The 70,032-nt window shown below is 48.6% G+C and overlaps 2 protein-coding genes across 10 annotated transcripts; both read left to right on the top strand.

Moving 5' to 3' along the window:
* Nucleotides 1–24,665: 24,665 nt before the first annotated feature.
* SRSF6 (serine and arginine rich splicing factor 6) lies at nucleotides 24,666–28,507 on the top strand. Its single transcript, XM_057702619.1, has 6 exons — nucleotides 24,666–24,914; nucleotides 25,139–25,287; nucleotides 26,570–26,694; nucleotides 26,843–27,051; nucleotides 27,349–27,432; nucleotides 27,532–28,507. Exons 1-6 carry the CDS (start codon nucleotides 24,808–24,810, stop codon nucleotides 27,893–27,895), a joined length of 1,038 nt encoding a protein of 345 aa, XP_057558602.1. The 5' UTR covers nucleotides 24,666–24,807; the 3' UTR covers nucleotides 27,896–28,507.
* An 8,569-nt stretch (nucleotides 28,508–37,076) lies between these two features.
* On the top strand, nucleotides 37,077–69,032 carry L3MBTL1 (L3MBTL histone methyl-lysine binding protein 1). 9 transcript variants are annotated; one of them, XM_057702770.1, is made up of 22 exons: nucleotides 37,077–37,123; nucleotides 43,355–43,500; nucleotides 43,666–43,892; nucleotides 44,226–44,367; nucleotides 44,687–44,837; nucleotides 44,969–45,101; nucleotides 45,766–45,850; nucleotides 48,679–48,767; nucleotides 49,410–49,514; nucleotides 50,411–50,546; nucleotides 50,886–50,977; nucleotides 52,231–52,358; nucleotides 53,391–53,467; nucleotides 54,028–54,113; nucleotides 54,299–54,409; nucleotides 54,887–55,001; nucleotides 55,793–55,892; nucleotides 56,073–56,270; nucleotides 56,361–56,410; nucleotides 60,703–60,860; nucleotides 61,289–61,351; nucleotides 66,203–69,032. In XM_057702770.1, exons 2-22 carry the CDS (start codon nucleotides 43,365–43,367, stop codon nucleotides 66,335–66,337), a joined length of 2,517 nt encoding a protein of 838 aa, XP_057558753.1. In that variant the 5' UTR covers nucleotides 37,077–37,123; nucleotides 43,355–43,364; the 3' UTR covers nucleotides 66,338–69,032. The 9 variants fall into 9 exon arrangements, 7 of the variants coding, with proteins under 7 accessions (XP_057558753.1, XP_057558759.1, XP_057558757.1 ...); XM_057702776.1 differs by having other exon boundaries at nucleotides 52,207–52,358; XR_009048449.1 differs by lacking the exon at nucleotides 37,077–37,123 and adding an exon at nucleotides 65,822–65,895 and having other exon boundaries at nucleotides 43,293–43,500; nucleotides 66,239–66,346.
* The last annotated feature ends 1,000 nt before the right edge of the window (nucleotides 69,033–70,032 follow it).

The raw sequence follows: 70,032 nt of genomic DNA, 5'->3' as shown, positions 1-70,032 counted from the left end.
ATGTGGTGTGATCAGGACTCACATCTTGTTGGGGGGAGTGGAACATAGTACATTTGGGGAAAAGATCCATCAGTGTCTCATGAAACTAAACATATACCAACCCTGTGACCAGCCATCTCACTCCTAGCTATTTACCCAAGAGAAAGAAAGTATATGTCTACAAAAAGACTTGTACACAAATGTTCATAGCAGCTTAATTCATAATCATCAAAAGTTCAAACAGCTCAGGAGAATGGATAAACATACTGTGAGGTAGTCATAAAATAGGATACTACTGAGCAATGAAAAGGTACAAACAATATAATAAATCTTAAAAATGTTATGAAGAGTGAAAGAAGCCTTACTAGAAAGTACTTATACAATATTTCATTTACGTGAAGTTCTAGAACAGAAAAAATTAATAGGTCATGAAAAAATCGGAGTCATGGTTGTGTCTGGGGGCGGGGGTGGGATTGATTGGGAAAGGGCATGAGAGTACTTTCTGGGGTTGATGGCAATATTCCCAATTTAGTTGGGATTTGAGATACGGAAGTGTATGCATTTTTTAGAACTTGTTGAAAGGTACACTTGAGATTTGAACAATTTATTGTATATAAATTATACCTGTAAGTGAATTTTGAACTAAAATTAATGATGCTAAAGTGTTTAGTAGTGAAGAGTACTGAACTCTACAACCTTGAAATGCACCAAAAATTAGATGGATTGATAAAGGAAAAGATGGAGTAGGTGGTACATGGGCAAATACAGCAAAAGTTTCATGGTAAAGATAGGTGACAGGTGCATCTGTGTTAATTGTATAATTCTTTCAACTTATCCACGTATTTTAAATTTTCTAGAATAAAATTTTAGTGAAAAAAAAAACAACATAGCCTCTTCAGCCTGACAATTTCACTCCTGGGAATCTGCCCCATAGCAATAAAAGTGCTAGTCTATAAGAAGGGATGTATAAGATGTTTATTGCAATGTTGTTCTTAGTGAGCAAGAACTGGAAGCGAAGTGAATATCCATCAGTAAGGAGTTCATTTGAATAAACTGTGGCATGATTATGCCATGGGCTACTATGTGGCCATTAAAAGGATGAATCAGAGCTCCTCCAGATAGTTTAAAGGAATTTCACTGAGGTATTGTTAAGGGAGAAAAGCAAGTGTGAATATACTATTTTTAAAAAACAATGGTGCGCGCGCCTACACCCACAAAACCACACCCACACCCACACCCACACACACACACACACACACACACGCACACCCTGTATGGAATTATATATGCAAAGAGACAATATGGAAGAACATATATTAAATTAACACAGCTTATAGGGAGAGGCTAAGATAGGGGTTGAGTGCTGATGCAGGGTTAAGGGGGGAAATCTATGATAAAAACAGGATGTGTATCATCCCATTTACGTTAAAGTGTCTATAGGTATGCTGTGAGTGGTACCTGAAGAGGTGCATAGAACCAAAATGTTGATAATGGTCAGTCATGCCAGGGTGATAGGATTCCTAGGTGACTCTTACTTCCTTCTTTTCGTCAGAAGGAACGGAGGGAGGGACAGAAGCAGTCATCCACACTGTTTCCACATCCTCACTTCCCATTCACCCCTCAACCTCACTCCAACCCTGTTCTTGCTGAGTCATCTTATTTGACCTCTCTCCACTATTGTATTTTGTGGATCCTGTCTCCCTGCAATACTCTTTTCCATCAACTTCTACAACACCTTGGTCCCCACCCTTACTTCTCTGGCCATCACTTCTCCCATCAGCTTTGTGAAATTATCTTCCTCTCTCCATCCTTCCCATCATTTCTCTCTGGATTTTGTCCTCAGACTTTTCCTTTTCTCAATTTAACTATCATCTACTGCTAATATCTCCCAAGCTTCTCTCTTGTGCTCCAACCAGACATCTCTCTTTGGATGTCCCATGGGTTCATCAGACTCAGCATGGCCAAAACTAACCTCATCATCTTTCCCCCCAAACCTACTACTGCTTCTCCTCCTGCAAGCCCAGCCTAAGGAAACTGCAGACATCATTACCCACCCAGTTGTTCAAGCCATCAGCTTGAGTACCATCACTCTCTTGTTCTCACCCCTCGCATCCAATCAATCACCCAGTGCTATCAATTCTACCTCTTGGGTCTCTATCAAATCCATCCTCTTGTTAGCCCCTCCACTACCACTACCTTGGTTCAGGCAGCATAGCTCTCTTCTAAATGACTGAAGCAAAAGACAACAACAACTTAAAAAAAAAAATCTGCTCTTATGTAAATGCTAGTAGAGTATAAATATTCGCACTGTAATTTATATAAATATTAAAGATATAAATGTTCTTTCAAAATTAGAAATGTAAAAAAAAAATGAAGCAGCCTGATAACTCATCTTTCTGTCCACTGCCTCTTACTCATTCCCTATGGAAACCAGAGACATCTTTCTAAAACACAAATCTGACCACATCACTTCCTTGAGGCTTTCCCATTGCTCTTAAAACCAAGATCAAACTCTTAATCATGACCTATTGGTTTAAGGATTTGCTCAGCCTCCCCCAGCACACATCATCTCCAGTCCCTTGCTTCCATCTTCACCCCGCACCTAAGGAGGGAGAATATTGCTTTGGGCCGGGCTCAAGGTCTCCAGCGCTAAGCTAGTCTATGGCACAGATTGAAGAACTGGACACTTGGCAGAGGTGAGCGTGCCTTTCCTGCCTGAGAAAATTACCCGCCAGGTGGCTGAAGTTGTAAGAGGGTGGAGGCTGCTCCTCCTAGAGCAACAGCCTGCCCTCTCTCCCTCATCCCTCTGACATCGTCAAGAGTTTGGGCTGGGACTTCCCTGGCAGTCCAGTGGTTAAGACTTTTGCTTTCACTGCATGGGGCACAAGTTCGATCCCTGGTTGGGGAACTGAGATCCCACATGCTGCGCGGCACGGCAAAATAAAAATAAAAACAAAAATAAAAAAGAGGTTGGGCAACGGGCTGGCTGGAGGCTACCGACCACAGGGAAGAACAGCTGAAGTGGGGATGATGCCGCTTTTCTCTGGCTTCACGGAAAAGGTTCTGCTCCGGCCTTCTGAGTTTCCTCCATTTTAATTCTTGACACCTGAATATGGGAGCTTGGGACCAAGCCCTGAGGACTCCTTTGCTAGTGACCATCCTCTACACACACAGAGCACAGTGCTGGGCATGGTAACTGTTTAATTAAATCTTTTTTTTTTTTAATTTTTTTGGGGGTACACCAAGTTCAATCATCTGTTTTTATACACATATCCCCGTATTCCCTCCCTTCCTTGACTCCCCCCCCCTTCGAGTCCCCCCCACCCTCCCCGCCCCAGTCCTCTAAGGCATCTTCCATCCTCGAGTTGGACTCCCTTTGTTATACAACAACTTCCCACTGACTATTTTACAGTTGGTAGTATATATATGTCATATATAGTATATATATGTGCTACTCTCTCGCTTCGTCTGTTTCCCCTTCGCCCCCGCCCCTCCCATACCTCGAGTTCTCCAGTCCATTCTCTGTATCTGCGTCCTTGTTCTTGTCACTGAGTTCATCGGTACCATTTTTAGATTCCGTATATGTGAGTTAGCATACAATATTTGTCCTTCTCTTTCTGACTTACTTCACTATGTATGACAGATTGTAGTTCTATCCACCTCATGACATATAGCTCCATCTCATCCCTTTTTATAGCTGAGTAATATTCCATTGTATATATATGCCACATCTTCTGTATCCATTCATTTGTTGATGGGCATTTAGGTTGCTTCCATGTCCTGGCTATTGTAAATAGTGCTGCAATAAACATTATGGTACAAGTTTCTTTTGGGATTATGGTTTTCTTTGGGTATATGCCCAGGAGTGGGATTACTGGATCATATGGTAGTTCTATTTGTAGTTTTTGAAGGAACCTCCAAATTGTTTTCCATAGTGGCTGTACCAACTTACATTCCCACCAACAGTGCAGGAGAGTTCCCTTTTCTCCACACCCTCTCCAACATTTGTTGTTTCCAGATTTTGTGATGATGGCCATTCTGATCAGTGTGAGGTGATACCTCATTGTGGCTTAGACTTGCATTTCTCTGATGATGAGTGATGTTGAGCATCTTTTCATGTGTGTGTTGGTCATCTGTATGTCTTCTTTGGAGAAATGTCTATTTAGGTCTTCTGCCCATTTGTGGATTGGGTTATTTGCTTTTTTGGTATTAAGCTTCGTGAGCTGCTTGTATATTTTGGAGGTTAATCCTTTGTCCGTTGTTTCATTGGCAAGTATTTTTTCCCATTCGGAGGGTTGCCTTTTAGTCTTGTTTATGGTTTCTTTCACTGTGCAAAAGCTTTTAAGTTTCATGAGGTCCCATTTGTTTATTCTTGATTTTATTTCCATGATTCTAGGAGGTGGGTAAAAAAGGATCTTGCTTTGATGTATGTCATAGTGTGTTTTGCCTATGTTTTCCTCTAGGAGTTTTATAGTGTCTGGCCTTACATGTAAGTCTTTAATCCATTTTGAGTTTATTTTTGTGTATGGTGTTAGGAAGTGTTCTAATTTCATTCTTTTACACGTTGCTGTCCAATTTTCCCAGCACCACTTATTGAAGAGGCTGTCTTTTTTCCATTGTATACTCGTGTAATTAAATCTTATTCGTGGAGTGTACAATATACCTTTCCCCTCAGCTCTGTGGATGAAAAATATCACCTGCCATATCAGTAAACAAAGGATGTTGTGGTCACCAAGCCAGCAGCACTGCAGCGGCCCCTGACTGTGCACCCTGAGGGGATTCAGGATGGAGAAAAGCAGGACTCTGGCCCTAGATAGTTAAGGTGCATAGCAAAGGAATGCTTTCAATCAGAGAAGACTCTTGCAATCTTCCCGTACATAGAAAAGCGCCAAATTCATTAACTTGAGATGTCTGGTTTTCTTTAATGAATAGTAATCTTTAGATGTTCCAACTACCTGGTTTTTTATTGCAAAACTTCTGTATATCCTGGCTCCCCCCTTGCCTCTGCAGAGCAATCCCTCAGAGCTATCTGAGAGGCTGTCTTCTGGGCTTAAGTCCTCAGTTTTGTCCACCAAATAAAATGTAATTCTCAACTTTTAGGTTGCTCATTTTTTTTTCCCAGTGGACAGCTCCAAGAACCCAAGCCAAAAGATGAGCCTGAAAAGGCTGGAAAAAACTAAAGTAAGGAAATTGTGAGGCTGCAGGCTGGTCAGAGGTGCCTCCTGCCGTTAGAGGTACCCCATAAAGTGGCTGCACACTGCCTTCAGGGTCCACCTATGCTTTTAGAATTGGACTTGCCTGTCACTCACTGTGTGACCTTGGCCTCATACTCGGATCCTGGCAGAGAGGCGGTGATTACAGGGCTTGTGTGTGTCCACTTTCCAGAAAAGTCCCAACTTGAATGCTTCCTGAAGAACACTAGCGTACTCTTTCTTTGGAAACTTCTGCATTTACATATAAATTGCTACCTAATGGCTCTGCCCTCCTTTATCTTAGCTCCAGATTCTAATGAGCTGGAAAAATGGTCCTGTGCCGAGGAATAATGAAGCTTCCAGGCTGGGGAAGGAAGACGAGGGTGGTACTTCCCTCATTATGCCGCGGGGAAGGCAAGGAGGGATGGAGTGGGGAAAACACAACCCCCCACCACTGGGACACACGCCCCACTGTCCCAAAGGAAGGGAAAAAAATTTTGTAACAGTTTGAAACACAGTGGAAAATCAAGCATGAAAGTATGTGAAATCCACTACACAATTTGTGAAAAGCGAGTCATAATTCTATTTGTTCTGCCTGGTGTACACATCGCAAATTTTTCATCCAGACAGAAACTTAATATAAAGATGAACCAGGAGCGCCATCTGGGGTGAGAGGTGTCACTACCTCTGCCGCACAAACTAGGAGGTCTTTGCTGACACTTGCGGATGTGCAAGGCATGTTATAAAGTTCCCAACCCAACACACACACACATACACACACACACACACACACCCTCCACTGGATGCCAGGCCCCTCTTAAAGCACTTTAATATATCCTTTTATTTAACTTCCACAACGCTGCAGTTCCAATTCCCATTTAGAGATTAAGGACACTAAGAGAAGTCCAGCTAAATACCTGGAGGGCTTAGGATTCAAGCTCAGGTCGGTCTGATTCTATCGCCCAGGTTCATTTATACTTTACCCCTGAGTCCACTAGAGCAGAGGTTCTTAACTGAGGTGGATAGAATTGGGGGGCGGTGGAGGGGGTCGTGGCTGAAAAAAAAATTACATCTTTATTTTCTCCTACTTCTAACTGCAGTGTAGTAGTTCCTTCTAATCTGAATGTGGGCAACAAATCAGTACCTGTGACTTTGTCACCAACAGAAATCATAGATATTTTCATATCCTATTACAGTTGTTGCTGCTATCTCAAAATGTCATGTACGTTCACCACTATTTCAAAATGTCAGTAAGGTATCAGGCCCATGACAGGATCTTGTCGTTTAATGTGTTAATAAAGAAGCACTGAGGCAGCCAGGTGGCTCCCCAAAATAAAGCTCTCTGCTGATTCCCATGGTGTAAATACTCCTACCATGGCCAATTTCAAGGATGGCTATGTTTAACGACTGCTTTGCAAAGTTCCTGAAAATTTAGCAATTAGAAGCAGGGACAAGATGGCTCCAGCACACCCTTGGCACACAAGTGGATTTTCCTGGGCCTGCCTGCCTCCCTCCCTATAGGCCCCTCTCTTTCCTGAAACCCCTTGTGGCCTCCAGTATGACGATGTTATGATGATGTTAATAATAATAATAGATTTTAAACATATATATTAAATCCTTACTCTGTGCCAGGTACATTCATAAGCATTTAACATGACCTATATCATTTAATCTATCAACGATCCTATAAGGCAGATATTACTGGAGTGGTTCTCAATGGGGTGGGAGGAGGGAGGACATTTGGCCATATCTGGAGACATTCTTGATTGTCATAAGTGGGTTTGCTACTGGCATCTAGTGGGTAGATGCTGCTAAACATCCTATAATGCACGGGACACACACACAGCTCAACATAGAATCATCTAGCCCCAGATGTCAATAGTGCTGAGGCTGAGAAATCCTTTACTATTGTTATTCCCATTTTAGAGATGGGAAAACTGCAGCCCACAGAGATTAATTTCCCAAGTTCACAGAGCTATCATATAATAAGTTCTCAGTGAAGACTAGTTCCTCCTCCCTGACTTTCCCCCACCAGATGCAGGGAAAGGGGAAAGAAGCTTCCTGGAAAGAAAGCAGCCTGCTCGGCTTGGTATTGGCAATGCGTGTCTCATGGAGCTCAGGCATTACATGTTGGAGGATCCAACCCCAGCCACTTCTAAAGAATGAGAAGGAGGCTTGGCCCCAGAAATGATTCCCAAGGTGGGTCAACCGGATGGCCCACTGGGCTGGCTGCAAAATGTGTTTAAGACAATAAAATGGAAAGGGGAAGTGAGGATTGCTCTTCCACAGGTATTTATTAAGCACCTACTAATACCAGCACTATCTAGGTGCTGGGGATAGTGTAGGAAACAAAACAAAACTGGCTCTGATGGAGTGTACATTCTGGTGGAAGGGACAGGAAAGCAAATTAAAAATGGGTTAAAACAGGGAATTCCCTGGCGGTCCAGTGGTTAGGACTCCAGGCTTTCACTGCCGATGGCACAAGTTCAATCCCTGGTCAGGGAACTAAGATCCCAAAAGCTGTGTGGTGCAGCCAAAAATAAATAAATAAATAAATAAATAAATAAATAAATAGGTTAAAATACTTAAAATAGATGCTGTGAAGGAAGCAAGTGAGGTGCTGTGGAAAAATTAATTTAGGGGGACTTTCTTCAGATAGGGTGGTCAAGGAGGACTTCCCTAAAGAGGTGACATATGAGTTAAGAACATGAGGATGAGAAGCCAGCCATGGGAAGAGAGGGGAGAAGGAGGGAGAACAGGAGAGATCAACAGGGCAGGTGATGGGGGTGGGGGGGGCGGGGAGCGGCAGAGGGAAAGAGGTGAATATGTTCTAGTCCTCAACCGGAGGTCACTGTGACTGGAGCATGCAGGAGAGAGGGAGGGGAGGAGAAATTCAGGACCTAAGAGGTCAGCAGGGGCCATTCCACACCAGGCTTTATAGGACTCTGTCCCATTCACCCTTGTGTGCACAACACTCAGAACAGGTGTGACACAAAGTAAGCCCCAGGCTAGGAGGGCTGGACTAGTGAGTAGACCTGGGGGGGTAGGGGAGGGACCGTAGGTACCTAGATGGATGTCTGGCCCCTCTTCTGCTCCCCCACCCACCTCCCTTAACCCAACACTTCTGTTGAACCAAGATTCCCAGATGCCACAATCCAGGCCCAAAACACATGATTGTGTATGTGTGTGTTCAATAATGACAATGATCAAATAATCAAATGACATTGGGGAAATCTTCAGCTCCAAGGCTATTCGCAGCTGGGGAACCAACACACCTCTCTCCTGAGAAAGTGGCATTGAGGATGAGTCGTGTGGGGAGCTGCAGCCCACTGACACCTCATCGCTGCACTGTTGAACACAGTGGGGTGGGCTGGTGCTCGAGGGCTGGATTAGCTTTGCCGAGCAGGTTCACAGATCCAGTACCAAGCTCTGTGTACAGAAGCCCAGAGTTCTGGACAGACAGGCTCAGCTCACAGGGCAGGGGACGTCAGGAAGTTGAGGAGACAGGGAGGTAGAGGAGGGGAGGAAACAGATACCAAGAGTACACTCACTCCGTGCCAGCTGCTATGTGAAGCGTCACTGTACACCCATTATCTTGTTTGATGCTTCCAACAACCCATATTGGGGGGTGGGGGTGCGGGTGGTAATACTTTCCCCATTTTCCACTGGAGGACTTTAGACCCAGACACAGCCAGGATTGGAATACAGGGGTCTCTCTTTTCCCCATGGAAATGCCCACCCAAAGTTTCGATTTCACCACCAAGGGTTCAAGTAGCCTCTTTGTCCACTCAGGACTGAAATAAGTGAGCAGAGGAGCCATCCATGTGCCCAGGATGAATATGGCCCTGATGTGGGGAAATAATGCTAAACAGGAGAACTTGCTGGAACTTTCCTGAAATAGTGAACACCCAGGGGTGGGGGGATGTGGGGGGAGGGCAAAAATATTGGGAACTTGGGGACTCATTTCACTGCGTAAAGGGGATCATGTGTTTGCAACTATCAAATGCATCCACCTCTTTTGCCTCCCCATGAACCATGATGTTCTGTGACCCTTTACCCCACCCCCACCCCCACCCCATTCTATCAAGGACATTTATTACCTTAAGAGGAGTGCAGACCCCACCTGAAATAAAGAGGTCATAGTTTGGCTTTGAGTCTGTCTAGAGACAGTCATCTTAAAATCTGGTCATGGGAGGGGGAAAAAAATAGAGTTTCTTAATTCCAGAACCTTCCTTTTACATATCAAGGGCAAAGCCTAAATCTGGAGTTTATTATAAGCAGTCAGGAGATGAGATTCAGGAAAAGAGGTCAGGAAAGTGCCCACCCCACTAGAAGAAGATGATCTCTTCCAGAGCTGGAGGTGGACCCAAGGAAGGAGGGACACTTGGAAACAATGCGAATAGGAGAAAGACATTGACCGGGCCTCAGGGACCCAGGGCCCCTACCTCTCTCAGCCTAAAATGGGATGGTAAGAAAATAGCAATCCCAGTAGTCAAGGGCATAAGGACAGATCAAAGGGAGTTTTGCTTTGTGGAGGCTCTAAGAGAAGGCTGTGCCTTGGGCTACCCCCATGCCCACCTGGAGCAGCTAAGAAGGTGGAGAAAGATAGGGTAGCCATCAGAATTTAGTCACAGAAATTAGAGCCTCTCCAAGTGCTATGGGAATAAGATATTTCATGTTGGAAGAACTTACACAGATGTGGGAGGACTTGGGGAAGGGAAGTGAGAGGGGCAGAGAAACAGGCGCTATTGTGTCTGCTGGAAACACTGATGTGAATGTTGTAGTGCACAGCAGAGCTTGTAGGGAAATCCAAGAAGCCACTCCTGTCTGCCAAAGGGAGCCCACAAAGGGCGGCCTCATTGTGGAGAAGTGGTGGCAAAGGAGATGGAGAAAAGAGGACAGACTTGAGACATGCTTGGAGGTGGGATTGAAAGATGAGTAATGAGAAGGAGAGGAGCCACAAAGGACCCCAGATTTCTGGCTTGAGCCCCTGAGTGGACTGAGTGCAATCTACCAAGATGGGGACGACAAGAGAGGTACTGCCTCGGGCACCAAATACAAGGGCATGCCAAAAAAACTCAGTAATCAAGACAAATAATGTTCTAGTGCAATATTTTTCTAATCAAAATGAATGCCAAAAATAATTCATGATGAACAAGATCAGTATTACTGATTTTTCCTTTGCCTCAGGCTTCAATATGGCTTGGCACTGTTACTGATCCTGTCTAGACTTAAAGTTCTGATATTTTGTTCAGTGTGGATTTTTTTAGCATTCATTTCTTGTTTTTTTTTAATTTATTTATTAGCTGCGCTGGGTCTTCATTGCTGCACGTGGGCTTTCTCTAGTTATGGGGGGGCTACACTTCGTTGCAGTGTGCAGGCTTCTCATTGGGGTGGCTTCTCTCATTGCGGAGCACGGGCTCCAGGTGTGCGGGCTTCAGTAGTTGTGGCACATGGGCTCAATACTCATGGCTCACGGGCTCTGCAGCACAGGCTCAGTAGTTGTGGCACATGGGCTTAGTTGTTCCACAGCATGTGGGATCTTCCCGGACCAGGGCTTGAACCCATGTCTCCTGCATTGGTAGGTGGATTCTTAACCACTGTGCCACCAAGGAAACCCCATTCCTTATTTTTTTAATATTGCATTAAAATATTATTTGATGGCCAATTTTTTTGGTGTCCCTTAAATGTTGAGCCTAGCATGAGGGCCTCACTCACCTCACCCTAGACTCAGCCCTAAGGAGTATGACTGAGAAGAGGAGATAAACTGAGACTCGGTCTTGGACATACATAGAGGTTAAATGAGATGGCAGATATTAAGTGCCTGAACCACAGCAGATGTCTATGGGTGACTGGCTTGAATTGACCAGGCCTTAACTTACCATTTCAGGGCATGCCAGTTGCCAACACATTTCCTGCCTGAGGACTGTCTTGGCCATCAAGAGAAACAAGCTAGAAGCACTGGGCAATTAACACTCCTGCAGTAGCCCTCAACCAATGATCCACAAGAGTATAAATACCCCTACTCCCTCACCCTCCAATGGGGTAATTTTGAAGTGTATATGCTACACCATTTCCAGAGTCTACAGGTGAGATTAAGCACTATCGTCCAAACTGTAACTGGCTTGATATACACCTCTAAGCTCTGTCCCTTCCCCATCTCAATTCCCTTCTGGTGTTTCCCATGATCGCCTCCCAGATAAACTCCATGGCCTTAAGTCCTTGTCTTAGAGCCTGCTTCTTGGACAACCAAACCAAGACCCATGTGTGTCCTTCCCTCCCTTACCCTCTTCTCTGTGGAAACATGGAATATTCTGCACACACTTGGAAGTCTGAGCATACCCTCAAAGAGAGACCCCTGACTTCTGCACTCTCCCAGGAGAGAAGTCAGTAGGGGGGTAATTGCCAGCCAGTGCTGGGAGGCCTGGATCTAAAATGGGCTCCGCTGTGTGTCTGTAATCTCTGCACCTTGAGTGGAAAAATAATTGGCAGACACCTTTCCCAGCCATTAATTCTGCACAGCCAACACTGAGCCCTTGGGGCAAAAACTGATTGTCTGCTGTTACTGCCAGCCTGGCCCTGAATTCAGAACAGGAAGCATGACTCTCCCCATCACCGTCTTTACAGACAACCACTCCCCTCCCCTGGTGCCATCTCCCACCCACCCCTGAGCCCAAGAGGGCACAGAGAAGGCTATTGGTGCAGACTAAAGACAAGAAATGGCCCGCAACCCAGAGGGACTAAGGGGTTGAGTTAAAAATCATAGAAAGTAGAGACTTTATGCTTCCTTTTTAGGAAAAATTTTTTCAGAATCCAAGCTTTTTCTCATGACCTCCATTAACACTTGCAACAACCTTATGCAATAGGTATGATTGTCATGCCCATTTTACAGATGAAGAGGTTCAGAGAAGGGAGGTATGTTAGCTTAGGTGACAAAGAGTCTCTCCTTGACCAAACTTTAACCTCTGAACTCTCTCCCCAGCTAGGGCCTGATTTTGAAGCTTCTGTGTTCATCTCTACGGATATATACAATTTTTTCAAGAATCCTCCAGCTAAGTTGGTTTAGCTGGAATTCCCCACCCTTGATATCTGATCACACTCAATATTTGATCAGGTCCTTCATCTTCTACCATCCCCCAAGTGATGACTAATCACCCTGGCCTGCCTTCAGCAAGAATCCTGTTAGGTTGGTTTAACCAGAATCACCCCTTACTCCTGACATTTCTTTTTGGTAATTTTCCATCTGTCAACATGACACACCATGCTCTTTGGCTATAAATTACTTGTTTTCCTTATTGTATTCAGAGTTGAGCTGAATCTCTCTCACTACCACAAAACCACATTGCAGTAGTCCCTACACTTATTTCGATTTCCTCCCCTGAATTGAATCTGCTTTCCCATTTTTTAACAAGGGAGATGAATAATTTTTTTCTTTAACATGGGTCACAGGATTTGGACCCAGGTCTGTTTGACTCCAAAGACCATTTTTTCCCCAGTGACATATGCTGTTTTTCTTCCTTCAGTAAACATTTCCTGAGCACGTACTATGTACCAGGCCCTATGCTGAGCCCAAAGGAGGACAAAGCTGAGTAGGAAACATCACTTCCCTCTAAGAGAGAGATAAAAACTTTCCCATTCTGCCCATTCTCTATCCCAGGGGTCAGTGCTTGTTTTTAAAACATTTATGTATAGCCTATGGGGGCTTGAGCCTTATAAGGGCAGATTGGAGTAGTACAACAGAGATTTAGCCCATAAAGGCAAAATATGCACTCTTACCCTTTACAGAAAACATTTGCTGACATCTGGTCTACCAGGCTATGCACTGCAGATGCACCACCTTAGTAACTCCTCAACTCAACTCTATGACCTCATCCTATAATTATGTCCATTTTACACGTGGAGAATAAGACTCAGAGGCAGGAGATGACTTTGCACACTGCCAGAAAGGTGAAAAGTTGGATAATTCCAAAGCCCTCCACTCTTTCCTCCCAGGCACTCCCCTAAATAACATCCAAAACATTGGTGGCCAAAGTTTTGAAAGACTGACATTCACTCTTGAAACAGCCCACAACCCCTATCAGGAGTGGGCCATGGGGTCAGTCCCCTGGCTTCCACCCTCTCCGCCTCCAGACATCTGCCAGGCTGCTTTTAGAGCTGAAGCCCATCTGGTCCCCAACCTTGCATCTTGCTTTTCTCCAGCAGGTATCAAAAGGCCTTTCATGTGATAAACATACATTCATGTGCTAATCCAAAATCTGAGGCCCCAGTAATTATTTATATTGCTTTTATTATTGAATCTCTATGGGAAGGGCAAAGTGACAATCACTGGGGTTGGCATGTCAAGGCGGAGCGGGTGAAGGCAGGGAAGGTGGGGGCGGGGGGAGGGGATGGGAGTGTGCTGCATGACAAAAGCGCCCCAGATCAGTTCACAAGAAACCCTACAACAATCCATTCTTATCAGGGGAAGATACCCTGAAAACGGAATTGCAAGGGGAGGTGAGTCCACATGCCCGTGGCAGATGCTGAGCTAGCTGTCTTCTCAACACTCACCTCCACAGCCAAGGTCGGAGTGTTGGGAACACTTGCGTCTGTCTGCCTCAGGGCTTGATTTCTGGCTATGGGAGACAGTCAACCACTCCCACTCGGGGAAGCTGGAAGTGGCAGGGAGTGAACGTTCCTGGAAGCAGCCCTCTTCCAGTGCAGCTGACCGGTTGATTGTACAGATACCCCAGCTTCCTCACCCCTCAGCTGTGAAAAGGCCATTCTCTTTGCTAGTCTGAGGTGTGTTCTGCGCTGGCTCCCAGAGTCCCCAGGGGAATTAGGGCCCAGTGGTCCACCATGTCATCAGCCCAATAACATACCCTTTACTGGCTTTCTTTCCTTCCTCGTTGCGTATCTTCTCTTTCCTAGTGGTGTTTACTGGGATCACCTCCAAAATAAACAATGTGCACTTGCACGTTGTCTCAGGGTCTCCTTTCAGAGAATCCAAACTCAGACAAGCACCAAGAACGCCCCAAGATATCTCACCTCATCTCCATCACAGCCCTGGGAGCCGGGATTATCCCATTTTCCAGAGATGGAGACTGAGGAACTCAGTGAGGTTAAGCAATCAGAACTCCAAATTGACAGGGATCAGCAAAGTCCAGAGTGCTCAAGAAAGGTTTCCAGGGAGAGGGGACTTACACCTGTCTTCTTGAGCACAGCTTGAAACTGTCCCAGACCCAGCTGAGCCCCAACCTGACAGCTCATTCTGCCCCAGCTCCTGCTCTCACCTCCCAAGCGGCCATTCCTTGGGAACCCTCCATCAGTGAAGACAGCTGAAATGGGATGGGAAGCTGCTTCTAGAATTGCCCTGTCATAAAAGATGAAGAACCAAGAGTTCTCAGCTTGCAGCAAGTCCATAAAAATGATCTCCATAGGGATAAAAAATGGCATGGATGAAATCTACATTTACTAAATAATAATAACCAACACATATTTGGCACCTGCTACATGCTAGGTGCTGCTCTAAACACTTTACAAAATAATATTTTAAAATTCTCACTCTGTGGCAACTGCTATTCCTTTCTCCATTTTACAGACAAGGAAACTGAGGCACAAAGAGGTTAAGAAATTTGTCCAAGGTCACACCCCTAGCAGGTGATAGAGCTGGAAACAGAAGCCAAGTGCTTGGCTGCACCCTACAGGCCTGCAAGGCCTGTACTCGCCCAGCTTCAAGACTGAAGAAAGAGCCTGGAGTCAGCTACAGAGACATCGATGGTTTAATGGGTAGGGGGATCTTACACATCTGAAGCAAGGTCCTGGAGTGACACCCCAACGTGTGCAGTCTGTGCTCTGGGGGCGGCGGGGGGAGTCGTTGGAAATCGATGTCAGGCTGGCTCCTTGGTTACCAGGGAAACTAGCAAAGTGGGACACCCCTCACAGCCCCTTTGAACAACCACTAGCTGGGGCCTGGGGCAAGAATGTAGGAAGGTCAGTCATGTGAGTAGGGTGTAGGTGGCAGGCACTCGTCGGGCAGGCGATGTACAGAGAGCAAGGAAACAGCCACCTTGAGTGGCCTGACCATACACCAAGCAATCTGGCTCCCAAGACATGCTTTTAATCCTTGTTGAAAGATGAACAGAGGCACGTTAAAAAGAGTTTATTTGAGCAAAAATGGATCTGAATCAGGCAGCAACAGACCAAAAGTAGTTAGGAATGCTCCCTCCCACAGGGTCATGGGAAACACTTATACAGAAAAGGTGCAAAAGCAAAGAAAGGCTACCAATTAAAGCCTAGTTTGCTGTGATTGGTTATCCCTAGGTTTCCAGTTCTCAAACTGGAGACATATACACGCTTAGGTTTTGGTTTGCTTATTACACAGGCCACCAAAGCATTAGAGCCACTTCAGCCAAATGGTCTTCTTGTGTAATTAATGTCACACTCTCTTCACCACACTCTGCCTCTGGCAGAAAGCGAGGCTCTCCTAGCAGACGACTGAAGTGAGACACTGCGGGAGACAGCGCCCCCTTCAGGCCTGGAGGGCCAGTTCTCATTTTTGGCAGGATGAGTAGGAAGCTCAGGTATGGGAGGTGGGGTGCAGGGCGATGGGGGGAGGCTTAACCTAGGCTCTCTGGAAACAGTACAGATGGTCCAAAGCACTTGATGGTCTTGGGCTTGTTACATGTCTATTTTTTAAAATCATTTTTATTGATATATAATGTACATACAGTCAAATACACTCATTTTTTTAAGCTCTTTATTGGACTATAATTGCTTTACACTTTTGTACCAGCTTTTGAGGTACACCAAAGTGAATCAGCTGTATTTATACATACATCCCCTCCCTCCCACGACTCCCTCCCATCCTCCCTGTCCTGGCCCTCTAAGGCATCACCCATCATCGAGTTGATCTCCCTTTGTTATACAGCAACTTCCCACTAGCCATCTATTTTACAGTTGGTAGTGAAATACACCCATTTTAAGCACCCACTTCAATGAGTTCTGGTAGATGTATGCATCTGTGTACATACCACCACAATCATGACACAGAACATTCCCCTCACTCTAGGAAGTTCCTTCCTGCTTCTGCAGTCAATCCTCCCCTCCAAACACCAGCCCTACAACCACTAATCTGTTTCCTGTCCCTTTAGTTCTGCCATTTCCAGAACTGCATATAAAGTGAACTCACATAGTATGTAGTTTTTTGAGTCCAGCTCCTTCCACATAGTATAACATATTACTCCATGTCGTTCCTTTTTATTGCTGAGTAGTATTCTATTTTGTGAATCTGTTTATCCATTCACCTGGACTGTTTTTAGTTTGGGGCTTCATGGATAGAGCTGCTGTGAACATTCATGTACAAGATTTTCCTGGTTTTTGCAAAGATTTTCATTGATTTATTTTAATTACCAAGTAACACATGAATACACTCTTCCTCTTATCAAAATAATACACAAGTAGGGTCAAAAGCAAGACTCCCTTGCACCTTGCACTGGCAATGCTTCTCAAACTTGCATGTGCACATGAATCCCCCGGGAATCTTGTCAAAATGCCTGTTATGATTCAGTAGGTCTGGGGTGGAATCTGAGATTCTGCATGTCTAACGAGCTCTCAGGGAATGCTGATGGGAGGGAGGTCCACAGACCACACTTTGAGTATTAAGACCCGAGGCCAGTATTTCCCAAGCATGGTCACCTGACCATCTGCTTTACAATCATGCAGGAGGATGTTAAAAATGCAGATTCCCAGGCGCTGCCCCATACCCACTGACTCAACTGTGAGGAATGGAGCCTGCAAAGCTTCCTGTTGAAATCGTGCTCTCCAATGTTCGAGGATCACTGTTTTGGGACAAGTTTTTGGAGGGCCTGACTGGGTCTGTCTTGACCCTGGTTGTGTCCCCTGAGCCTCGCATGGTGCCTGGACCATGGAAGACGCCTTTAAAAAGACTTACTTTCCCTCTCCCTGCTAGGAGGTGGGTTCCGTGCCCTGGGCCTGCCCCTGGATGCTCTCCAGCGTGTTCCACTCAGCTTCTCTGCCCTACGACGTTAGAGGGCCACCATGTGATGCAGCATCCGCTGCCAGGATAAGAGCTGTAGTGATAAGGAGGAGCACTGACAAGGCATTCAGCTTCAGCTTAAATTTGTCCAAATAACAGCATGTGGAACTAATGATGGGTAAAATGTCTGCAAGCTGAGCTCAGTGCCAGGTGGAAGAACAGAAACCTACATGCAGCAGCCTCAGGGAACATCTGCGAGGGGACACAGTATCGCCCCTCATGGGACTCTGACAAGCTTGGAGCCCACAGCACTGGCTGAAGTCTGCTGTGGGTTCTGTAGTAAGTCTTTTCAGATTTCCTCCATGGCCTTGTGCTCTTCATCTGACACATGGCCAACTTAGATGCTTCTCATCAGCACTTCTGTCTCCCGGCTGCCCCAGCAATTGGAGCAATAATTTTGAGTCCACCTGCCTATAAGCACTGGATTTCAATCCTGCTGCCGAGCTTGCTTCCATTCACAAGACATCATTGGCCACAGCGGGCTATTCCAGGAGCTTCTCGATGCCCATTTGGTTCCACGCAGCAGGAGAGGCAGGGCTGAGTGAGAAATCAGACAGTAGCCACCTCCTATGCCAACAGCGGCCACAGCTCTTAAATGGCCCAGAGAACAGTACGGCCACAGCAGCAATGGGCACATCCAGACAAGCCCAGAGGGGCAAGCTCGGCTCCGAGGGTCGCGCCCAAAAAGGGCCACACATAAGTCTCAACACATGAGCAGCCAAGGTGACAAATGGACTTGAAAGCAGGCCCCAGGAAAGATTTTGGGGAAATGTAGACATTTAGCCAAAAGAGAGGACATGAACAGGGAGAGGGTCTGTGTGCTGCCCCCAAAGATCTGAAAGACCTATGTGTGGGAAACAGATGTGGTTACTGAACAGCCTCAGAAGCACAACCAGGATCAGTGGGTAGACAATTCAAGTCAGCAATTTTTTTATTTTCTATAAAGAACTTAATCACAGTGTGAGATGTCCAAGAATGGACTACCCAGTTAGGCAGTGAACTCTCCATCCGGGGAGGTGTTAAAGTAAGGGCCAGAAAACCTCTTGGTGAGTAAGGGCTTGACAATTAGAAGATTTGGATTCAGGGACCTTCAAAGACCTTCCGTCACTGAGCTTCATGAGGCCAGGATGAGGCGGCAGGCGGAATTTATCTACCACTGTAATAACAAATCGCCACCAGGTGGCGACAGAGCCACACCTTCCTGGCTGTGGAGCTATTAGATTACCAAAACCCACTCGGAAGCAAACAAATTGATTCAAATTGACATTCATGGGCAAAAGCAACGAATCAAGTCCTCAGTAGACCTTTAGCCCCCAGCAGGAGCCACGGGGCTCCAAGTCAAGTAAGTTATAATTTTCTTTGAGAGAGATTTATTATCCTTTTTTTTTTTTTAATTTTCCATTGAAGTACCACACACACAAAGCAAGGTACACAAATCATAAGTGTACAGCTTAATGAATTCTCACCAACAGAGCACACTATGTAACTAGCACCCAGCTCAAGAAACAAAATATGACCAGAACCCTGGAAGCCTCCTCTCTAGTCACTCCTCTGGACCCCAGACCTGACTTCTAACGCTGTAGCCTAGTTTTGCCTGTTTTTCAGTTTTAAATACATGGAATTATATGGTATGGATTCCCGTGCGAGAGCCACTGATTTTGCTGCATGTGGTTGTAATTCCTTCTCACTTCTGGGTAGTATAGTGTAGTGCAAATAAACCACAACTGACGTGTCCATCCTCCTGTTGATGGCATCTGAATGATTTCCATTTTGGAGGCTGCTACACCTTATGCTGCTATGAATTTCTAGCACATTCCCTAAGGAGAGCATATGTACATGGTTCTGTTGGGTGTGGAATTGTTAAATTACAGGGTAAACACAAGCAGCTTTCACCTTTAGTAGACCCTACCCCCCAGTTTTCCAAAGCGACTGTATTAATTTGCATTCCTACTGACAAGGTGTGAGAATTCTGGTGGCCTTCTCTCCCTGCCTAGATAAGTTAGGGTGAAGGAAGTGTGGGATCTGGAATGGACATCTCTGCACACCTCTCAGCCCTCAGAGCAGGACAGTGTCTAGGCTGCATGAGTGGGTGAGCACCAGCCAGATGGAGGAAGATTCCATCCCACCAGTATGTCCCAATGGGCCCTGCAGCACTCCCCATTCAGGCTTGAACAATTACTACACTGAGCATTTACTGTGGGCCTGGCACCTTCCTCCATGCTGGGGATACAGCAGTGAAGGCACAGACAACATCCCTGCTCTAATGACACTTAAATGCTCTAGTGGGGGGTGGGGAGAGAGTAAATAAATACATGTCATGTGATGAAAGTTTGATAAAGAAAAATAAAAAAGTGTAAGAAAATAAAAAAGCATACGACTGCAGAGAGGGGGCTTCCTAGGTGGCGCAGTGGTTAAGAATCCGCCTGCCAATGCAGGGGACACAGGTTCAAGCCCCGCTCCGGGAAGATCCCACATGCCTCGGAGCAACTAAGCCCGTGTGCCACTATTGAGCCTGTGCTTTAGAGCCCGTGAGCCACAACTATTGAGCCCATGTGCTGAAACTATTGAAGCCCACATGCCTAGAGCCCGTGCTCCACAACAAGAGAAGCCACGGCAATGAGGAGCCCGCGTACCACAACGAAGAGTAGCCCCCACTCACAGCAACTAAAAAGAAAGCCCACGATGCACAGCAAAAAAGACCCAACACAGCCAATAAAATAAATAAATATTTTAAAAAAAGAGTGCAGAGAGGGATGCTGTTTTAAAGTGAGTGATCACAATATCATCTCGCACCTGTCAGAAAGGCTATGATCAAAAAGTTTGGATGTGGGGAAAAGGTGGGAGTGTAAACTGGTGCAGCCACTATGGAAAATAATGTGGAGGTTCTTCAAAAAATTAAAAATAGTTTTATTATATGACCCAGCAATTCCACCACTGAGTATACAGTATATCCAAAAGAAATGAAAGCACTATCTCAAAAGATATCTGTACTCCCATGTTCACTGCAGCACCATTCATAGTAGCCAACACATAGAAACAACTTAAGTGTTCATCGACGAAAGAATGGGTAAAGAAAATGTGGGGCGGGACTTCCCTGGTGGCGCAGGGGCTGGAAGTCTACCTGCCAATGCAAGGGACACAGGTTCGATCCCTGGTCCAGGAGGATCCCACATGCCGCAGACTACCTAAGCCCTTGCGTCACAACTACTGAGCCCACACACCGCAACTACCGAAGCCCATGCACTCTAGGGCCCATGCTAGACAACAAGAGAAACCACTGCACTGAGAAGCCTGTGCACCCCAGCAAAGAGTAGCCCCCACTCGCCACAACTAGAGAAGGTCCGCAAGCAGCAACAAAGACCCAACACAGCTAAAAATAAATTAACTTTTTTTTTAGAAAAGGAAAAAGAAAATGTGAGGAGGGACTTCCAGCAGTCCAGTGCTTAAGACTCCAAGCTCCCACTGCAGGGGGCACAGATTTGATCCCTGGTCGGGGAACTAAGATCCCACATGTCGCACCACATGGCCAAAAAAAAAAAAAAAAAAAATGTGAAGAATGTGATATATCCACACACACAAAGGAATGTTATTCAGCCACAAAAAAGAAGGAAACCCTGCCTTTTGTGACAACATAGGTGGGTATTACACTAAGCAAAATAAGTCAGACACAGAAAGACAAATACCGCATGTTCTCACTTATACATGGAATCCAAAAAAGTCAAACTTATAGAAACATAGTAGAATCATGGTTGGCAGGGGCTGGGGAATGGGAGAAATTGGGAAATGTAGGTCAAAAGGTACAAAACTCCCAGCTATAAGGTAATATGTTCTGGGGAATTTCATATACAGCATGGTGACTGTAATTAATAATTAACAATACTGTATAATGACTTAATAGTTGTTAATAGAGTAAATCTTAAAAATTATCACCACACCCCCCCCCCAAAATGGTTATTATGTGAGGAGATGGAGGTGTTAACTAACCTTACTGTGGTAATCATTTTGTGATATACATGTATCGAATCATCACATTGTACATCATAGACTTACATGTGTTATATGTCAATACTATCTCAACAAAACTGGGAAAAAAATAAAATAAAGTGAGTGGTTAGAGGAGTGATAAGGTGATTTTGAGCAGAAACCAGAAGTGAGGGAACAAACCATCAGAAAAGAGAGCTCTGGATACCGGAAGACAGTCAGTGCAAAGGCCCTGTGGTGGGTGGGTGCTTGGCACATTCAAGGCACAGTAAGAAGCAAGTGGGAGAAGGAGTAAGGAATGCTAGGAGAGAATTAGCCAGGACACTATTGGGTAGGACCCACTGCCACGGATGCTCAAAGACAACCACAAACCCAACCCTTACACACATATATGTTCATATATAGGGTTGGGGCTTGGGGTGACTGTTGTTGTTTATAAAAATAGGATCACATATATATTAACACTAGCCTTTCTCACTTAACAACATACCACAGGCATCTTTACAAGTCTCTAACATGGACCAGGGGTAGGCAGATTTTTTCTGTGAAGAATCAACTAACATATATTTTAGGTTTTGCAGGCAGTCTCTGCTACTCAATACTGCTGCTGTGGCTTAAGAGCAGACACCAGGTATGTAAGTGGGTGTGGCTGTGCTCCAACAGAACTTTATTTACAAAACCCTAAGGCAGGCCTCATTTAGCCTGGGCCCATAGTTTGCCACAGTTCTTCCACTCCACCCTCTTGAGTTGCCTTGTTTTCCCAAAATCCATTCAAATTGACAGCCTCTGGAATGATAAATTTTTCAAACATGACAGCCTACCAGAATGCAGCTTACATCACTTCAAATCACATGGTGCTTGGGAAATACTTTTGGTTTCCAAAAGTAAGAAGAACTATTGGATTGAAAATCACAACAACTATGTCCTCCTCCAGACTGTATTTTACAATCTGGGTAATTATGGATTCGAAGTTATTAACGCTCCTCCATCTGGATCAGATTGAGGCTCCTCTCTCTAGAGCTGAGAGACTCCGGCACTCCACAACTTTCAAATGAGCAGTGATCTTTATCTGCCACCATGTTTATAGACACTTCAAACACCACCACACAATATACATCCATTATTTCTCCTTCGAGTTGTTCTTCCAAAATATCAAGAGGTGAGTTAGATTATCAGCAAGACTCAGCAGAAAGCTGATGTCCTAACACTCCCTTCAGTGATGATATTTGAGACTGTTTCCTCTTAGACAATTCAAATTTTTTGTTAACAGTAGCCACCGGTGGATTTCCTAGGTGCCCCAGTGGTTAAGAATCCGCCTGCCAAAGCAAGGGACACGGGTTTGATCTCTGCTCTAGGAAGATCCCACATGCCTCTGAGCAACTAAGCCCGTGCGCCACAACTATTGAGCCTGTGTGCTGCAACTACTGAAGCCCACGCGCCTAGAGCCTGTGCTCGGCAACAGGAGAAGCCACAGCAATGAAGAGCCCACAAGCCCGCGCACCACAATGAAGAGCAGCCCCTGCTCACCACAACTAAAGAAAGCTCAAGTGTGTGCAGTAACAAAGACCCAATGCAGCCAATAAATAAATAAATTTATTTTTAAAAAAAGAGTAGCCACTGGGCAAGTCTTCCCTGGCAGTCCAGTGGTGAGGACTCTACACTTCAACTGCATGGGGCATGGGCTGCATCCCTGGTCGAGGAACTAAGATCCCACAGCCGCCACAGGAAAAAAAAAAAAAGAGTAGCCAGAAATAGAGGTGAGAGAGTGCAGAACAATGTCAGCTGCATTTTCCCTTTGGACAAATGAAGTGCGAGGAGAGAGGAGGCGACCCCCTCTCCCCGTGTGCATCTTAGTAAGCACCACCCCATTACCTTCCCAAAAGGAATGTTCAGAGTGGCATTTCCTGATTCACCTCTTGCCAACAGTGAATTTTTGCGTGGCTTGTGGGGTCTGAGTTTCCCGACTACAGACTGAACCTGGGCCCTAAGGCAGTGAAGGCGTGGAGTCCTAACCATTCAACCGCCAGGGAATTCCTCGCCAATAATGAATTTTAACAAACTTCAAAATATTGATAATTCAATGAATAAAAAAAAAGTTATCCCATTAATTCTCCTTTCCCTAATTACTATATGTCACACTTACGAAACAAAATTTTAAGATCCATCTACATATTTTATTTACCTAACTTAAGCACACATGGTGTAGCCTCTACCACCAGATGCCAGTTATTAACACTCCCTCTCTCCCAGTCGTGACAACCGACAGACCACCCCCCCGCCCAGACTTTGACAAATGTCCCCCTTTCAACCAGAAGCTGTAGGACATCAAGGCTGCCCCACTCACGAAGAGCTGGAATATACGGAGATACATAAACAGCCTGGGTTATCTCCGCACGCCCTTTCCTCAGCTTGTGTGACACCATGCCCTCCAGCTCTTTTTCCCACCTCTCTAGTCACTTCTTCCCAGCATCTTTTCCTGCACTTAGGTTTCCGAGGACTCCAGGGTCTTCTACTCTCCACCTAAACTTACTCCTCTGGGGTTTTCATCTCGTTCTCCAGCTGTAAATGGCAACTCTATTGAAAAACTCCAAAATGTGCGTTTCTGCCACATAGATGAGATGCCTTCCAAACCAACGGGGGAAGGGATCGCATTGGGACAACGGACTCTCCAAGGAGGGGAGGAAATGAGCGTACCTCTGTGGGAGGGCTGCCAGGTCTCGCTCAACTTTCTTGGCCCAGAGGCCTTGGCCCTGCACCCTTTGTCGACATCGACGGCGAGCTTGGGGTTGCCATGTACACCTCAATCTACAGGTGACTCCAGGTGCCAGCGCTCCAAGAAAGACCCCTGAAAGGAGAGGTGGACGTACGGGGAGGCGGTGAAGTGTGACCACGAGGACAGCCGTGAGACCAAGAGGGACAGAAGCCAGCACGGCTGTGCACTCCCGGCTGGGTCCCCACGACCTCGCAGCGCAGACTTCGGGTGCTGTGGAAAAGGGCACCTAACCCGCTGCGTTCGAAAGCGCCTTCCTCACAGCCGAGTGTGAGCCTAGCGACCCGTGGAGAAAATGCGAGCCTCGTTCCCAGGGACCAATCAGAGACGGCGAAGGCCTATTATGACAGCCTCGAGAACCAATGTAAACACGGATTCTCCTAGCCCGCCTCCCCACAGCAAGTCCTGCAAAGCCCACACAGAGGGAACAGTTTCCTGGGTTTTAGTTTTTTTTTTTTTTTAGCACAAATTAGAAAACAAGTCCGCGGCTGGAGACAGAATACGACGTTTACAAATATGTGTGGAGAAAATTCGGTGAGCGTGCAGAACCTTGCTTCCCCGAAACTTGGCGGGCGCAGAAGCCGCAAGTCACCCCCGCGCCCAGCGCTCCGCGCTCAAGCGCGGGAGGGTACGTGCAGCGCGCTGACGTCACACGCCGGGCCCCGCCCCCGGCCGCCCGCCCTTATAGCGTAGCCCAGGCGCGCGCGCACCATTGTGTGGCTGGACTCGGCCGCCGCTGCGGTGTGAGGCGCGTGTCCGGGCTCTCGCCGTCCCCGCACCCGCACCGCGGCTTCTGCCTTGCGGCCAGCAGTTCGAGACAGCCCTCGGGCCCCTCGCCCGCCACGGATATGCCGCGCGTCTACATAGGACGCCTGAGCTACAACGTCCGGGAGAAGGACATCCAGCGCTTTTTCAGTGGCTATGGCCGCCTTCTCGAAATAGACCTTAAAAATGGGTGAGTCGGGCCTGGGCGCCCGCGGCCGCCCGCAGCGCCCCGGGCCTGCGGCGGCAGGGCCCATCGGCGGGAGGAGACGGCCAAGGCCGCGGCGCCGCGTGGCAGGGCCGCCAAGATGGCGGCGGCGCGGGGCCGCGGGAGCGCGCGGGGAGCGGGGGCCGCGCGCGTGCGCGCCCCCGGCCTAACGACGCCCGCCGGTCTCCGGCCCTCGCGCCGCCCCCCAGGTACGGCTTCGTGGAGTTTGAGGACTCCCGCGACGCCGACGACGCCGTTTACGAGCTGAACGGCAAAGAGCTCTGCGGCGAGCGCGTGATCGTGGAGCACGCCCGGGGCCCGCGCCGCGATCGCGACGGCTACAGCTACGGAAGCCGCAGTGAGTCCCACCCCCGCGCGCTCCGCGTCCTTGGGACCCCGTGGGGCGGGGGCAGGCTTAGGGGGGGCGGGGTGGGGCCTCCCTGCCGGGCAGGCGCGGCGGCCGGGGTCGTTTGACTCGGCTGTCGCCGGGGCCCACAGCCTTCACGCCTGCCCGGGACAGACACGGGACGCCGGAGCGCGGGGCTTGGGTGGGGGGTTTTGCCTAGCCGGGGTTTGGGGGCGGGGTTGCTAAGTTGGGAGGGGGAGACGTGCTGGGCCCCTGCAGCACTGGCGTGGGCTCTGCCTGCGGAGGAAGTGAGGGGTGGCTGTATTCGTTGTATCCCCCTTACTTACCTGTCAGTGCGTTAGCTGAGAATGTGAATGGCTTAGCATAGAAGTTTGGGGACAGGCTGGGGTGGAGGTGGGGGCGGGGAAACGGGGTGGGGTTTTAAGCGTAGATTTTAGCGTTATTAACATTGGCGGGGGCCAAAGAAAATAGTTTAGAAGTAATGTGGTGTTATACCACAGAGTAGATCTAAATGAGCTTTATGCTCTATTTGAACTAGTTGGGGCATGTTATTGGGAGGAGGTGGGGGGATTTTTGATTATGTTAAATGTTTGATGTTGAAATTGTTGCATGTTGAATTCAAACTTTTTAACAAGTCCTTGATGTTTCAATTTGAAAGTGACCAATGGGGCTGAGGCTGTGTCCACTGAGGCTAAGATGACTGCCTTTCCTGATTGGCCTTGGCTTTTCCATACATTGTGTGACCCTTGCCCTATGACCCTTTGGCTGACCTTACCGGAAGCCATGACGACAGCAGCCTTTTGCCATTAGACGCAGGGTGATGGTGAGGATTCCAAGGGTTAGACAAAACTGGTTAATCTGAACTAGGTGACTGTTACCTTGCGTGTTTTGTGGCCAAACCACCACCAAAAACCTCACACTGTGATGTAAGTACTTAGTGTAACTAGTAAACATTTTTGTAAAATGTAGAAATGCATGTAATCAGTTAAGTTTTATATTTTACAATGTTCTGTAAAATAAAACTTAGCGAGGTAAATTGAATAAAGGAGCAGTCACTCTCTAACAGAATGTAGGAGAAGTTTAGTTGGATTTAGTCTATTTGACTTGCCCTTAATTTAATTTATGGCAAATCACAACTGTATCGAAGGTATAGCAGTATAATAGCAAAGTCCTACTCCAGTAAATAAAAGTTGATATGTTTGTACTAACTTTCAAAAACATTATGCAACCCTATCATTACAAAGCACCTAATTGTTCTCTTCATGTGATAAAGGTGGTGGAGGTGGATACAGCAGTCGGAGAACCTCTGGCAGAGACAAATATGGACCACCCGTACGCACAGAATTCAGGCTTATTGTAGAAAATCTTTCTAGTCGTTGCAGTTGGCAAGATTTAAAGGTGAGTGCTATAATTTGGAATTTAAAAAAGCTAAGACTAATGTTTAAAAAGTAGGCTCTTGTGCTGCTCTTTTGTTTCTGAAAATCAAATATAGCACATAGATCTTTTATGTATAGGGTTTTGGATCTGACTAGTGTTGCTCTTTTAGGATTTCATGAGACAAGCAGGTGAAGTAACCTATGCGGATGCTCACAAAGAACGCACAAATGAAGGCGTCATTGAGTTTCGCTCCTACTCTGACATGAAGCGTGCTTTGGATAAGCTGGATGGTACCGAAATCAATGGGCGAAATATTAGACTCATTGAAGATAAACCGCGAACAAGCCATAGGCGGTCTTATTCTGGAAGTAGATCAAGGTAACTTATTGAAGGATATGAAGAGGGGAGGAAACAGTATTTGCCACGAACAAAGGAAAATTCAGACACCACCAGTATTTTGATTTCTGCTTAATTGAAATTAGGTCAGTTCTTAGTTTCCTTTGTTGCATCATTGGATTCTTTTTCAGATGTTTTGATAGTGGATTTAATTTGTAGTGAGCAATTAAGGAAGTTTTTGTTTTTGTTAGTGGTGGTTTGTCTACTTTTTGTAAATTATACAAACATTCATGGCAAGAAGTCTTGAAATGGAATTTATTATCACATTTCTTGTTACAGGTCACGATCTAGAAGAAGGTCACGAAGTAGGAGTCGTAGGAGCAGCCGCAGTAGATCTCGAAGTGTCTCAAAAAGTCGCTCCCGGTAAATGTCTCTTTTGAGTGTTTTTCTGAATAACATACTTTATAGAGTACTTGTGTGTTCTGGCAAGGTACTGAAAAAAATCTGGCTTTTCTTGTCTAGATCCAGGTCACGGAGCAAAGGTCGATCACGTTCTCGTTCAAAAGGCAGGAAATCTAGATCAAAAAGCAAATCTAAACCCAAGTCTGATCGGGGCTCCCGTTCGCGCTCTCGGAGCAGGTCGAAAGATGAGTATGAGAAATCTCGAAGCAGGTCTCGTTCTCGATCTCGTTCCCCCAAAGAAAATGGAAAAGGTGACATAAAGTCAAAATCTAGATCAAGGAGCCGGTCTCGTTCCAATTCACCCGTACCTGCTCCACCCGTAAAGGCCCGTTCTGTGTCCCCTCCACCAAAAAGGGCTTCAAGATCCCGTTCTAGATCTCATTCAAAGTCAAGGTCACGATCCAGATCGAGTTCCAGAGATTAACCCAGAACTCTACATTCTTTGCACACTATTACGGAACACTTTCCTACTTGCTTAGGCAGTTACTCTTCCACGTTTGTACTTGGCCTCTTCTGCAAGAAGAACTTCCCAAAAACAGGGACACAAGAAAATTGGATTTATAGCCAAATTTGATGAAAAAGATGAGGTTCTAAAGAAATGGCATGAAGTCAAAGATCCTCTCCCTTCTTTGTAGAATTAAGATAACTTTGATTTTATAGCTTTTGAGCTAAAATAACTTTTGTAAAGATTAAGCTCATTTAGATTTTTTTTTTTTTAAGTATTTCAGCAGGATCTGCTGCAGGGTTTTTGTTATTATATTTGTTTGCTTAATTTTAAATTAACCGTTTCAGGCTTTGAATACTTAAGGCTTTAGAGAGAGAACCCAATTTTCAATTATGTTGGCTTTTTATAAAGCTTGAGTTATGTAAGATTTCAATAAAAGTTTGCTACCAAGATGTTTGCCTTATTGAATAGGTCACTCTTAAATTCCTTTAAATATTGATAATCTTATCTGTGGAAACAGTGTAAATTCTACTAGAGTGTAAAACAAGGCACGTCTCAGACCAGCAATAAATTATTTCAATTTGGATAACATTATTTTGTGCTGTTAATCAAATTTGCCAAAGTCATGTTGGCCCCTTAAACAGGTTAAGTTACAAATAAAAGATTTTGTAGTTGATCTATTATACAATTTTGCCTAAATTAATAGATTTTTTAAATAATGAAACCTTTTTCAAATGTAAATTGATTGGACTCTTCAAAAAATAGTTCTAATACTTGGGATCTCACCTAGCCTGGTAATCCCACTTTCTGGAAGTGGTCAATGTAATTAGTGTTTTGTTAGAGTAAGGTTCCATGGTTTTTAATGTTTGTTATGCAAAAATGGAAGTAATCTTTTTTTGATGAGAAATTTGGTGTGTTATTCAGGATGGAAAATCAAATACTGCATTTTCTACTGGAAGATCTTTAATATTTAACAGGCACTTAACAGATCGCTTGGTAAATCAGTTGTCGATTAAGGTACAATTCCACCTAACAATCAGTCCCCTTTGTAGTTAGTGGGGTTCTGTAATAATTGCTTAGAGCATCCTTGTAAAACTATGTGGTTGGCTGGGAAAGGATTTGAACAGGTTAAACCCTAAACTTTTCAAACTTCATCATGAAGTGTAGTGAATACTGTGGAAACCGAATTATAACACTGCAAATTTGTGGGAGTTACTGGGTTACCAATTAGTCGATACATCTATAAGCCTAGTTAGCTGAAATTGCATTTTGAGAAGTGAATTACCTTATCTTTGTTCACATTCTTTAAATAAGGTAGTTTCATTTAAAAGCCCTTGTTAATCATAGTCTGAAATCAAGATGTAGGTTATTTGACTCAGCTTTAACATCTTCCTGGGAGCTGTCACTATTTAAGGTGTCAAGGGCTGGGTAGTGCTGTCATGGGTACTGCTCATTGTGCGGCAGGTGTGACTAGAAAGCATCATAATCTAGAGTTTGTAGGTTCAGGTAATCCAGAAGGCAAACCTAATAAAATGACACTGTGAAAAAGATTGAGTCAAATAAAGATCTCCATGTCAAAATGACACTAACTGGGAGTGTTTGCTCATGTAAAAAGACTTGTTTTAAGCAATTTCTGGGCTTCCTGTTAGGAAATATTAGAGCCTAATCTTAGGAGCATAGTGGGCCATAAGGTTGATGCTTCTTCCATGACTTTATTCTCTTTAATGCTTTTGATTTTTTTTTTAGATGATCATAAGAAATATGGTTTGTTTGGGTCTTCTTCCAGTATAAACTTATAGATTTTGAGAGAAGAAACTGGCATCTGTAGTTATATAATAAGTTCATTGTTTTGCCTGTTTGAAAGAACAAAAGTTATGACTCTTACATGAGGAGGCAAGCCTCCACTGCCTTTCAAATTGTGTTTAAGGACAAGTTACTTTTCAGAATTGGCTTTGACCAAAGTTCTCTTGTTTTCAGGGAAAGAACAAAAGCTTTTAAAACCACAGCCTTTTAAAATGAAGGAGAGGGGAATACTACAGTGTGAAATTTGGCTTTCTAAAAGTTTGCAGCATCCTTCAATTGGGCTTTCTTGTGTTGATATTACATCACATGGTAATAGGCAGGTTTGTCTACATTGTTAGATGCCCCCACCCCCACCCCAGGTGGCTAATTATATAGGTAAATGCCTGTACCCATAAGAATTTAATAGCAAAGACCAACTTATTAAAATTCTTGTTCCTAGTCCACATGTGTGGACCTACATCATTGGACATGTTAAACCACGTATTTGTAACACTGGCCCATTTGAGAACAGAGTTGACTAATAAAATGTTTAGTTCCTTGCTAACTTTTAAGTAGAATCTGAGTCTCTACAACTTGCCACATATTCATCTGTGGCTAGATGGAGTATTAAGCTGGCAGACAGCAAAATAGAAGTGAATGGTCTCTGGATCCCCCTTTCTTTTACCTGATAGTGTGTTAACATGCCATAGTGCCTTTATGGCCAGTTCCAGTCCTTCCTGCTCCTGTGACTTAACGTTCCACTTCTGTGTTGTTACCATTTTTTCTCTTGATATCTTCTCCCACTTTGTTAACCTGTTTTGTGCTTTATTGCCTCAATAAAATGTTCACTGAGGGAAAGGCTTGTTCTGAGTTTATTGTGTATTCCCACTTAGTGCTGAATATTTGGCAAATGGTCTTTTGAATTGGAGTTGCCATTGGCAAGTTTCATTCCTGACTTGAGTATGAGGAAAGGTCTTGTTTCAGCTCCTCAGAAAACAGGTTAGGCTCAGCATAGTAGATGGTTTATCTGAGGCAAGTTGTTAACCTTCGTGCTTCAGTGTCATCCACAAAATGGTAGGGATGACTCCTCGGTCGTGAAGATGAAAGGTTAATACATGAGAAGTACTTAGCACAGTACCATAGTAAGTAACTATGCTGTTACGAAGGACTAAACATACTAAGTCCTGTATTGCCCTGCTTTAGTTTTCACACAAAATTTACCAATTTTATCTTGTAGCAGTTTGAACGTTTTCTGTGACCATTACTCAGGTAAACTAGGAAGATCAGTCCATCTTTCCCCAGGTCCTCAACCTGATTTCACTTTTATTTACCTTGCTTTCAGGAAGCACTGTTTTCTAACTTCATCCAGTTTTTGTGGTTGTACACAATTTCAGTCTTGTGGAAGTGGAATGTTTTAAGTTCTGGTTTAATTTTTAATTACAGAAGTAGTATATAGTTGGAATATAAAGTCTCTTTCTAGAGTCCACTTACTAAGGTAGCTGCTTCTAACAGTGTATTTGCCCAGACTTCTCCAGTCATAATTCCTGTGCACTTCAATAAGCTTTTCATACCATGAGTATGTTCTGCAACTTGCTTTTACTTAAAATAGACTGGTACAGAGATCTGCTACTCTTTAAATGGTGGACTGGTATGGAATGGATTTATGAGTATGAGAAATTTTTTTTAGTGCCAACTTTTTTTACTTTGGAAGTAGTCTTTTAGTTTATGTAACAACATTTAATACTCATTCATAAAGCAAAAGTACATATTTTAGAACTCTTCCACAATTTAGCACCTAGTAATTACCAGTTTACATACAATTTTTTATTTGTTTTTTTGGCCAACCTTGTGGGATCTTAGTTCCCCAGCCAGGGATTGAACCTGCACCCTTGGCAGTGAAAGCGAGGAGTCCTAACCACTGGACCACCAGGAAATTCCCTAAATGATGTGCAAGATAATCTTTGTGTCCCTAACACCATGTATGCTTCCATTCACTAAAAGGATGAGTAGATACAGTTGTGTAATTGGTCTTCTAGATCCTAAATAACTTGTTTAGATTTGCCTGGCTGTCTTATAGCAACTTGACTAATGGGCCCCCAGCATAGTAACTTACTAATAAAGTGATGAAAGTGAGTAGAAAGGAACCATGGTTCAAAAATCAGAAGATAAATACAAAAGGGTAATAAACAGTAAAATCTATCCTTGACCCCTTGGAGGAAGCTAGTTTCTTATGCATTTTTCTGGGGATGCAAATCTGAAAACGTTAATGTTTCCCAGGTGGCTTGATCACAGCTCATCTGAGTTTTACGAACTTGATACTTAAGTGTTATACCTTACACTAAGAAACTACATGTAAGTTATTTACTATTAACATCCAGAAGCTTGCACCCATTTTTGAGATCATTACTGAGGAAGGCATGGTGTTTGTGTGGAAATTTGTTAACAGGCAGGATTTAAATCCTGGTTCAGTTCCTAACAGCCCTAAAGTGTTAGGACAGTACCTATTTCAGATACTCAAATCCTCTTAGTGAAAAACACTGAAGAAACATGAATGAGCAAGCTGCTTCTATAGTTAAATTTTGGTAAAATTTCAAACTTAGGAAAGACTTGCAATGTAGTACAAAAAATTATATACTCTGCCATTCACCAATAATATTTCGTTTCATTTACACTTTTTTTCCTGAACCATCTAAAAACAGTTAAAGACATCTTTCTGTTTTATCCCTAAAATTTTGCTTTCCAGGGACGTTCTCATAACTATAGTGTCTACCTATCAAAACCAGGAAATTCCCTTTGATATAATCTTGTCTCATTCAGTATTTCTGTTTTGTCAGTTGTCTAATAGTGTCCTTTATAATTTTTTTTCCATCGGCCCAGGGATCATTTGCTGCATTTTGTTGTCATGATTTTATTTAGTCTCCTTTAAACTGAAACAGGTCCTTGGCCTTTCTTGACCTTGCCATTTTTGAAGAGTAAAGGATGATTATTTTGTAGACGTTTTCTCAGTTTGGGTTTGTCTGATGTCTCCTCATGATTGCATTTTTGTCAGAAATAGCACAAGAATAAGACTGTCCTCGGGTGCATCATAAGCACAGTGTAGTAATAACCCGAGTTGCTTATAAAGTCGCTTTTTCCCTTTATAATCAATAATTTGTGGGAGATAACTGCAGCCTATTAAATACCCAGTTCCTGTGAAGCTGTCAGCCACTATTAACATTTGTTGCTGATTTTCAAAGTTCTGTTCATTGGCATTCTACTATAAGGAGGTGCTTTCTGTTGGGGGTAGAGTGTTTTAAAGGTCAGATGAGAAGACGACGGGGTGTTTGGTTTTCAGGAGAGGAAGGAATCATTTTGGAGTCTTGAGAAAAGTTGCTGAAGGGAGAGCTGTGATGGCATCAGTTTGTACTCCATTATTTGGAAAGCTGGACAGTGTTTCCCCTGGCCAAGGGCCAAAAGGAGCTGGTGGTAACTTTTACATAGATGAGAGGAATATGCAGTAGAAAGCAAGCTGTGTTCTCAACTGTAAAACAGTGTCTTCTAATACTGTAGGCAGCGAATGCTATTATCAAAGCATTTGGCACAGTCACTTGTTAAGTAGTAGATGCCTTTATTATAAAACATTCCAGGGAATTCCCTGGCAGTCCAGTGGTTAAGACTCCAGGCTTTCACTGCCAGGGGCCAGGGTTCAATCCCTGGTGGGGGAACTAAGATCCCGCAAGTTGAGCAGCACAGCCAAAGATAAAGTTTTATTTTGTTTTGTTTTTTAATTCTGTAATTAGTCAAACCCTAGTGTTCTAGCCAGTTGAGAAAAAAGGCAAAGCAGAGTTGCCGAATATGGTGCCCAAGTATTAGTGTCACTACTCCTTCAGTCATTCATGGACACCCTTGCGTGTACTATTTAAACATATTGGTGTTGCTTTTATGCAAAAGTTTAAACATCAGCTAGAGAATAGTGTGATGGGGACTTCCCTGGTGGCACAGTGGTTAAGAAACCACCTGTCAATGCAGGGGACATGGATTTGATCCCTGGTCTGGGAGGATCCCACATGCCACAGAGCAACTAAGCCCATGTGCCACAACTCCTGAGCCTGAGTGCTGCAACTACTGAAGCCCACACGCCTAGAGCCTGTGCTCCACAACAAGAGAAGGCACTGCAATGAGAAGCTTGCACACTGCAACGAAGAGTAGCCCCCACTCGTCACAACTAGAGAAAGCCCACACACAGCAACAAAGACCCAATGCAGCCATAAGTAAATAAGCAAGTAAACATTTTTTTTAAAGAATAGTATGATGGACCTCTTGTGTATTCATCCAGCTTTAACAACATCTATAGGCTTGTCCACTTTATAGAATGTAGATAATTTTGAAGGAAATCCTGGATGCTTCAGCTGAAGATAGTTCAATTTTGGGTTTGGGTTTTGCAGTGTATTTGTTGATGGTCACTGTTGAGTAAGTTTCCTCGTCTTGATTTTGCTGGTTACATTCTCATGGCACCCCTTAGCATGTTCTCCTGTCCCCTGCATTCCCTATGAGTGAATAAACCTAGAACAGTGGTTCTGGAAGTGTGGTTCCTGGATCAGTAGCTTCAGCTTCAATTCCCAAAGCCAAATATAAATTTTGTCAGTCTCTGATGCTTTGGAAAACACACCCATACACCTATGTCCATGGGGGAAAGCAGGACCTGAAGCTAATCATATTTGAAAACTTGCACCTCCCCTGCCTTTTCCAGCATGGGACCCCAAGGTATATAGTCTAGTGGTCGAGGGTGTCCAGTCTTTATACAGGGAATTCAGTTTCAACTCCCAGTACCACATGGGCCCAAGATCCCATCTCTCATCATTATGTGTGTGATGAAACCCAAATCCCTATCCAACAACCACCTCCAGGACAAGACAGACATCAGGCCACCCCCTGCCTGCTCTGTTTCCGCCTTTTTTTAATTAATTTTATTTATTGGCTGTGTTGGCTCTCAGTTGCTGCATGGGGGCTTTAGTTTTGGAGAGTGGGGGCTACTCTTCAATGCAGTTGCATGGGCTTCTCATTGCAGTGGCTTCTCTTGTGGAGCATGAGCTTCTAGATGTGTGGGCTCTAGAGTGCGGGCTCAGTAGTTGTGGCACATGGGCTTAGTTGCTCTGCAGCATATGGGATCCTCCCGGATCAGGGCTCAAACCTGTGTCCCCTGCATTGGCAAGCGGATTCTTAACTATTGTGCCACCGGGGAAGTCCCTCTTTCTATCTTTGTTTCTGACTCCTGCCGATTTCCCCTTGCAAGTTCAGCCATGAATTTACTCTCCTTCTTGTCTTGCCTGCTTCCTTCTTTCCTTTCTTGTACTATTTTATCCAGGATTTTGGGGTGTCTGTGCTACAAAGTGCTCCCTATTAGCAAAACATGCCATACCACTGGAACCAGAAGTGTTTTCCCAGTTACAAAAAGGGCACATCCTGATGATTTCCCTACAATAACATGGACTACCCCAATGGTGAATTAAACTGTAGTAACAGAAAGGTGTGGGCTACTTACAAACAATAGTGTTCTCTGTGCTTCTATTCATCATTTCAAAAAACTGGGGATCCACTCTTGGGTAGGGGTTAACTTAGAGAAGACACTGGGGGCTATTATAGAAGAGGGGGCTGTCACTTGAGAGAAGAATTGGACTTCATCACTTTCTCCTGAGGTCAGACTGGACCATCGGAGCACTCTGGCTATATTAAAAGCAGAACCTTCCCCAAACACATCCACTTGGGAGGAGCCCTCCATCCCTGAAGGTGTTCAAGCAAGCAAGCCCACCAAAATACTATTAACAAGCAGGAAAAATATATCAGCTACTCACACTTGCATTCATTGTTTATTCCTGCATCCTGCTAGCTCAGCTTCCACTAGTCTAAAAGATGCATTCCTTACTGAGAAGCTAAATGTTTGTGTAGTTCTGTCACTTTCTTTCAATCTTCTGAATATCTAAAATAAACCTTTTGGAATCTAGAACAAGCACAGTCCAGGTAGAAACGGAGAAAATGAGTGGATGGTGTGTATGTTGGTGTATATAAAGAGACTTCCATTGTTATGGCAACCAGCATCCTCAACTGATGCAATCCTGTTGCCAATAATATGAGTTGTGATTAAAAATTGACACTGCAGCAAGGAAGAACACATGTAATGCGTTGGTGTAGCAACCAGAATAAAGTCCGCATAAATTTAAACCTGATGATCCCAAAAATTGGGGGAATTTGCCTACAATTAATTAGGAACCCTTTTCTCATCTGCACTGGAAGGAGCCTGGAGGTCTGACCTGTGGCCATGACCTTAGGCCAGATGGACCTCAGTATCCTTTTTTGTCAAATAAGAGATTAGATTAGATTAAATCACTGGTGTGGGAGTGGGGCACAGTTCTGACTACCAAGAGTTGCCCTGCTTTCATCTGCATGCACCATTAGTCAACACTTATTGAGCACCCACTCAGTGTCCAGCTCTGTGCTAGGTGCTAGGGATACACAAACTAGTGTATTTCCTTCCCTCTCAGAGCTTGCAGTCTCTTAACCTGTCCAATTATACAAATCTATGTGAAGTTACAGCTGCCAGACGTTTAAGAAAGGTATTTTGTGCTACAAGAACCAATAACAGGGAGATTTGACTAGTAAGATCAACCAAGGACATCGAAGGACAGAAAGGCAGTGATTTGCCCAAGGCAACACCACCACAGGAACACATTATTCAAAACAAAACAAACCAAACCAAACACAAAAACCCTATGCCGTGAAGTAGGTGATAGTCTTTACAAATGGAGAAATGGCGGACCAGGAGGATAAAGCGATGTGCCCCAGGTCACAGCAGCAGCCAATGGCAATGGGGTTATCCAAACGCAGGCGCGGCTGCTGCCGCCCTTTAGGCCATCAGGGTCAGGATCGGAACCCGCACCTCACGGAGGCCGCCTTTCCTCTGGTCACACGGCCCTTCACCCGCCGCGAGGCGGTTTTCTGACGTTCCTTGGCTCCCCTTCCTCAGGTGAGGAGCAGGCGCTGTGGGAAGGCGTTGGACGGCGCAGCCACCCGGCCGGAGTGCGTGCGGGAGTGCAGCCTCGTCTTCTGTCACTGACCACTCAGCTCAGGGGCCCACGGGGCTCTCTTCCGGCTCCGTGGTCCCCGCGCCGCGCTGCGCGCTTCTAGCTGAGACAGGGCGTGGGGGACAGGGAGAATCTCGACCCGCCTCGCCAGCTCGGCCATCCGACCCCGGGGCTAGAGGAAGTTAGGCCCACGCAGCCCGGGCTGGGCAAGAGGGCCCCCGGCCGGCGCCCCCCAAACCCGTTCTGCGCGCGGTCTGCGCCCCGCGTGCTGCGGGGAGGCGGGCCCGCCCCCCTGTGCGCGCAGGCGCGCGCCGCGCGGGGCTCGGACCACAGCTCGGCGCCGGGCGGCCGCACGCGGGCCTTGCAGGTAGGGACCCCGGGGTGCGGGGCGCCGCGCCGCCCGGCCCCGCCCCGCCCCGCCCAGCAAGGCGAGTGCTCGGGTCTGCGGCCCCCGGGGTGTTGCTCCTGCCGAGCGCCTCCGGCGGGGTGCACGGGACCGGGAGGAGGTTCGGGGAGCCGGAGCGCAAGGGGGGTCTGGGCGGGTGCGGGGCTCGAGAGCAAGGCGAGCGCGTCCGCCGTGCTGCTGCTGGCGGCGATGCGGAGGGTGGGGAGGGAGGCGGCTTGGTTCTCAGAGACCTGCAATCAATTCAGAGTTGTTCATTAATAGAAGAGAGGGTGTAGAGGGCGGGGTTTTTGTTTTCTTAGGAAATGGGTCATTTGGCAAACTTTCTCTTTCCTACCGTTAATTTCCGATTTTTTATCACGGAAAATTGAATTATTTTGCCATAAGGGGAAAGAATAAAAAGAATTCCGCCATTTTGGCGTTTTAAAAAGTAACCGTTCTGCGGGGCTGGCGGATAAGTGACTGCCCCGCCCGATGCCGTCTACACTAGTCCCGGGAGGACTCGGGAGGCGGCGGCGATCGCGACCCTGGAGCCCGCATCCGTCCCTCCCGCGTGCCGGCCGCAGCTGCAGCGGGGGGGCGGGGCCGAGGCCCCAAGTTTGCGGCGCTCAGTATCGGTGGGGCTCGGAGTGTGTGTTGGGTGTATCTGTCTGGGGCGATAGCTCCCCACCCCCAACACCTAGAGCGAGGGCATTTATTGAGCGTCTGTTGTATGCGAGGCCTTGACGGGCACGGGGTGAGGGAAACCTTGGCAGACAGACCAAGAGAAAATAAACACGGACACGTTCACTCAATAAATATTTATTGAGCATCTCCGATGTGCCAGACACCAACCTGGGTTAGGGAACCAACGGTTGTTTTAGGTTAGGTTCCCTGGAAACAGAGTCTGAGATGGAGGTTTGAGTGTAGGTTTATCGGGGTGCCCTTGGGAATATCACCTGTAGCGGAGTGAAGACAGCAGGTTGGTTGGGTGGAGGAAGAAGCTGAACTGCTTTTTAAAATATTTATTTATTTATTTAGGCCGCGCCAGGTCTTAGTTGCGGCTTCCATGCGGGATCTGGTTCCCCGACCAGGGACCACTGCATTGGGAGTGCAGAGTCTTACCCACTGGACCACAAGGGAAGTCCCCGCTGATATAGTCTTAACAGAGGCCTCCACCCCACCCAAGGGAAGTTCTGGAGAGGAGATGGCCCTGCAGAGATGTCCCAAATTGAGGCAGAGGCGGGGCCTTTATACCCAGTATCAACTAGTGGGCAGATGGCTGCTTCTCGGAGAGGGCACTTGCTTCCCCTGGCTGAGGGCAATTCAGAGAGGCGCTGACAGCTGAGGGCTGCCAGTGACAACCTTCACAGTAGCTGGGACCTCTCACTCTATCCTCTCCTCTTCCAGCCTCTGAGTGACACAGAAGGAGGAAATAACATTCTATCCCCTAAGGCAAGCATGGCTAAGCCATTTATGGATTTCAGAAACATATGTTTCTTCTTATGTTATTGATCACTCTTTACTCCCATCTCTCATTCATTCATTCAGTATTTGTGGGTGCAGGCTCTGGATCAGGCTCTTCGGTGCTGTGTTCTGTCTTGTAGGAAGACAGACAAGTTAATGCATAGTTAGATTGTGGCGGAGAGGACAGTAGAGGGAGCGATGAAGTTTGGGGGGGTGGATTCTGCACCTTTCAGAGAAGAGGCATCACTCAAGCTGGATCTTGAAGGATGATCAGGAACTTTCTAGACACATGAGACATGGAAAGGTACCAAGCAGAGGATCAGCATGTGCAGTGGCCACAGAAGTGGTGTTCTTTCGTTTTTTTTAATATTTGTTGATTTATTTATTGGCTGTGTTGAGTCTTCGTTGCTGCTGGCAGGCTTTTCTCTAGTTGTGAATGGGGGCTACTCTTCTTTGGGGTTTGTGGGCTTCTCATTGTGGTGGCTTCTCTTGTTGCAGAGCACGGGCTCTAGAGTGCAGGCTCAGTAGTTGTGGCACTCAGGCTTAGTTGCTCCACGGCATGTGGTATCTTCCCAGACTAGGGATCAAACCCGTGTTCCCTGCATTGGTAGGTGGATTCTTTACCACCAGGGATATCCAGAAGTGGTGTTCTGAAGGTGTGACCAGGCTGCAGCGGGGAAGTGGATGGCTTCCTGGCATCTGGCTCAGGCCTGGGAGCTGTGTCAGACTGGTTGTATTGCTAGGTGGACCCAGTGGGACAAAGCTTATGAAAATTCTGTGTGACCTGCAAATTTGGGGGGTGGTAGTGATAGAGGAGAAGTGAATTCAAATCACAGAGAAGGTAGTTCCAGGTCTCAGAAAAGTTAATGGTCTAGCTAGGGAAAAACACAGACACAGTTGGTTTTTAATTAAATAATTTATTTATTCATTTTATTTATTTACTTTTGGCTGCATTGGGTCTTCGTTGCTGCACACAGCTTTTCTCTAGTTGCAGCGAGTAGGGGCTACTCTTTGTTGCAGTACGTGGGCTTCTTATTGTGGTGGCTTCTCTTGTTGTGGAGCATGGACTCTAGGCACTCGGGCTTCAGTAGTTGCAGCACTCGGGCTCAGTAGCTGTGACGCACAGGCTTAGTTGCTCCGAGGCATGTGGGATCTGCCCGGACCAGGGATTGAACCCGTGTCCCCTATAGGGGCAGGCGGATTCTTAACCACTGTGCCACCAGGGAGGTCCCCAAATAAAATTTTTTTTAAAAAAGCAAAACAGAAAACACCCCTTTCTTGAGAACTCATCACTCTCCAAATACCATCCCCCACATCCATGTTCTCTGTCATATCACAGCTCCTTGAAAGAGTTGTTAGTCCTCTTGTTTCCACTTTCTTTTCTCCCATCCCTCTACAATGACCAATTCTTACTGTCAGTTTCCTCACTAGCATGCAGGCTCCATAATAGAGGTCTTTGTCTGTTTTGTTCTCTACAAATCTGCATTGCCTAGAACATTGCCTGGCACATAGTAGATGTTCAATAAATATTGAACTAATTGATGATCTCTCTCTAGAACCCACTCTGATCAGGTTTTTGTGTCCATAGCACCTCTGAAATGTGCTTGTCAAGATTTCTGGTGATCTCCTTATTGCTAAGATGCTCAGCACTCAGCTCTCATCTGACTTGATCTGTCAGTGGCATTTAACACCATTGAGCAGTCCCACTTCCTAGAAAACTTTCTTCCAGAAATCCCTCCAGAAGCCCAGATGCTTCTGGATGCCCTTTCATCTCATTGCAGGCTCCTTCTCATTCTTTGGCTAGATCTTCTTCCTCTTCTCAACCTATAAATTTTGATGAGCTCCAAGGCTCCCACCTTTTTCTTTACACTCAGTTCTATGATTTTTCCCTGCCATCTGTACAGGATGGCTTTGAAGTTTGTATCTCCAGCCACAACTTCATCCCTTGTTTCTAGAATATAGGCTTCATGAGAGCACTTTCTCTTGTATGAGACTACTCTCAGGGCACAGAAGGATGCTGATATCTAGTTGGCCCTCCAATGTCTGCTGGAAAAAGGGCAGAAACCTGAACAGAAGGGCAGTTCTCTCAATCACCCTCCCTTGATAGACCTGAAATATATGATAGGCTTTCAGAAAGAACGTAATTCTTTCAGGAGTAACCACATTCACTCCTAATGACTGCCAATATTTTTGAATAAAAAGATTAACTCTATTTAAAAGAACTTAAAATGGTACAACTATGTCAGCTGTGCAAAGCAAAATAATTGGAATTGAAATTCAGGGAATGCTATTTTAAAAATTTTTTAAAGGGGGGAGATAAGCGGGGAGAACAAACCTTGGTTTGAATGTTGCCTTAATTAATCAGGTTATATGTCTAAGCCTTTGCCTACCTGAGTATACACTCTCTATATACTACATAGGATGTACTCTGTATTTTAGGGAGGAAAAGCTGGAAGATAAATCAACGCACAAGAACAGCCGGAGGGAGGAATGAAGGGTGGGAAAACCAGCAACCATTGCAGGCTGATTTTGCCAGCAAGTAGCTTACTTGTTACTGTCGCTACCAAGATCCTCAGTTTTTCTGTTAAAGGGGAGAATTGGTATTTGTTGAAGGCCTGCTGGTATCAAGACTTTACACGTTTTCCACTTAATCTTCATCAGAGCCCTTCAAGATAGATACCCTTACCCTCTTCATTTTACACATGAGGAAACTGAGGCCCAGGGAAGATAAGCTACTTACTCAGAATCACAGGCACTAAGAGGGGGAGCTGAGATTCAAAGTGACTTAACTCTGTCTTAAGCCTACATCTATGTTCTTTCCTTTAACCTGTATGCCAGAAGCCATTGTCAAGCCCTGCTAACACCTTAAAGCAACCAACCAAATATCACTTATTCATACACTGCTGCTTTTTTTTTTTTTTGGCTGCACCACGCAGCTTGCAGGATCTTAGTTCCCCAAGCAGGGACTGAACACGGCCCCTCAGTAGTGGAAGTGCCAAGTCCTAACCACTGGACCACCAGGGAATTCCCTATACTGCTTTTTATTACCAAGTTCAAATTACTGAAATCCAACACAGTACCTACTGTGTTCCAGAGACTATTCTAAGTGTTAGGGATATAGCAATGGCCAGGACAGGTAAAGTCTTTCCCTTCTGGAACTTAACATTTATGTGGGGATGACTGATCAAACACAAATAAATAAATAAAGGTCATTATTGGTTACAAGGATGGATATAAAGGAAATCAACATGGTGAGAGGTGTGCTTCTTTAAACTGCGTAATCAGGAAAGACCTCCTCTGGGGAGGTGACCGCTGAGCTGAGGCCTGCTGAAGGGGAAGGAGGCGGCCAGAGAGCTTGGGGAAGAGCATTCCAGGCAGAAGGAACAGCAAGGGCAAAGGCTCTGAGGTGAGAACGTTTATCAAGCAATAGAAGGAAACCAGAGTCTGTCGAGGGTAGAGAACAAGGTGAAGGTTGGTGGAGGATGAGGTCAGAGAGGAAGGCAGAGGTCAGATTCTATAGCGTAAAGCACTTTGATTTTATTCTCAGGGCAACCGAGAGTCCTTGGGGAATTTTAATAGGGAAATTATGTGATTTGGTTTACACTGTTAAAGATTTCTCTTACTGGAGAAGAAACTGTAGCCAGGGCTGGAGAGGAAGCAAGGAGATGGATTAGCAGGCAATTTCAGAAGTCCAAGGGGGCTGATAGTGGTTCAGACTAGCACAGTGGCGATGCAGATGCGAAGAAGTGGTCAGACTTTGAGATGTGTTTTAGAGGTGGAGCAGACAGGCCAGTTAGAATGTATAAAGTTGTTCTGTGCTAAAAAATAGCTATGGCCAGCCACTGTACCTACTTAAATTTAAGTAAAATTAAATGAAATTTAAAATTCAGTTCTTCAGTCACCTTAGCCACATTTCGAGTGCTGAGTAGCCTCATGTGGCTAGTGGCTACTGTGTTGGACAGTATAAGTATAGGACATTTCCATCATCACAGGAAATTCTACTGGACAGTGCTGGGAGGGCATCTAGGACAATGGCTGACATATTTTAGGAGTTAAGTAAATGATAGGTATTAAGCATATTTGTTATATCACTAGGTCTTTTTTTCCCATATATTTACCAGTTCAACTAACTCTTTTTTAAATGTCTCTACAGCCCCTGCTGTATTAAAGCAAAATCATGCACTGACTGTGTTCTCATACATTACCTCTTTGCTCCTCAGATGCACGCATTTGTTCAGCAGATATCTGAGTGCCCACTCTGTGCTTGGGATTGGAGGGAGTGGTGGGCAGGGGTCATAAAAGAACACAGTCAGGAAAGATGACCCCCCAGGAGAATGAATGTGTCTGAGTGAAGGAGAATCTGGTACTTAAGTGTTCTGAATCCCCAGAGGGAGAAGGGAGTGATTCTGCTGGGGGTGGAGCTGGAGATTGAGAAAGATGGGAGTTTGGACTTGGCCTGGGCTGAGATCCTTGGCCTGGGACACACTCCCTGAGACTCCCTAAAGTGTGCACATCAGTTTAGAAAGCACCCTCACACATGCCCATCTTACAGAGACTGGGGGAGGTGCAGGGCCTGACCAGAGCCCTCACCTGGGTGACCTGGATAGAGCCAGGAGTCAAACTTGATGCTGGGCTCTTAAAACACTGTACCCGCCTCAGAGCTGAGGCTCTTCTCTGTGGGTGGGCAGCTCCTCCTCAAGGAGGCTCCCCACCTCCCTGATCTCTTTGGGGGCTATGTCCCATTCGTAGGCCTACCAGGATGGAGGGGCATACTGAAATGGAGATGCTGAGGACACTGAAGGGGCCCTCCACGGGGGAGGTCAGCATGCACCTGGTGGCCAGAGACAGCCCAGGTTCCGGCTCTCACCTGCCTGCTACTGCCTTTATCATTCCAGGTGGGCCAAGCCAGGGGTCGGGAAGAGAAGCGTCCACATACCTGCCCAGGCAGGTGTGGGTCCTGGGGAGGAGATGATACTTTTCACCTGCCTACACACATGCATGGCAGGACTGGGACAGGGCCACCAGGCTCACCTGTATCGCGTCCGTGTATCTGTTCGCAGCCAGCTCGGCCACCCTTGGTCTGCCCAGCAGTGCCCTGGATGTGTCCTGCTTTCCGCGGGAACCGATCCATGTGGGCACGCCGGAGCGAGTGACCGGCAGCGTACCTGTCACGGCCACCGTTCTGCCGCAGTTAAGCGCTGGGCCGGCGGCCAGCTCCAGCGCCAGCACTGTGAGGCTCCTGGAGTGGACCGAGGCCGCGGCCCCGCCTTCTGGGAGTGGCCTGAGGGTCAGTGTCTGTGGGGATTGGCGGAGTCCAGCGAGCCGCCGCTGCGGGGAGGGGCCTGCGGTCCCGGAGGCGGGGCCTGAGGCGGAAGGTGGGGAAGCTGGCCGAGAGGGAGGATTCTGAGGGCGGGGCTTGGAGTGAGGGACTCTGGGGGCGTGGCTTGGAGTGCAGCGCTGCCAAGACCAGATATTTGGGGGGTCCCAGGGGCGTGTCTTATGGGGAATGGGTCCTGGGGGAGAGGCTTGCAGTGAGGAGGTGGGAGGGGGACCATGCTGACTAGAGGTGGGTCAAGGGCCAGTACAGGAATCGTGGTCCTCTGACCCTCTCGCTCTCCAGTTCCGGATAAGCGAGTACGCACGGCCGGACATGGTGGGAGCGGAGCAGCCCCCAAGCCCCGAGCTGAGGCGGGAAGGCGTGGCCGAGTACGAAGATGGCGAGGCCCCGGCGGGAGGTGGCGATGCGGGCCCCCAACAGCCGGGTAGGAGCCCCAGGCCCGGAGCTGGGCCCCTGCGGGAGTTGGGGGGAGGCCTGAACTCCTTGAGGAGCCAAGGCGAGGGGCGTGGCCCGAATGGGAGTGGCCCGGGTCCCTGCAGGTGTGCCCGCGCCCGCAGGATAGTCTTGAGGCCCAGAAGGCTGTGAGCCGGCGCGGGGGTGGGGGGTGTAGGCAGGGCTGTCCAGTAGAGGAACCCAAGGTGGGGGGGACCGAGGTGGAGGCCAAGCGTGGGCTCCCAGGTGGGCGGGGCCTGAGTATGGAAGTGATGGGTGGGAGGCCTGAGGCCCCTTTGGCCCCCCCGCAGAGGACCTCCCCCAGGACCCTCCAGAAGATACCCCTCAGGACCCGCCAGAGGATGATGGCACCTGCCAATGCCAGGCATGTGGGCCTCAGCAAGGCTCTGGTCCAGATCCTGGTTCCTCCAATGATGGATGCCCCCAGCTGTTCCAGGAGCGGTAAGGGGAAGGGAATTCACCTCTACTTCTGTGCCTTTGGGCCCCAAGGCCCCACGCCCGTTCAGGGCTTAGGAGAGGGGGTGGGTGGTGCAGAGTGGGTGATTCTTTCCCTCAGGCTGCCCCTCCCTCAGGTCAGTCATAGTGGAGAACTCCTCAGGCCAGAACAACTGCACCAGCACTTCTGAGCTCCTCAAACCCATGAAGAAGAGGAAGCACAGGGAATATCAGAGCCCATCTGAGGAGGAGTCAGAGCCAGAGGCCATGGTAGGAAGAGGGCAGTGGGGAGGGAAGAGGGAGGCTAGAGGCTATACCTCAGTTCTCACTATCCCCTCCATTAATCCAGCTCATGGGTATTGGGCTAAAGAAGACACAGAAGGACTCACTCATCACATTTTGGGGTCCCATCTTGAGTCATATCCTGTACTTGGTTGGAGCGAAGAAAATAAACCACTCTCCTGTTTGTCTAGAGCTCCCATCTCAGTCTAGTGGCAGGCTAATTTACATTAACATGAACCAGTAACCAAGTAGATATGCAGGCAGGTGGAAAGCTTCATCATTGGAGCCCCATCTCTGAGCCAGAGGCCAGGGAGCACAGGGCTCTAGTTGCAGAGAAGCTGGAAGGGACAGGACATGAAATTTCCACTGGGAAGGTAAAATTGGCACAGGGCAGGTATCTGTGTTCTCAGTTTCCCCACCCGGGAATGAGGAGAGTTGCTGTCAGGCTATGTAACTAGGGGGTGTGTGCTTATGTGAATCTGTGCCCACGTGGTAAGGGTTTGTCTGCCAGAGCTGTGTTCCTGCTGGTATGCACCTGTTTGGGGCAGAATATGCATGTGACCAGAGAGCTAGGCAGGGGCCAGGAAGAGAGGCTAGGGCTTCACACCAACCCATGAGGACAGGAAACTGGCATCTGGCTTGCTTTCCACAGGAGAAGCAAGAAGAAGGAAAGGATCTAGAGGGACAACCCACCACTAGCACCCTAGAAAGTGAGGAGTGGAACAGCAGCCAGCCTGGTATGATGGTCGGTGTATATATATATTCATGTGTGTATACACCTTTGGAGGTGTGAGGCTGGGAGTGTGGGTTACCATTGTGATGGTGGGTTGTACATATACAGATGACCGTAAGTTAGCATGTGTGTGAGACAGGGAATGAGAGAGAGAGAGACAGTGTTTTTGGTTTGTGCATTGGTGTATGATGTGTGTTCTTGAGGGTTATATCATGTGTTTGTTTATCCTCTGTTATCCAGTTGTCAGTAGGCCTCACAGTATCCAAAGACTTCGGCAGCCTTTAATGGCACTACATGGTATTGATTCCCTTTGGTGGGGGGAGCATGTCTGTACTGGTCATCAGCCTGACCTTGCTATTTAAGCCTCCATTCTGACCCTTTGGTTCTAAGAAAAATGGAACAAAGTTCATTCACAGTCAGCTCTGGCCCTCAGGCCTTTTCCGTTACCATCTCCGCATTCCCACGTGATAACAGCCAACTGGAACCAAGTAGTGTTTATCACACTGATAATCACCTACATACTATGTAGCAATGTCTGCCTTCCTCCCTCAAAAACTGAATCTCTCCTACTAGTCATTACATCCCTGGTCCTCAGCCCAGAGGCTGGTGTGGAGTACACTGTCAATAAATGTTTGTTCAGTGGATGAATGGATGAGTTGTATGTTGGTGCTTCCTCTTGGACCATGGCTCAGTTACAGGAGTTACTGTCTTTCCCGTCCCAGAGAGAACCAGAGTGTGAGGTCAGTTCTAGGGCATCTTTCTTCCTTGATGGATCAAATGCCAGCCAGAGGAGCCCAGTCTGTGTCCAGGGCTCCAAACTGTATAGTGCCTCTTCCATATTTTGCCCACCATAGCCAAACCTGATTTTCACCACTCTCTCTCACCCAAGGCTGCCACATCAGAAGCCAAAGTCTTAGCTCATATTGGTCTGTGGCATCTTAAGTCTTAAATAGAGGAGGAAGTTAGTGTCTAACTACTGTTGGCTCAACTGCTCCATCTTTCTTAAGGAAATACATTCTTTTTTTTTTTTCTTGTCTTTTGGCTATGCCACATGGCTTGTGGGATCTTAGTTCCCTGATCAGGGATCGAACCTGGGCCCTTGGCGGTGTGAGTGCAGAGTCCTAACCGCTGGATATCCAGGGAATTCCCTCCTAGGAAATACATTCATAAGCCAGCATTTTTTTTAGCTGGGTCCTATTGACCAGTCCAAAGTTATCTTTTGATTCTTGCATTTCATCATCTCAACTGTGAACATTAGTGTGGCATTGGTTTCTGGATATTAGTGAAGAAAATACTTGCTTTGGCCCATCTTGGTCAGATGGTTGCGATCTCAAGGTTCAGTAGAGTGACTGGGCAACCTAGGCAGCTCCTAGAAGCCACGAAGGTTCCAACTAAGGAAAAAGCTTCTTCCTGAGTGACAAGCCACTCCACACCTGAATGACTCACAGCAGTAGCCGAGCGAGGCAGAGCAAGAATCCTGATCAAACAGACTTAGTGGAGACCTAGGAAGCATCCTGTATTTCGTAAGGATATTTTTCAAAAATTTGTTTGTTTGTTTATTTATTTATTGGACGTGTTGGGTCTTCATTGCTGAGCGTGAGCTTTCTCTAGTTGCGGTGAGCAGGGGCTGCTCTTTGTTGCTGTGCTTAGGCTTCTCATTGTGGTGGCTTATCTTATTGTGGAGCATAGGCTCAGGCACACCGGCTTTGTTTGTTGTGGCTCCCAAGCTCTAGAGTATAGGCTCAGTAGTTGTGACACATGAGCTTAGTTGCTCTGCGGCATGTGGGATCTTCCTGGACCTGGGCTCGAACCCACGTCCCCTGCATTGGCAGGTGGATTCTTAACCACTGCGCCACAGGGAAGTCCCTCATAAGGATCTTTTACTCACAGCATCTTTACTCACTTATTCTTCCTAACGACCCTCTCTGGTCGAGGAAGTGATCTGCATTTGACAGATGACAAACGAGGCATGAAAGTTTCTAGAAGAAACTGGGACTATTTACTGGAGCGATATGAATTGATTTTGGTGAATTTTTTCAGGCTGACCTTGGGAGCCTACCTTACACGTTGCCAGCTTTTCCTATCTTTAAAGGATGTTTCTCCTCAGTTGGAGGCCAGGACTCCATCTCAGGCTAAATTGAAGGTCCTGCAGGGGGATTCAGCACCCCCCCCCCCCCCCCCGGACCTGAAGACTCCGAGGGCTCGAGGCCCTGAGTGAACTGTGCACGTGTGAGTGTGTGTTTGTGTACACTGCGTGTGTATGTCTTGGGGGCGGGGGTGTGTGGAATCAGTCTCTACTCTATGGACACGCCAAGCACACATACACACATTTGTGTCTCTCATTTGTGTGTGTCCGTAAGCGTTCAAAGAAGAAGAATCGGGAAAAGAGGGTTTCTTCTTTCTGTGTGGTCTCCTCGCTTTCTTCCTCCTTGCATGCTTTCCTCTCATTTCTCTTTTCCTCTCCTCTCCCAGAGAGCTCAGGTGGTGCTGAGATTAAGTCCTCTGGCTCAGCATTTGTCACACAGCCTTGTCCCTCTGTGTTTGAGACTTTGTAACCTCTGTTAGTTGCTACATAATGCAAAGTGCTTTTGCTGAACAGTGGCCTGGGGGTGGGGGCAGGGCGGACAGAATTTGGCAGAGCCTCACCTGAGCCTGAGTCTCACCTGAGCCCCCGTGTCCGGCACCATCATGGCTGAATGGGACCAGGGGGCAGCACGTGGTCAGAGACAAAGGATTGTTTAGGAGGTTAAGGTAAAGCTGGGCAGGGGAAACCGAGGAAGGTAGTATTTGAGGAGAAGCCCGGGGGTCATCCCATCTGTCTCCTGCCCACAGCCTCAGGGGAGAAGAAGGAAGGCTGGTCGTGGGAATCCTACCTTGAGGAGCAGAAGGCCATCACTGCCCCTGTCAGCCTCTTCCAGGACGTGAGTTGTATACTTTCCTCCTAGGAAGAGCTTCCCAGTCCAGGGACTCACCACCAAACTCAGGCCTTCTGGTGTTTTCTGTGTCTGAAATTCCTCAAAGGACGGCAGGAAGGAAGGGGAGGGAGACTGGTTAGGGGCCCAGAGTAGGAAAGAGCTCACTGTACTGTACGGGGCTTCCTGGGTAGGAAGAAATAGGGAGGTGGGAGCCAGGCTCAGCCATCACTGGGCCTGCAGACTTTTGAATTCTGGTGCTTTCTACTCAATTCCATCCACTGATCTTTCCATGACTTGGGTAAGAAAGAGCCCTGAAGTCCTTTTGTATTTTTTTTTTAATTTTGGGGCTGCACCGTGAGGCATGTGGGATCTTAGTTCCCCAACCAGGGATTGACCCCATGCCTCCTGCATCGGAAACGTGGAGTCTTAACCACTAGGCTGCCAGGGAAGTCCCGTGAAGCCCATTTTTAAGGGACCTGGGGGCTAGTCTTTCCTGTTTTGGATCTGTGCACTAAAAATCCCCAAGTACATTATCCCTTTGGTAGTGCCAGACAGGTAGGGCCCAGAGGTAGTTCTTTTGCCCCAAGCCCACTAAGCAAGGATAAGGCTGGAGGGGAGCTGGGTCCTCTCCCATCTGTGCGTTGACAGTACCAGGCGGTCACTCAGAACACGAATGGCTTCAGACCGGGCATGAAGTTGGAAGGCATCGACCCTCAGCACCCGAGCATGTACTTCATCCTCACCGTGGCCGAGGTGAGCCAAGGCTGGCACCCCTGTTCTGATGATGAGTCTCAGGATAGGTTGAAGGAGCTGGCCAGGGGCTTGGAGGGCCTGGACTCAGACAAGGGAGGCACTGCCCTGCCCTCAGAAAGCACACAGCCTATTAGGGGCTTGAGGCAGAGCACGCAGAAAGCTAAAGAAGGAACGGAAAGTAGGCAAAGTGTCGGGTGGTGATGTTACTGAGGAGGAGTGCTCCCGAGGGCGGGGATGGTGGCATGAGTCCAACAAGGTCCTTGTCCTCTTAGGAGCTCACAGTTGTGTGGGGCTCAGCCAGATACATAGTGATACCCTGCAGTGGTGATGACAGATGTGAGCAGGGCCACTGAGGGGGCAGGAGCAGCTTCAGAGGGGAGGGGCCTCCGTTGTTGAGTCTCGAGAGAGTTGCGAATGAATAGGGTGTTTCAGGCCCAAGAGGCAAAGTGAGCAAAAGAACTGGGGCAGGGAACACCATGTTCAAGGGCGCTGTGCTCAAGGAACCGCCATCCGCTTGCTGTGGTCTGAGCAGTGAGAGAAGGTAGCAGAAGCAAAGGTCCCCAGGGGCCCTGAGCAGGCCTGAGCCTTGGCCACTGCCCTTGGAGTTCTGTCCAGGGCTCAAAGGGGCCAGGGGGTGTCTTAGAATCTACCTGTCTCGTGCCCAGAGCTCAGGGCTCATGAGTATATGAACCGTCCTCATCACAGGATGGGAGGGTGTGGGGCAAAGTTCAGGATGCAGGGAAACCTGGGAGTGAGGAGGAGTGGGGTGGGGTTGGGTGGGGAACCTTCTCGCGCCAGGGTGCCTGAGACACCAGGCTGGGCCAGGAGAGGTGAGGGAAGGGGAGCAGGGCACCTGCTGGCATCGGAGTCCCTGTGCTTCCCCCTCACGGGGCCAGGTGTGTGGCTTCCGCCTGCGTCTGCACTTTGATGGGTATTCCGAGTGCCACGACTTCTGGATCAACGCCAATTCCCCTGACATTCATCCCGCTGGCTGGTTCGAGAAGACGGGGCACAAGCTGCAGCCCCCCAAATGTAAGGCCTACCAGGGTTGGTCCCAGTGAGGCAGTGAGCCTCCCAGGCCTGCCCTCACCCCTTCCTGGTGGTCCCTCCTTCCCTGTTCCCGTTGCACAACCAGCCTCTCTGCATCAAATCCTGCTATGACTCAGCCCCAGGGCTTCTGCTTTGCCCTTGCCCTTTAAGCAGATGTCCACCCAGGTTGTGTCCTGCTTCGGCAGGGGGTCCCTGGGCAGGTCCTTGAGGGTTTTGGGGTCCTCAGGCCTGCCCAATTCCACTGCTTCAGTGTGGGGTGCCCTCGCCACTGCCCAGCCTCTGTCTGCACGGCGCTCTGTTCGTCCCCCCCGAGGGGCCTAGGTTACAAGGAGGAGGAGTTCAGCTGGAGCCAGTACCTGCGCAGCACAAGAGCCCAGGCTGCCCCCAAGCACCTGTTTGTGAGCCAGAGCCACGTGAGTGCCCCTGAGCGAGCCGACACACGCCCCCAGGACAGAGTCACTGCAGCCGGCCCGGGTATCTGACTCAGCAGATGAGCGCTGATCTACTGGTGCTCTCGGCTCGGTTCTGGTCCTCACCGAATAGGAGGGGACCACTGGGCAGGCCCAGGGCCAGAGGGGGATGCCGGTTATGGGGTTTCCCCCAGTTCCCTCCCTCCTCCTACCACCTCCTCTCCTCCGCACATCCCCTCCGAGCCTGGGCACTGAGGTGTCTATTCTTCTTTCTTGCTTGGGTTTCTCTGCAGTCCTTGGTGTCAGGTCCAAGCCTCTATTCTGGGAGCGGCTTTTTCCTTCCTTCTGACCAACAATGAGGCTTTCCCATTTGGGTCCAACACTCACCCCTTGTCTTTCTCTCTGTTCAAGGCACCCGGCAGCTTTTCCCCACAAAGGATCTCCTAATTCCAAGCCAAAGGTCTGAGAGACATATAAGGAACTCCCAGTAAAACTGTCACCATATGGGATGTCCAGGGTCCCTGTGGGCTGGGGGCTGTACCATGCTGTTCAGGCACAGGCAGGTACCCCCCGCCCCAGCCAGGCCCCAGAGATCATATTTATAGGTTCCCAGGTGACTGGTGGGCTTCTACCAGCTATTGTGACAGGGGATGCAGATTTTAAGTCAAACTGTTTAAGTCCTGGCCCCACCATTGACCAGCTTTGTGGCCCTGGGCAAGTCACTTAACTTATAAAATGGGGGCAATGATACCCATCTCCCTAGGGTTGTAGAGATTAAGGGAAGTGATGTCTGACACGTGGCAGGTGCCTCCCCGCCCTCCCTCCCTGCTCTCTGCCTCACATGTCAGCTTCTCTTTCCCCGCCCCCCACTGTGGACCCAGCTGCCTCAGCGCAAGCTGAGCCAGGCTTGTGTGGGGAGGGGAGGCTTGTGCTCAGCCTGGCAGACTCTTTGGGTGAGTGCACAGCTTCCTGTCATTCACTCATCTTCTGCCACAATGAGGCTTCCTCTGGGCATCCCTTGGAGGCCAGAAATTCCTGAGTGGCTCAGGGCTGGGGGTTATGATTCTGCCCCGGAGGGACTCTCTTTCTCAGCCTCTTTCTCCCGCCTTCCCCCTTGCCCACCCGCCAGGCACGACCCCCAGGGAAGCTACTTCTCTTCCTTTGCCAGTGGGGCCTGGGCCAGCACAAGCCAGCCTGGGCCTGGCCGTGGCAGCCCCTCTTCTTGCCCCCAGAGTCCCCCACCCCTGGGCTTCCAGGTGGGCATGAAGCTGGAGGCTGTGGACCGCATGAACCCGTCCCTTGTCTGCGTGGCCAGTGTGACCGATGTAGTGGACAGCCGCTTCCTCGTGCACTTTGACAACTGGGATGACACTTATGACTACTGGTAGTGGGAGGGCCCAGACTTGGCACTGGGGGGTGGGGGCGAGGGGGAGGGGATGGCAGGGGAGGTGGGGCAGGGGAGGTGGGGATGGCGGGGACAGGAGGCGTCACGTCGACCCAGCCCAGCCCTGACGTTCATATTGCTCAGGGGGGACAGTTGACTGCCCTGTGGGTTTGATCTACATCATTTATTGATTATGATGGCAACTAAATGTTTCATCTGAAAGTAGGTTACTGTATATAAAATAGATAACTAATGAGGACCTGCTGTATAGCACATGGAACTCTACTCAGTACTCTGTAATGACCTATAGGGAAAAAGAATCTAGAAAAGAGTTTTATGTATAACTGATTCACTTTCCATCTGAAACTAACACAACACTGTACATCAACTATACCATAGTAAAAATTTTTTTAAAAATAAAAATAAAAGTACCTAAAGATGCAGATGTAGAGAACAGACTTGAGGACATGGCGGGGGGCGGGGGTGGGGGGGGTGAAGGGGAAGCTGGGACGAAGTGAGAGAGTAGCATTGACATATATACACTACCAACTGTAAAATAGATAGCTAGTGGGAAGCTGCTGCATAACACAGGGAGATCAGCTGGACGATGGATGATGACTTAGAGGGCTGGGATAGGGAGGGTGGGAGGGAGGCTCAGGAGGGAGGGGATATGGGGATATATGTATACAGACAGCTGATTCACTTTGTTGTACAGCAGAAACTGGCACAACAATGTAAAGCATTTATACTCCAATAAAGAGCTAAAAATAAATAAATACATAAATAAATAAATAAATAAAAATGAAAGTACCAAGGTTAAGACAGCAAACCCCTGTGAGCCATGATCTCCTCTGAGATATCATGGCGGTGTTAGAGTTTTTAGTTACTGTTGCAATTTTCTCTCTCACCAGTCATCTAACTTTCATGCAGAAGTAACATGAGGGGGGGGGGCCTGTCACCATGATGTCTTAGGACAGCAGGCTCAGGGCCTCGCAGCTCCACTTGGGACAGTGAAGAATTCTTGGGTTTCAGGTGTGATCCCAGCAGCCCCTACATCCACCCGGTGGGCTGGTGCCAGAAGCAAGGAAAGCCCCTCACCCCTCCACAAGGTGACCCCACAGCCTGAGCCCACCCCCCCTCCCTGGTCCCTTACCAGTACCTCATTAGCCGGCTCTTTAGGGGGCAGGGTGAGGGGACAGTTGTGTCCTGGAGCCTTGGCTTCTTTGCCTGGGAGTTGAGAACCCTTTGATCTTAGGAGAGTCCTGTCAAACCCTGCCTCTGTTGAGGTGGAAGGGAGGAAAGGTAGATGACCCCCCCTCAGTACGAGAGCAGGAGTCCCGAGCGAAGAAGGTGTATCCTTCCCTGTCGGGGTGTTACGCTGGGCCACATACAGTAAGGGTTCAGGTGGGACTGGGGCTGAGCGGGGGCAGTAGAGCCAAGGAGGGGGCTGGGGGCCCTGTGAGCTGGGAGGGCATGTGCCTGCTTCTCTCTAGCACCCCTCCGCCGCAGGAGTCCGCCGCAGGAGCCCCCTGCAGGGAGCAGGCCGTGGTGATGCAGGGGGACCTCTCTCCACGGGCCTCTGCCCTTTGCACACCTCTGGTCCTGCTTGGAGGGGAGAGCCCCCCAGTACACCTGGGTGCCTGGACATGGTGCCCATCCTCTCCTCTAGACTACCCAGACCCTGACAGCTTCTGTTGGGAGAAATATCTGGAAGAAACCGGGGCCTCTGCTGTGCCCGCCTGGGCCTTCAAGGTGGTGAGTCATCTCTCCCTGCCTGCAGAGCTGAGCTCGGGAAGGCGAGGAGCCCTCAGCCAGCCAAGATGGGGCCCTGGCCTCCCCCTTTGGCCGTGGTTTTCCCAGGCACAGCACCTGGGCTCCCCTCTTGGGGCTTTAGCTCTGCTGAGCTGGGCCTTGGCCTGAAGGCTGCTGTCCCCGTGCAGCGGCCCCCGCACAGCTTCCTGGTCAACATGAAGCTGGAGGCCGTGGACCGCAGGAACCCAGCCCTAATCCGTGTGGCCAGCGTGGAAGATGTGGAGGACCATCGGATAAAGGTGGCTCTGGGCCTCTCGGGCTGGGGATGTGGGCAGGCCGATTGGGCAGTGCTTCTGTAGACTGGGTTGAGGTCAAGGGCATGGCGTGAGCCAGATTTGAGGGAGGCTGTGCATCGTGGGGAAGAGAGCTCGAAACTCGAGGCCGAAGATCTTGGGTCTCAGTCTGGCCTCATCTGTGACTTACCTTTGTGAGTTGGGACAAGTCAGGTCCCCTCTCTGAGCCTATAAAATGGGCCTAATAATCCTTGTCCTGTCCAAGGATTGATGGGAGATGCCAGTAGCTTAAAGGATGAAACCCATGGAAAGTGTGGTGGCCGGGATGGATTATTGTGGTGTTGGCCCCTTGGTTCTTCCAATCCAGGATCTTGCTTCTGACAGGCCCCAGGGATGGGGAGAGCCTCCTGGAGCCTGGAGGACCTCCTGGCTGAGCTGGGCTCCATGAGGAACACCTGACCTCCAAGGGCCTTTCCTCCCCAGCTCCACTTTGATGGTTGGAGTCATACCTACGATTTCTGGATCGACGCCGACCACCCTGACATCCACCCTGCAGGCTGGTGCTCCAAGACAGGGCATCCCCTGCAGCCTCCTCTCCGTGTGTATCCCTAGGGCGCTCTGACCCTTTCCTCCTGGTGTCTGACCCTGCCCCTGAGCTCTGGCACCCCTCCCCCTTCTATAACATGCCCACAGGGAGCTCTGGGGTTCCCCATCCTTCCCACCCCGGAGGTCTCTGCTACACTTAGCAATGCCTCTGGCCTCCCCAGGTGCCGGGTTTGGGGTCTGGAGGTGTGAAAGGCCAAGCTCACTTGGGAGCATATGTGTTGGAGGTCGTTGTAGCCCTGGGGAGTTCTCTCAGCATCTAGTAGAGCCACAGAGGTCATGCGCTGTGTTTCCTAAGGCAATGTGACTCCCTAAACAGAATCCTGGTCCCCTCCGCAGGCAGGGGTTAGAGGTCACCCACATCTGTTTCACGTGGGGTGTTGATCCTTCTCAACTGTTCTCTGAGCATAAGCAGAGCCTAAAAAAAGTCACCAAAGTCTTGGGGGTGAAACTGAGAAACCAGAATAACATGAATCTGCCTGATGTGGCTCCTGGGTGCAGCTGTGCCCACACCAGCTCTGAGCCGATCTCCCCAGGGGTTCTCTTCCTTTCAGAGACAGAGGGTACGGCCTGCAGGTTTCCACAAAGTAAATGAGGCAAGCCCTCATTTCCCCAAGAGGGGCTGATATCCATTAGCAGGAAGTGGTGTCCCAGCCTGGCTCAGGGCCCCTGTACCTAGGGAGCTAGTTCGCAGCACTGACCTTCCCTGCCCTCCATGACCCCTCCCCCAGCCTCCTCCCCCACCCCCAGGGCCCTGCGCTGACCCTTTTCTTCTTGCCCCTCCAGGACCCAGAGAACCCAGCTCTGCCTCCCCTGGGGGCTGTCCCCCTCTCAGCTTTCGGAGCCTGCCACACACCAGGACCTCCAAGTACAGCTTTCACCACCGGTGAGTGAAGGGCTCCTACTAAGAGACCCTCAGGCATCGTTGCTTAGAGAGGGTCAGTTTTACACGCACTATGTGTGGCCAACCGGGGTCCACCCAACCGCTCTCCAAGTGGGGCCAGGGTTATAAAGAACTAAAGGGGAACAGGCAGATTCAGCCCATCTTAAGCTTCTTCTTCTCCAGGAAGTGCCCCACTCCTGGTTGTGATGGCTCTGGCCACGTCACAGGCAAGTTCACAGCCCACCACTGCCTCTCGGGCTGCCCGCTGGCCGAGAGGAACCAGAGCCGGCTGAAGGCAGAGCTGTCCGACACGGAGGCCTCGGCCCGTAAGAGGAACCTCTCGGGCTTCTCCCTAAGGAAGAAGCCTCGCCATCACGGACGGTGCGGAGGGCAAGGGTGCAGGGCTTCGAGTCCTCCTGGGCCAGGCCCGGCCCTGATTCCCTGCCACGGACCTGGTCCCTCTCTCTCCAGGATCGGACGCCCTCCAAAGTATCAGAAGATCCCACAGGAAGATTTCCCAGGTGAGTCCTGGGTCATCTGCTCCCCTGTCCTCTGCTGTATTCACAAGAGTGCTCAGTAATTGGTGGGAGGAGTCACCAGTGCTGCCCAGAGAGGGAGAAGCTGGCAGGCAGGCCTCTTCTGCATTCTCGATACTGGGGGATACAGAGCAGTGGCAGCACCACCAGGTGGGCCTTGAGCGACCTCAGATCCCGGCCCTTTTTCACCCCTGGCCTTCTTGCTGTGAGTCTGCAGGAAAGGCGCAGAGCCTCTCTTGTCTCCGGGTTCTCCACTGTGAAGGCAGGATGATGTCCCCAACTCTGTTTTTCTCAATCTAGGCTTCCAGAGAGGGAGGCCATAGCTGCCACTTTCTAGCTATGTTGACCTTGAGCAAATTACTTAACATCTCTAAGCTTAGGTTTCCTCATTTGAAAATATGAACAATACCTGCCTTTCCGGCGTCAATTACCTGAAATAATAGTGGCTGCTATGCTGTTTACTTAGCACCTACTACAGGCCAAGCACCGTTTCAGGTGCTTTAGCTATACCATCACTGACTCTCACAAGTGGTCTGTAGCGTAGATGTCGTTCTCTCCTGAGAGAAGAGGAATGGGAGGTTGGAAGGGTAAGGTCATTTGCCCAAGGTCATTCACCTTGTAAGAGGCTGAGCTGGGCTTCAAACTTGGGCATGACTTCTCCTGCTGTTGCTGCTGGTACAACAGACATAAATTATCTGATCCACACATCAGTTCACTTTTCCACCTCCTTTGTCTTAGCTTGGCTGCCACAGCCAAGTACCACAGACTGGGTGGCTTCAACAACAGAAATATACTTTTTCACACTTCCAGAGGCTAGAGGTCCAAGGTCAAAGGATCAACAGGTTTGGTTTCTTCTGAGGCCTCTCTCCTTGCGTACAGACTGCCACCTTCCGGCTGTGTCCCACGTGGTCTTTGCTTTATGCCTGTGGGCCTGCAGGGTCTCTCCATGTCTCCAAAATTCCTTTTCTTATAAGAGTACCAGTCAGATTGGACTAGGGTCCACGCTAATGGCCTCATTTTAACTTAATCACCTCTTTAAAGGCCCTTTCTCCAAATATAGTCACATTCTGAGATACTGGAGATTAGGGCTTTAATGTATGAATTTGGTGGGGCACGGGACACAGCTCAGCCTGTAGCTCCAACGGGAGGGATAAGGTGACTGAGCCGTCCACTGCATGACGAATCCATCTACGTCTTCAGCCACTGGCACAGGGCCTGGTACACAGCAGGGACACTGGGGGTCTTGCCTCAGCTGAGTTAAATACACATCATTTTAAGGCAAGAAGAAACCTTAAGAAACCACCAGGATCACTGCACAATTTATGAGCAGGACCCAGGCTACTCAGCAGTCTCTGTAACCTGGGCAGTATTAGCACAGTGATTAAAAAAGCACAGCCCTCAGGCAGACTGCCTTTTTTGTGCTGTGTGATCTTGGGCAGGTGAAGCCACCTCTCTGAGCCTCAGCTCCCTCATCTGTAAAATGCTCATATCTACTAACAGTGCCAATCTTAAAAGGTGGTGAGAGGCTCCAATGAGGTGATCCATGTGAAGTGCTTAATAACCTGCTGGAATTATTATTAGTCCTGATGTCTTTCCTGACTCTCTCCTGCTGCTGTTCTATACTGTTTCCTTTTGGTGGAAACAGAAGGCAATTCCTGCAGCCTCAGACCTGAGTGAGGAGGGTTTCGGCCTGCCACCCAGCTCTCAGAGTGGGGACTTTCAGGGAATGGGACTGCGGTGGGCACCTCTTCTATCCTGCCCTGGTACACCTGGTCAGCTTCCATTGCAGGGCCATGTTCTGACCGCCAGAGGGCGCGTGCCTACTGTGTTCTTTCTGGAATTATCCTGAGAACTCTTTCCATAGACTAAGGCTGTGGTCCGATTGGACTGAGAAGGACTCACCCAAGGCCTGAGGCACTGCAGGGACAGGGCAGGGAACAGAGCCCAGGCCTCTGACCTCTGGGCAGAGCTCCCCTGTCCTGCCTGTGGGCTCTCACACAGAGGGGACCCTGGTCACTCTGGATTTTGTTCTGGAGGAGACTTCTCACGCGTCCGTGGGTCGACCTCCTCAGTGTGGGTTTGCTGGGAAAACAGCTCGCTGGGGGAGGCTGGCTGGAGAGAACAGGACTCACCTTGCTTCTAGAGCTGTTCAGGCCCCATGAGTGCCAGCTGTTGGAAAGAACAGGAGGAAACCACAGAGATTTCTTTATCCAACCAGTTCATCTACAGATGGGGAAACTGAGGCCCATGTTAAGTGACATGCCCAGGATTAAAGAGCAGGTTAGTAAGGAAATAACCCCACCTCCTGATTCTGAGTCCGGTTTGTGTTTTCTGTTATACTGCATCACTCCCACCCCCCAGCACCGCCCCCCGCCAATGCCCCACCACGGTTCCCCTGCCTTTCCACAGTGCCTATTCAGCACACAGTTGCTAACCTCCAATCATAGTAGTGCTATAGACTGAACGTCTGTATTCCCCCGCCCAAATTCACATGTTGAAACCTGACCCCAGTGTCATGGTGTTTGGGGTGGAGCCTTTGGGAGGTGATTAGTTCATGAGGACGGAGCCCTCATGAATGGGATTAGCACCCTCATAAGAGACCCCTTGCTCTTTCTGTCATGTGAAGATACAGTGAGAAGACACCAGCCTGGGGGTCAGGAAGTGGACCTTTACCAGATACCTATTCTGCTGGTGCCTTGATCTGGGACGTCTAGCCTCTAGTACTGTGAGGAATACATTTCTGTTGTTTTTAAGCCAAAAAAAAGGAAAGAAAGAAAAAAGAAAAAGAGGTGCTATTTCTGACCTGCAGCTAGATGTTTTGCAGTCAGATAAGATACCTGCAAAAGCTCCCGTCCTGTGCTCTGGGGAAGAAAGATAAGGAGAAGCACAGCGCCCAGATTCCTCGCCAGGGCACATGGAGCACCAGACACAGGGCTTCAAAGCGGGGCACCTGGTGGACAGGAGGGCAGACCTGCGGGCAGGTAGATGAATTGCTAGTGGCAGTAGCTGTCACAGGAGATCCAGGGTGCACCCCAAATAGGTCCTGAGAGAGCTGGCTGGGCTGTGCAGCGGTTGCAGGCTCCCTGGTGGTGCTGAAGGGTGGGGCTCTGCAGGGTGCAGGCAGGAGCCTGGGTTTGGACTGATGAGCAGTGAGGTAGCAGGCGGGCAGAGTCACGGAGCAGTCAGTGGGGCTGGAAATGGGATTCCAGAGGCTCTGAGCTCTGATTGTGAGGTGCAGAGGAGTCAGGGTGAAAGGCTGAAGTGCAGGAGAGGGACAGAAAGACAAGGTGATGAGCAGGGTGGGCCTGCAAGAGGAGGGCAGCAGAGGGCCGAGTTCACGAGAGTCTAGAATTAGCACCAAGTGAACAGGGTAGAGCCAGCTCTCCTGGATTCTGGGCAGAGGCAGGGCAAGCCCCAAGGGACAGTGGCCACGTGGCCCAGCCAAGGCAGGTAAGGTGGGCAGGGGCCAGGTTTGCCAGAGTGGCCAGAAGTAGATGAAGTCCAAGGAGACAGCCACCCAGCCTGGCCAAGGAGGAAGCCAGGTCGAGCAGGGTCACTCACCAAATGGCAGAGCTGCTTGGAGGCTGGAGGTCAGGAGCCAGGGGTTCCAGGAACAGATCAGGGAGCACAGGGATAGGCAGCGTGGAGTGGGCGAGTGGGTCAGGGGTCACCCCAGAGGTGCCAGAGTAGGCCGGGGGCTGGCACGCAGGGAATGAACTAGACCTGGCTGGGGATGGAGTGGGGAGGCATGGAGCTTGAGGCAGTGGCCATGGCTAGGCAGTGAGCTTTCGACTGGGCAGGTGGATTCTGATTCTCAGACAGAATCATCCTGAGGCTGCAAGAATCGGGGCCGGAAAGGACTCAGGAAAAGGAGGGCAAACAGAATGGGCTTTTGATGTCCGGGCTGAGGTTGCTTGGATGTTGGAGGCCGTTTTGATGCAGGGTATCTAGAGCGTGGTGTTTCCAGGATGCTGTAGCAGCTCCAGGAGAGAAGAGCGTCCTGGAAGCTTCCAGGGTGATGCAGCCTCAGAAGGATGGTGGTGGGGTCATTCTACACAGTCTGTAACATGAGGAACCCACTTTATCCCAAGGGGTGAGCACTGGATGAGGAGTCAGGAGATCTGGCTCACCCTCTTGGCCTTGCAGAGATGTCCAAAGGGGGCCATGGTCAGGCCCACTCTGCCAGCCAGTCTCCCAGGTGGCCTGGGGATGAGTGGGCTTCGGGGACCAGGTTAGTTCTTGGCCTTGGCCGGCCAGCCTCTGCCTCTGCCTTCCAGCACTGACCACCGACGTCACGCACCAGTCCCTCTTCATGTCAGCCCTGTCGGCCCACCCCGACCGGTCGCTCTCAGTGTGCTGGGAGCAGCACTGCAAGCTCCTGCCGGGAGTGGCGGGCATTTCGGCCTCGACCGTCGCCAAGTGGACCATCGATGAGGTGCGGGGCTCTCTTTCTCTGCCTCTACTCTGCCCTCACCACACCCTGGCAGGAGGGCTCAGGAAAGGCCCCTGTCAGGCAGAGCCCCACACTGCTCCTGACTCAAACTCCTGCGCCTCCCTGCCGTCTACAGTCCCTCCCAGCTGCCCGGCAGGGGCAGGGGTGGGGGGACCAAGGGATTGTTTGATAGGCCCGTCCTGGTAGATGGGGAGGGGGCGTGCTGCTAGTCCAGCAGGGAGACAGGCTCAGCCCTGGGCCTCGGGAGCAATGGGCCTCATCTCGCTCAGCCAGCAGCACAGAGATGCAGGATCCTCTTAGGCTCATAAGGAAAAGCAACACCGTCACAGCCCAGGAGGCACCAAGGCCGGGTAGGCCCGCCTCTTCCCGAGCCCCGTCCCCTTGGCAACATGTCTTCTTTGGTTTCCAAGGTCTTCGGCTTTGTTCAGACCCTGACGGGTTGTGAGGACCAAGCGCGGCTCTTCAAAGATGAGGTGAGGTGCAAAGCACAGGGTGGGGACAGGGGAGGGTCACCGACGTTGAGATGGCAGGACGCAGGCACCCTCCCCAGCAGTGCCCCCAGCTAGAGAGGGCCTTCTGTCGTCCCACCTGGGGGGACCAGTCATAGTGACGCATGTCTCTGGGAAAAATCTGGTACGGACCACAGCCCAGCTTGGGAACCCAACCCTCTGTGTTCAGAGCATCCTCAGGAAGGGAAACAGGATTCCACTCACCCTTGCGATCTCTGCTCAGACTTTTGTTTTCCAAAGTTAGCTTCCCCAGTGGCAGTCAGTTAAAGTGTATTTTGACTGGTGCAGCTACTGCCATTTACTGCAGGGATCCTAACCCACACTTAAAATGAGGGCCCAGAAGCTTCCCAAGGTTGAGAAGCAGTGAGCTGTAAGCGAAAGACCACTCACCACTCGTTTTGCAGACAGGTGGGTTTGAAGCCTAGTTCTGCAGGTTGGAGTTCTTTCGAGTCTGCATCTTCTCATCTGTAAAACAGAGAAGGAGTTCCCTGGTGGTCTAGTGGTTGGGACTCATTGTCGTGGCCCGGGGTTCAGTCCGTGGTTGGGGAACTGAGATCCCGCAAGCCACTCGGCGAAGCCAAGAAAAAAGAGGGAGAGAGAGATAAAATGGGTAAAATGCTGACTCCCTTGCAGGGCCGTTTGAGGGCTGGAAATGGTTAATGGATCATTGTACCAGAATGTCTAGTGTAACTGTGTCACCGGCATCGATATTATTATATAGCAATGCTGCAGAGTAATACACAAATCACACCACTATAGCCATATGCCCAATGCAGGGAACTCTCTTGCAGTGGTAGCTCTGGCTTTCAATGAGTAGTTGTCTTTAAATAAAGAGCTTTATCATGACTCCCCTAATTTGAAGAGTTTGAAATTGGAAGGGACCTTTGAGTTGGTTTAGGTCTTCCTTCCAAAGGATGCACGTACCCCACTTCACCCAAGCAAGCGTCGTCTCAGCTCCCCGTAGATGCCGCCTCCAGGTCAGGTGCCCAAGAGAAAGAAGTCTGCTCCTCTTTCCCTGGAAGAATCTCTCTATCCAGGCCCAACACAGCCAGTGTCTTCGTCGACCCTTGGGTGGTGATGCTCCCAAACTCCTCCCCATTCTGGGTGCTTGCCTTCCGGGTTGATCTTCTCATCGGAATGTGTGAGTGTCCAGAGCTGTGCCCCGTGTTTCAGAGGCCCTCTGACCAACGCAGAACACACTGGGCCGCTCCTCCCCGGGGTGTTTGTGGCTTTTGTTTTTAAAAAGACTTTATTTTTTTTAGAGCAGTTTTAGGTTCACAGCAAAATCGAAAGGCAGGTACTGAGAGTTCCCATATACCCCCTGCCCTCCACACACAGGCACAGCCTCCCGCGTTAGCAACATCCCCCACCAGAGTGGTACCTTTGTTACAACTGATCAACTGACACCTAGATTTGTTTTATTAATGGAGGTAAAATATGCATGGAGCGAAATGCACACATCTTAAAAGTACATTTCTACAAGTTTTGTGAAATGTATACACACTGAACCCAGTAGGTCAATCAAGATACAAAACATTTCCATCATACCAGAAAGTTCTTTCTTGGCCCATTTCATTAGTTCTCATAGGCACGGTTCTAATTTCTAGCACCATAGATTCGTTTTACCTGTTTGTTTGTTTTTTTAATTTTTATTTTATATTGGAGGATAGTTGATTAACAATGATATGTTACTTACAAGTGTACAGCAGAGTGATTCAGTTATTCCCATTCGAGTATCCATTCTTTTTCAGATTCTTTTCCCACTTAGTCGTTTTACTTACTCTTGAACTTCATATAAATTGAATCGTACAGCACATACTCTTATGCATCTGTCTCTTTTCAGTGTAATGTTTTAGGGGTTCATCCACGGTATCGTGCACACCAGTAGCTCCTTTTTATTTCTGAGCGGTGCTCTGTTTCGTGAAAATCCCACAGTTCTCCTGTTAATGGGCATTTGCATTGTTTTCTCCTTCTCCAGATTTGAACCCTGTACTTCTGTTGACAAAACTTAAGCTTGCACTCGCTTTATTATAGCTACATCACACCAGTTTGGAGTTCATGAAAGGTCCCAAGTGCCTTGTCTATCAATTATCTATTATAGTCTAACCAAATCTTCCAGTGTGTTATTTGTACCACTGGGTTTTGTTTTGTTTTGTTTTGTTTTAGCCTAATGTAAAACTTTACATTTATACCTATTAAATGTTCCCTTGTTGGTTTCATAGTCTCATTGTTTTAAATCTTGATTCTGTCATCTCTGATATTCACAAGGCTTTCCAGCCTCATACAGCTTGTACATTTGATAACTAAGCCTTCTGTCTTCCACCAAGTCTTCACCGCACGTGTTTCATGAGACAGAGCAGAAGCATGTGGCACCCATTAGAGATTGTCCTTTAGGTGACAACAGGTCATAAATCAATGCTCTTTGAGTGCAGTGGTTTAGCCAGCTGGAGAACCACCCCAGGGTTCGATCCTTGGGCATCTTCCCCTTTTCAGGAGAAGGGCTATGTCTCCCAGGAACATCTGCTGTGTATCTCGGTTCAGCATGGTTTGTGATATAAAAAAGCAATGGCAAAAGGGGCAAGGGGTGCCGGTGGCCCACCGGCATCAAATAGAGTCTCAGGGTGGAGGAGGACCTTTGCAGGGTCTGAGGATTGCCTTCTCCAGGATCTGGTGCATGTCATCCATTTCCCCAGGGAGGACCATGCTCCAAGGAATGGGCTTTCTCTGGCTGAACTGGTGCTTTCAGGGACATGAGTCAGGATTCTTTCCAGCCAGGACACAGACCAGTCGCTAGAGGGATGCTTCATGAGTGAGAAATTAGAGTATATCAGATCGATGGTCTTATGGGTTGTCTGTCCAGTCTGGTAGTTGGCACTGATGGACCTAAGAAGAGTCTGCCCAGTCCTCTCATTGTCACCTTTATTGTAGCTCTCATGTATTTGTTTAATTTATTCAGCAAATAATTATTGATATTTGCTGTGTGCCTGGCCCAGCATCACGTGATGAAGGCTAATTCCTTAGTCTTTCTGCCTCAGTTTCCTCACCTGTGTAATAGGGGTAATTAATACTGGTACTGCTTCAGAGAGGTGTTGTAAGGATTACTAAATCAGTTAATATACAAAAAGTGTTTAAGAACCGTGCTGGGCACAGAAGAAACATCATAGAGGTAGTTTACCTGCTGTGATTCTTAAGGAGGGACCATAGGAGGGATGGTGCCTCTTCAAAAAAGGGATCCCAGTACCTAGAGGAGGGGGTTCTTCAAGCTGAATGGTGGGACCAGGAGCCACATGGCTTTCCTGCCCAGAGGCTCCCCAGCCCAGCCCAGCCCACCTGCTGAGAGGCAAGGCGCTTGTGCTCACTATCCCCCACCCCCAACCCATCCCTAGCCCCACCTCCCTCCCTGGCTGTCTTCATCTCACTCCCTCCTCCACAAGGGGCTTCTCCCCTCCCTGTCCCTACCCATCTCCCTATCCCGGAGAATTAACAATTATCAACAGTTTCCATACTTGCTTCACCTATTTTTATTTATTTAATTAATTATTATTATTATTATTCTTTTTTTTTGCTGTGTTGGGTCTTAGTTGCGGCACGGGGGCCCTTCATTGTGGCACACAGGCTTCTCTCTAGTTATGGCATGCGGGCTTAGTTGTCCTGCGGCATGTGGAATCTTAGTTCCTCAACAAGGGATCCAGTCGGCATCCCCTGCGTTGCAAGGCGGATTCTTTACCACTGGACCACCAGGGAAATCCCTGCTTCACCTATGTTTAGGTGAAGTGGTTTTAAGTAAATGATTGACATCATGACATTTCACCCTGAGTACTTCAGCATGCATCTCTGAAAACTGAAGTCTTTCTCTGCATAACCACAACCTTATTATCCCACCAAACAAGTGGACAGTAGCTCCTTTATGTCACCTAATACCCAGTCTATTCACATTTCCCTGCTCGTGCCCAGAGTATCTTTCACAGTTGGTGTTTTTGAGCCAGTACCCAAGCAAAGAACACATAGTTGGTTTGGGTTGTTGTGTATCTTAAATATCTTCTATTCTAGAATAGCTTCCTCTGCTTTTTTTTCCCCTTTCTTTTTTTGCAATGTTGAAAACAGTCTTGGTGAACGTGAACTTCTAGATCTGTCTCATTGTTTCCTCGTGGTGTTTAACTAGGTCCACTCTCCCCCGTGTTTCCTATAAACTGGACGTCGGGTGCAGAGGCTTGGTTAGATCCAGGTTCAACCTCTCTCTTTTCCTCTCTTCCTCTCTTCCTTCCCTGCCCACCCCCTTCCTTCCCAAGAGCAGCTCATAGGTAACACGGTAGAGCTCAGCTGCATCATGTGGGAGTGCCTGCGGTGTCTGCTATTTTACTATTCGCAGCACTGAGATTGACCGGTGGGTTTATATGGGGACAGCAACAGCAGGTTTTTTGAAGCTGCTGTCAGTGAGGACTCAGAGGATGTTATGCAAACACACACTGAAATCCAGACCAGCCAGCAGAAAGAGAGAGAGAGAAAGAGTGAGTGTGCGTGTGTGAGTGTGTGTGTGGGGGGAGGGGGGATGGGGGGGGGAACGTGGGGAAACCAGCGGTATCTTTCTTTCCTTCTCTGTCCCCATTGCTGTCTTCCTTTTTTCCTTCCTCCCTCCCTTGTCCTTTCTCCTTTTCCTTCCTCTCCCCTCTCCCTCCTCCTTCCCTCCCCGCCATCTGCCCTTTACTCCCATTTTCTTTCTCCCTCCCCACTCCCCATGCACACCCCCCACCTTCCTCCTTCCCGGCACCCTCTCCACCTCCTCCGCTTTCCGCCTCCCTCCCCGCAACCCCTCAGATGATTGACGGCGAGGCCTTCCTTTTGCTGACACAGGCGGACATCGTGAAGATCATGAGCGTCAAGCTGGGCCCAGCCTTGAAGATCTATAACGCCATTCTCATGTTCAAAAACGCCGACGACACCTTAAAGTGACTGGCGCAGGGCTGGGCCCTCCCTATGCAGCTGCCGTTTCCTTCCCCGGCTTGAGTTCGAGTTCCTCACATCCCACCCGTGCCCCCGCCACCCTCTATCCCTTACCAGGGGTGGTCCTTCTCTCCAGGGCCGCCTCCTACAAGGTACAGGGGAGCAGAGGAGCCCTGGGGAGGAGGGAGTCCTAGCCCCCGAGTCCTGGAGCTCATCTGCCATCGGGCACACCGGTGAGGGTGTGACCGGGCAGGGGGGAGCGTTACTGATGGAGAAGTTTGAAGGTGCCGCGCCCCTGGCGCCCCCGCATCTCCAGCCAACTTGTTTCATCAACAAAGGGTCTTTCTCTCAGCCGCTAAGAACAGTCTGGTAGAAGTCTCCAATCTGAGGCATTTCTCTCTTTGGCATCTCTTTGTGTGTTTCTTTCCTTTTCTCCTTTCCTCCAACCAGGGAGTGACCCTGGCGCAAAGGTATTTATTCAAAAAGACACCTCCCCCCTTTCTGTCTGCTGGTTTTGCTGCCCTCGTTCTGCTGCCCGGTTTCCTGGGCATGGCCCAGCCAGACCCTGCTGGCTCTTCCCCCTTAGATGGGTGAGCCCCAGAGATAGGTCTTCATACAGTCCATTGGGAGCCTTTGGCTGCCTTTCTCTTTTTTGCTGGGAAGTGGGGAATTCTGAGCCAGGATGCCTTCTTCAACACGCCCAGTCTGGACCACTTGGTATTTTAGTGTCCTTTGCTCCATCCTGTTTCCAGTGGAGCAGGTGGTTAGAACCTGTTTAACTTCTGTAGCAGAGGTTAAGGTTCCATGGATGTTCCCCATACACCCCTCCTGTGTCACGTGTGGAGAGGAGGTAGCCTGGCTGGCTGGCTAGCTGAAACCAGCCCCAGGGTACATCAGCTAATCTCGGGCCTTGGGCCAGCAGGCCAGTCTGGCAGGCATGGTGACTCTCAAAGCTGGGTATAGCATTCTTCTCTGCAGCCATGGGTCTCAGCCAAGGTGTTGCCCGGGGGTAAGGGCCCCATGCCTGCCAGGCCTCCTGCCATGGGAATACAGCACTCTGCCTGGCACACACACCCCATGGTAGCACATTCAGCCTGTCCCTTAAATGTCTTGCTCTTGGGGAATCTTACAACAACCCCTCGAAGTTGGGGATCGGGAAGAAGGTGAATTCTTCTATCTTTGAATTCTCCGTGTCCCTTAAGCCTGTCTTACCACTCTCCATCTGTCTTGCACTGCCAGCCGGATGCCTGCCAGAGCTCTGGGACTTTGACCTTTCTGTCCAAGAGGGAGCCTAGCCTCCAATGAGCCACTGCAAAACCTGCCTCCCAGCCTCCGGGGGCAGGGGGGTGGGGGTGGGAGGCAGAGGCTGGGGCAGAAGCCAGCCCCACACGTGGAGGTGAGGAGCCACCGCCAGGCTCCTGTGGAGCTGGGGGCCTCCCCCAGACCCCTCCTCTCCTTCATGTGATGTGTATGTGTGGGTGCATGTAGGGCTTGCTAGGAGTGTTTGACAGGGTGCAGATGTGAGGCTCAGTGCTGGGGAAATGTCAAGGGCTATTATTGTTAAAATATGAAGCTTTATCTTTGGGAAACCCAAAGCTCTGTTGATTTCTTGTCCCGGTCCAGTAGGGGACTGTCTCTCACATAGGCATGGGCAGCTTGCCCAGGGCAGCCATTCAGCCCCCCAGCTGAACTGCCGCAGGGCTGCAGAAAGTCCTCAGAGGAACCACCTTCCTGGGAGGGCTTGGCCAGGCCCTGCCTCTGGCTGGGGGTTGAGATTACAGAGGCTGCACTGGGGCCCCCTTGGCCAGGAGTAAGGCGGAGCCCGTCCAAGCCCCTCTCTCTCGGTTGCTTGGGTGACAGTAAAACCCACCAGCTCCATGGCCTCATCTGCCCCTTGTGAAACTGAGGAGAGATGCTCGTTGACTCTGGTGTCAGGAGAAGAGAGCAAGTACGCACAGCTATGCTGTGGGGCCTCTCCGCTTCTAAGAAGTGCAGCTGGGACGCTGTGCCGCATGGGTCTGTCCACCGCCGTCCTAATGCTTGTCTACGGCTAAGACAGGATGGACCAAAGGCCTTGGAGAAAAGGGCCTCCAGGCCTCCGAACTTTGTGGCCTCAGCATTGTCTGCACCAACATCAAACTCTGGAAAGAAACCAAATCATAAAAGAAAGAGGAAAAGAAATCTGCCTTCTGTCCACCCTGCTGCCCCTTCACCCCCATCCCTTCCCCCAGAGGAGATCATTGCACCTTGACCTGGGCTCATAGTGAGGGGTGAGGGATGAGGGGAGAGGGGAGGGAGTTGGCGCCGCTGCCCTGTGCCCTCCACCCTGCTCTCCAGCGGCTGGAATCGCCTACACTTTGGCCCCAGGCAGCCTTTCCCAGCCCTGGCCCAGCCCTGGCTTAGGGCAGTGAGACGCTTTCTGTTTAATTTCTGAAGCAGAGAGAATGATCCCAGAGTTTGAAAATGAGGCTGGTTTGCACTTTCATTCACATGCACTTTGGTGGAGTTTTTTGTACTTGCCTCGTGTCTGTGTGTGTGTGTGTGTGTGTGTGTGTGTGTTCGTGCGTGCACACACATGTGAGTGTTCTTTAAGAGAATCCTCTGGTTAAAGATGAAGTCACTCTTGACTCTTGAGAGAGAAAAAGTGACAGACAAAATGTGGTGTATTTTGTCAGTGTATTGAAACACCATAAATAAACCTGAAGAATGGAATGATTTGCTGTGAGAGTCTGTTTCTATTTTCATGGTCAAACATCCAGAAAACAGAAAATGAATATTGTGCCATTTCTGAAGAGAATAAAGCATTCTGTTTGCTGTTAGGGGCCCTAAAGAATCTGATTTTTATTCTATTTTAAAGATAAGAAATAAAGGATAAAGATAAATGGATATACTTGTCAACACTGAGAAATATAGGACTTCCCTAGTGGTACAGTAGTTAAGACTCCACTTGCCAATACAGGGGACACGGGTTTGAGCCCAGGTCCGGGAAGATCCCACATGCTGCAGAGCAACTAAGCCCATGTGCCACAACTACTGAAGCGCATATGCCTACAGCCTGTTCTCTGCAACAAGAGAAGCCACCGCAATGAGAAATCTGCACACTGCAACAAAGAGTAGCCCCCCTCTCTGCAGCTAGAGAAAGCCTGCTCACAGCGCAGCCAAAAAAAGATCCAGCGCAGCCAAAAAAATTAACTTTCTTAAAAAATTGAGAAATATAAATAACGGGAACCCCCTGAGAACAGCATGAAAACGGCCTGATCTTTGACAGTTTATAAATGCTCAAGGGCAGAAAATTCAATGAAGCCTCCAGCTTTTAAAATAACCTTGAATTTTCAGGTGGGGAAATGTCAAGCTGAACAACTAGAATTTGTTAAGTTTCCCAGAGATGGTGTGAGCCGATGGGAAAGTGGCAGAAATATTTGATCGCATCAACCCCTTTCTATCAACATCCTTAATTCCTTTGCCCTACTGCTCTTCCAGACTACTTGGGCTAGAAGAATGCCAACCATGGAGCTGTCCAAGATCCCGTCTTCTCCACACCTTAACCAGGAACTTATCTTACTGAGCAGATTGGTGTCTTTGTTGACTGATGGTCTCTGGATTCGATGTAAACCCTTAGGGCTGCCTGGGAAGCAGCTGGAATTTGGTGGTAGGGGGCGAATTAGCTTTGACTTCCCTTTTCACATTCCTCAGACCTCCTACCC

This window comes from Hippopotamus amphibius, chromosome 12 (assembly GCF_030028045.1).
Source record: "Hippopotamus amphibius kiboko isolate mHipAmp2 chromosome 12, mHipAmp2.hap2, whole genome shotgun sequence".
NCBI lineage: Eukaryota > Metazoa > Chordata > Mammalia > Artiodactyla > Hippopotamidae > Hippopotamus > Hippopotamus amphibius.
The sequence above is the reverse complement of the archived record's forward strand: the minus strand, read 5'-3'. Positions and strand labels throughout refer to the sequence as shown.

What these genes read in the sequence shown, in the direction of transcription:
- SRSF6 (XM_057702619.1), top strand. Translation starts at nt 24,808, where the DNA reads ATGCCGCGCGTCTACATAGGACGCCTGAGCTACAACGTCCGGGAGAAG. An exon ending in TATTCTGGAAGTAGATCAAG is followed by an intron (nt 27,052 to 27,348) that starts GTAACTTATTGA and finishes TTCTTGTTACAG; the next exon opens with GTCACGATCTAGAAGAAGGT. An exon ending in GTCTCAAAAAGTCGCTCCCG is followed by an intron (nt 27,433 to 27,531) that starts GTAAATGTCTCT and finishes TTTCTTGTCTAG; the next exon opens with ATCCAGGTCACGGAGCAAAG.
- L3MBTL1 (XM_057702776.1), top strand. Translation starts at nt 43,365, where the DNA reads ATGGAGGGGCATACTGAAATGGAGATGCTGAGGACACTGAAGGGGCCC. An exon ending in CTGTCAGCCTCTTCCAGGAC is followed by an intron (nt 48,768 to 49,409) that starts GTGAGTTGTATA and finishes GTGCGTTGACAG; the next exon opens with TACCAGGCGGTCACTCAGAA. An exon ending in GCCCCTCACCCCTCCACAAG is followed by an intron (nt 53,468 to 54,027) that starts GTGACCCCACAG and finishes CCTCTCCTCTAG; the next exon opens with ACTACCCAGACCCTGACAGC.